At 36.0% G+C, this 57430-nt stretch overlaps 5 protein-coding genes across 9 annotated transcripts in view; 2 read left to right on the top strand and 3 right to left on the bottom strand.

The window, feature by feature from the left end:
- LOC133704141 (small ribosomal subunit protein eS1y-like) overlaps positions 1-3242 on the bottom strand; it is a 3564-nt gene extending 322 nt beyond the window's left edge. Inside the window, exons 1-6 of the mRNA XM_062128898.1 lie at positions 3121-3242; positions 2969-3016; positions 2764-2869; positions 1188-1325; positions 906-1091; positions 241-441 (exon numbers count right to left, since the gene is read on the bottom strand). Of these exons, the coding sequence (XP_061984882.1) occupies positions 241-441; positions 906-1091; positions 1188-1325; positions 2764-2869; positions 2969-3016; positions 3121-3131 (690 nt within the window). The 5' untranslated portion in view covers positions 3132-3242. The remainder of the gene's footprint in view (positions 1-240; positions 442-905; positions 1092-1187; positions 1326-2763; positions 2870-2968; positions 3017-3120) is intronic.
- Positions 3243-9689: 6447 nt separating this feature from the next.
- Positions 9690-14940, top strand: LOC133704531 (hsp70-Hsp90 organizing protein 2-like). 2 transcript variants are annotated; one of them, XM_062129378.1, is made up of 8 exons: positions 9693-10006; positions 10980-11073; positions 11162-11212; positions 11330-11503; positions 11741-11920; positions 12062-12181; positions 13507-13640; positions 14411-14940. In XM_062129378.1, the coding sequence occupies exons 1-8, from the start codon at positions 9831-9833 to the stop codon at positions 14466-14468; spliced, it is 987 nt and encodes a 328-aa protein (XP_061985362.1). In that variant the 5' UTR covers positions 9693-9830; the 3' UTR covers positions 14469-14940. The 2 variants fall into 2 exon arrangements, with proteins under 2 accessions (XP_061985363.1, XP_061985362.1); XM_062129379.1 differs by lacking the exon at positions 14411-14940 and having other exon boundaries at positions 9690-10006; positions 12840-13594.
- A 2792-nt stretch (positions 14941-17732) lies between these two features.
- On the bottom strand, positions 17733-23033 carry LOC133704763 (sulfate transporter 3.1-like). 2 transcript variants are annotated; one of them, XM_062129727.1, is made up of 12 exons: positions 22434-23033; positions 22105-22312; positions 21707-21878; positions 21508-21573; positions 20958-21071; positions 20062-20178; positions 19438-19564; positions 18867-19153; positions 18588-18778; positions 18408-18493; positions 18230-18306; positions 17733-18133 (listed from the first exon to the last, which is right to left on the bottom strand). In XM_062129727.1, exons 1-12 carry the CDS (start codon positions 22747-22749, stop codon positions 17945-17947), a joined length of 1950 nt encoding a protein of 649 aa, XP_061985711.1. In that variant the 5' UTR covers positions 22750-23033; the 3' UTR covers positions 17733-17944. The 2 variants fall into 2 exon arrangements, with proteins under 2 accessions (XP_061985711.1, XP_061985712.1); XM_062129728.1 differs by having other exon boundaries at positions 18408-18484.
- Positions 23034-40960: 17927 nt separating this feature from the next.
- On the bottom strand, positions 40961-43960 carry LOC133704088 (protein IQ-DOMAIN 19-like). Of its 2 annotated transcripts, XM_062128829.1 has the most exons (4): positions 43084-43958; positions 42720-42953; positions 41522-42211; positions 40961-41383 (listed from the first exon to the last, which is right to left on the bottom strand). In XM_062128829.1, the coding sequence occupies exons 1-4, from the start codon at positions 43504-43506 to the stop codon at positions 41363-41365; spliced, it is 1368 nt and encodes a 455-aa protein (XP_061984813.1). In that variant the 5' UTR covers positions 43507-43958; the 3' UTR covers positions 40961-41362. The 2 variants fall into 2 exon arrangements, with proteins under 2 accessions (XP_061984813.1, XP_061984812.1); XM_062128828.1 differs by lacking the exon at positions 40961-41383 and having other exon boundaries at positions 41396-42211; positions 43084-43960.
- A 2373-nt stretch (positions 43961-46333) lies between these two features.
- LOC133704089 (uncharacterized) lies at positions 46334-49708 on the top strand. 2 transcript variants are annotated; one of them, XM_062128831.1, is made up of 7 exons: positions 46334-46462; positions 46578-47022; positions 47259-47414; positions 48023-48103; positions 48192-48317; positions 48451-48546; positions 49306-49708. In XM_062128831.1, the coding sequence occupies exons 2-7, from the start codon at positions 46917-46919 to the stop codon at positions 49374-49376; spliced, it is 636 nt and encodes a 211-aa protein (XP_061984815.1). In that variant the 5' UTR covers positions 46334-46462; positions 46578-46916; the 3' UTR covers positions 49377-49708. The 2 variants fall into 2 exon arrangements, with proteins under 2 accessions (XP_061984815.1, XP_061984814.1); XM_062128830.1 differs by having other exon boundaries at positions 46334-47022.
- The last annotated feature ends 7722 nt before the right edge of the window (positions 49709-57430 follow it).

Raw genomic sequence — 57430 nt, 5'->3', positions numbered from 1 at the left:
AGCAGCTTGCACAATAGCATCCATTCAGATCCAAAATTACAATTGCTTAAAGAGTTGATGAAATTCAATAGTTCAAAAAGAACCATGAGAAGAAGAGTGCCAGCGGTTGTTGGATATATACATAAAAAGTCTCAAGATTCTAGCTGCAGATATAAAGATGGTATGAAAAAAACCTTCGTAGTAATTTAAAGGCCAAAATATCAAACACATAATCAGAAGCATGTAGAGTAAGAGACATGCCTCCATCAATTTTCCAAGATCAAACTTTGGGGCCTTTAAGATCTTCACTTTCCTAATGAACACATTTTGAAGCGGGTATATGCTAGAAGTTGCCTTCTCAATTTCCTTGCCAATGCTTTCAGGAATGAACTTGCGGACCAATTCCTTGAGATCACAGGAAGCTGCTTGGGCTGTCATGATGTCCCTCATTTTACGGCGGATCTAAAAGAAAGCAAAAGCAGATATTTGTCACAAGCAGTTATATTACCAAAAAAAAACATTTGGGAAGAGAACATTAAACTCAACTCAATATGAACACATGGCAAGTTAGCTCATCAAAATTTTCAATCAAGCAATATTTCAAAATAATAGAACTCTGTATTTCATCACTTCAAAAGTTACACCAACTCTCTACAACTTTGATGAAATAACTTTATTTTGGTTGCCACTAAGTAGTATAGATTTCAAAACAGTAGTGGAATACACAACCCAAAATATATATCAGAAAAGGGTTAATACAAAAGAAAATAAGGTTATTAAAGATCCTTCAGATATTCTAGATCTTTTTGAAGCAAAGACTTGACTAGAAAAAATAAATATATTGAGACTAGGAAAAAAATTATGTCCTATTGCTATCTCAACACAAGTTCAGCAAACAATGAGATATTAAGATATGATTTGCATACTTGTCGTATTTGGCTGGACTGCGCATAAGTAGTCCTCTTGACTTGGTTGGGACGCCTTTTAGTGAACCCAATGCAAAACATTCTTAAAGTGTAGTTATCAGTGGTTTTCACATCAACATGAGCTTCAATCAAAGTTTGCCATTTCCTCACCAAAGACCTCAGCTTGTCATTGGTAAAATTCATTCCCTGCAATGTTTAAGGAGAGAATAAAAAAAGCACTGTTAAATTCTCATCAGAGTAAAAATATAATCAGTATAAATGGTAAAGCTTCCATTATCATACCCAGAAGTTTGTCAAAACATTCCTCCCTTGAACATCTTCAGCTCTCAATCGGATCTTTCTGTAAGCATTATCCTCATCACCTTGAAGGTCCGCAAGTGAGACCTCAAACACACGATGTTTGAGTCCTTCTGAAGCAATCTGTTACACACCACAGAGCACGTTATAAATGCATTACCAAGAAAACAGTATTTACATCAGTGCATCAGCAACACATGGATACTTCTCAATTATCACGCATGTAAAAGAAAATATGGTTGCACCCTTTCTTGTCAACCAAAAGAAGTACAATAAGGATAAAAAGAGACAAGACCTTACACACAGAACATGAAATGAAACTACAACAAAAAAACTTATGTTCATTAAAACACAAAGCAAATGCTATCAAAACTAAATATGAGCAACACATGGGCATCAAGTGTAGAAAAAAGATAGGGATGTATGAAATTAAATTGATAATATAAATTTGTGGAGACGAGCAATGAGCACAACTTGGTCTTGGAAAGAAGGGATGGGCTAAAAAGTTTACAAGTTTCAATTTTTCACAAGTAAATTCAAAATATTTAATTTTTTCTCTACAAATAGGGGTAAATTGTATGATTAAAAACACACTTCACTGTGACCATACACAACTCCAGTTGTCCTGAAGAAATTTGAAGGAAAAGAAGAGTCAGTCATAATCATCTTCCACCATTAACCATATTTTATACACATCCTTTATTTCCATGCTAACAAGGTTTAAACACTCCACCAGACACAGCCAAAGTTATTAAACAAAACTGCCTCCAGCCAACCAAACCTCCTTCAGGATGTTAAAAGAATATCAAATTGCTAGAATCTCGTTTCCCTATCATGAAAATCATCACCCATGTTCTATAGGTTAAAGTTATTTAAACATACATTTGAGTCTATGATTCTATATAAAAACCTTGTCCCAATTTTAGCAGTACAATTTTCTTATACAACCCAACAACAAGGCATAAAAGCAAACCACTATGAACATCATTCAGGATGTTAAAAGAATATCAAATTGCTAGAATCTCGTTTCCCTATCATGAACATCATCACCACCTGTTCTGTAGGTTAAAGTTATTTAAACATACATTTGAGTCTATGATTCTATATAAAAACCTTGTCCCAATTTTAGCAGTACAATTTTCTTATACAACCCAACAACAAGGCATAAAAGCAAACCATTATGAACATCATTCAGGATGTTAAAAGAATATCAAATTGCTAGAATCTCGTTTCCCTATCATGAACATCATCACCACCTGTTCTGTAGGTTAAAGTTATTTAAACATACATTTGAGTATATGATTCTATATAAAAACCTTGTCCCAATTTTAGCAGTACAATTTTCTTATACAACCCAACAACAAGGCATAAAAGCAAACCATTATGAACATCATTCAGGATGTTAAAAGAATATCAAATTGCTAGAATCTCGTTTCCTTATCATGAACATCATCACCACCTGTTCTGTAGGTTAAAGTTATTTAAACATACATTTGACCATTATTTTTAAGACAACGAAGAAATGAGAAGTATTCATGAAATCAAAAGTATACACACATACCTTGGTACCCTGAGTACGAGTAACAAGAGTCTTGCCAACATTTTTCACAGAGAAAACTGAAGGAGCCTTGATATCATACCAATCCTTCTTTGAAAATGGATCAGCTCTATAAAATACAAATACACAACAATAACAAATCAAAATACAATACAGATCTAGATACCAGATGTTAAAAGACATTTAACTTTTTCTTTGCAATACTCACGCCTTCTTCTTTCCTCCCTTCTTTCCCTTGGAAATTCTCTTGTTCTTCCTGTTAACAAATACATGAGTAAATCATATCAATAAAACATCTTCCATACACCTATACTTATAAACGCATACGACAATGTAGAGAGACAGAGATTGAAAGCGTACCCAACGGCCATGATTGGAGTTTGTAGTAGTGGTGGTGGTGATGGGCTGCGAGCTGCAGTGTGGTAGTGAAAAAACGAGAGAAGGCTGGGGAAGTGAAAACTCAAAAACCCTACTTGCTGCTGCGGACTTCATATATCTATTTTGGTGAGGATGGTTTGGTCATTTAACTAGGAGTCGTTGTGGGCTTGGAATTGCAGAAAGCCCATCTATGAATACGCCCATAGGATTTGGAACGGTTATAAAGTTAAGGGCCCATTACAGCATGACTGTTTTCTATAGCCCAATTTACAGTAAAATATATATTGTGCTACAGCAAAATTATATTTGTCTCTTTGAAAAAATGTGTTGATGTCTTCTTCTTTTCATGGTAAAAATATATTTTTATCCCTAAAGTCAATAAAATATAGAAATGTTGACTAAAATTTTCTTAACTTTGCATAAATTTCTTAACAATAACAATACATATTTGCCCCTATAGTCAACAAAAATTTATACTGTTAGACAAGAGTGTTTTGAGGTTTTCAAATTTTAATATATAGTGTAATTACATCTTTAACCTTTGATTTTTTAAGGAATTTTTGTACTTTTATATTGGTATTTTGTGTAATTGTCGGGGTTGTAGGGGGCATTTTAATATTTTTCATTTTTTTTTGAATTTTTTAATGCTTAAAGTTGTTGGTGCGTGCTCGGCACACCTGAACACGTGGGTTGCTTCCACGCCTTTCATGTGACGCATGTGATGCCATCTAGTGGACGTAACTGACCTTCCACCGTGTAAAACCCCAAAATAAATTAAGAATAATGAAGTATAAATTATAGTATAATAAAACGAGGTAAGAAAAGAAAAATAATAAAAATGAGGGAAAAAGAAAAGTTTATGATAAAAAATGAGTATTTTTTTCATAACAAAAAACGGTAAAAATGTTTTGGCTACTATCAATAAAACCCAATGGTGCAGTTGAGAATGAGAGAGATCATTTTCTATTTCTTCTTTCCTGTAACTTTTAGGGGATAGATAAATGATGTTTAAGAATGAAAATAGAGGGTTGTGAGGGAGAAAACAAATTCACACTAAGATTTTTTTAAAAATCAAGTTAGGGTTCTGGAGAAAATTGAAGGAGAAGAAGAAAGGTGAAGGGAGTTAGCATTATACTTGCATTTTTACTCTTGGATTATCAATTAACTAAGGTAACAAACTTGTCTCAAGTGATCAATTTGATTGATCATGGGTTATGTGAAATATTGGGAATGATAATGAGGTTTGAATTTTGAATTATGGAATTTGGCAAGTTGCATTGTTGTTTTTATGCTTTGATTTATGTTTGTTAACATGAAAAATAGATATGTATCAACCCAATTAAAAGAATTAGTGCTTAAATCATGAATTTTGTGTTGGGGTTTGAAATTGAAATGGAAGGATATACAAATGGAGGGTGGATTGAACTAAATGAGTTAGGTTATTTTTGTGATGGGTGTTAAATCATGAAGGAATAATGAAGAAAATCATGGTATTTATAATGGCATATAGGATGGTCAAGAGAGAGCAAGTAGTATATAATAAAATTTTGTTTGCTTGCGAAAAATTATGAGAGAGAAAATGCATAATATTGCATAAGAAATGAATTTTCTGAATGAATATGGTTATATTATACATGGAATGTGTAAAACTTGCATATGTTAATGATTTGGAATATTCAATGCAAGACAAATTCATGATGAATTAGGATTTCGATGGTAAATGATATAGTGTGCCAAATGGTATAGGTGAGATAACGAGTTCAAACATAACAGCAGGGGACTTCTTCACAAGTTTAGGCTTTAGGTAGGTGCTCGAGATCTTCTAGGAATCTAACCTAGAAGATGTTTTAAATCTCAACCTAGTTTAATCCAAAAAGTATGAATGGTCAATCGTAGAAACCGATCTTTGGTTACTGGGATTAGTACCCTGATTATTAGACAAATTGAGAAACTGATCTTTAATCATTGAGATTAGTGACTTGGTTACTTAGTGGATTTAGAAATTGGATCCATGGTTATGGTATTAGTGTCACGGTTGCTAAGTAGATTTAAAAATTGACTCCTTAGATAATGAGATTTGTGATAATAGGTTATAAAGTCCTATATGATAACCAACTGAAGGAACTCATCATGGAGTGATGAGTTTAGTATACGGAGTGTTGGGCGGTTAAAGAATTTAGATAATACTAGAATAAAAGTTGGAATGTATTAATAACAAATTCAATGTGTTTGAATGTTTGGTATTAATGGTATAGAATCATGAAGAAAAATAATTACATGAATATACAAGTACTTGCATGTGTAAGTCATAGTAATTATTCATCATTGATTATTATGCAAATCTTGTCTAATATGAATATGTAATAATTTCACGTACCTCACATCTTTGTGCTGAATAAAATCGCCATGAATTATATCTTTTGGTTAATTAAATGATGTAATAACTTCATTATGAATTTATATCCTTTGTTGTAGTACAATTTTGTAATCTAATAATGTTTACTTATTGAATGTGATTGTATTTTGTTACACTCATATAGATTTAATTATTTAAGTACTAGTTCCTTTGATAATCATAGTAAAGAAATTGTTATTTTTTAATTGTAATGAGTGAATATTGAAGACAATAGAATGATGATGTGATGGTTGAATGGTAAGATTCCCGGATAACGGGACAAGTATAATATTGATTAATTAATGTTGTGTAATGATTGAGTCGAAAACTTGATATTGAGAATATTGGAGAAACTTTACTGAAATTTCAGTAAAAATATGAAAAAATCGGGGCATTACACATCATTTTCCCAGATGCGCTGTCATGTCTTCTTCTATTTGATTTGGCGCATGATAGTTTACGGTGGTTAGATTATTACCGGTTATCATTTGATTTCCCCTTTCCTTCTCTCTCTCTTTCTCTCTCTCATGGTAGGTAATGTACACAATTATCCTTATCGTTTTTTATTTTTCAATTTCAGTCTTCATTCTATTAATTTCTTATTTCGTTTATTTTTCATTTATAGAAGTTTTTATTCTTTTTAATTTAGTCATTCAATTACAATTTCTCATATGTTTGGTTTTTCATTTCGGTCTTTAATTTTGTAAATTTCTAATTTTGTCCTTATCACTTTTGTTGAAGTTTTTTTTTTCTTTCAATTACATCGTTTAATCAAATTTTCTGTTGTTTTATTTTTTTTAGTTTGACCTCCATTCTTTTGATTTTTTTCTTTTAATTTAATCTATTTTCAACTCAATGATACCCTCCTATTGAAAATTTATATCCCTCTAATTAATTTTTTTTCTCACCCTTATTTTTTTCAATCCTTTTGTGTAGTTAATTTTTTTTCTTGGTTTTATCTCCCGACATTTAATTTGTTGAGAATTCAGCTTCGTACAATCTTATTGTTCTACATTATTTTTTTTTAATATTGGTTTTGTGATTATTTTCAAGTTTTTTCTATGAATTTATACTGGCCTCATGACTTGGGTCATGATTTTTGCATGTCTTTTTTTAATATAAGTTTTTTTTTAGTTGTTTTGTTTCTATTTTATTTTTCAATATATTATTCTAATTCATCTATATTTTTTTATACAAATAAATTTTATTTTTTAAAATAAAAAATATTCATTTTAAAATTATATTGCTGATGTGTTCGACCTTGTGTAATTGCGTGAGCTTGTTTAGTCAGTTTACTTGTGTTTATCTTTTAAATTATGAGTTTTTTAATATGTAAATTTGTTTTTTATTTATTTAAATAAATAAATTTAATAAATATAATCGGATACATATCTCATTTTATATTATATATTATGAAATATCTTGATCTTGATTGCATATACTTTTCAATTTATATTTTAAATTTTTTATATAAAAAAATACATTGGAGCAACTTTCGTACCGGTATTTTTTTAAAAAAAGAATTAAATCTTGCCGTAAACAACCTCTTAGCAGCCCTACATCTTGCCGTAAACAACCTGTTCAATCCATATTGGAGAGAACAATCTCATCAAGGGTCTCTGCCATGTTTGCCAAACTTGGAGGAATGCAGCCACTGATGTCATTGTTGGCTACCACAAACACCGAGACTGGAGAGTTTCCTAGGTTATCTGGCAGGGTTGACTGAAATCTGTTATTTTTTATGGAAAGAGCATCTAGTTTCAGGTCGAAAAGCTGTGGTGGGATACTGCCTTCGAATTCATTGAACCTTACATCAAGACATTTGAGGGAATGCAAAAAGAAAACAGCACCAGGAAACGGACCACTAAAGTGGCTGTTACTAATGTCTAGCTCATAAAGAAACTTGAGATGGATAAAGCTATCAGGAATGATGCAGAAGAAGCGGTTGGAGTTTATATAAGTGAAAGAGAGCAAGGTCTTTAAGAAGGCCAAGCTCTTCAGGTAAACAGCCGGCTATATATGCTGGCGTGGCTTAGGTCTATGCCGGCAACCGTTAAGATAAAAGGTCATATGGGTCTGAGCAATACACACCAGTGTAGTTGCATGGCTGTAAATTGGTTGGGGTCAGAGGTCAGTGCATGTTTCCAAGCCTGGAGAGCCATGTAAGCCTCTGTGAGTCGAGGGTCTGCAATGGGAACATCAGGTGGATAAAAAGTTTGTGGAGTGACCTAGGAGAAGGAGAGCATGATACTGATGAAGCTCCAGAGGGTTAGATGGATGAGATGTGAGCTCTTCATTTGGGAGAAGGTTAAGCCACCGATGATAACTGAGGACAGTCCATTAGTAATAATTTCACAATTTTAATAGCATATAAAATTTAGTCCATCTGCTCATTTTATTCGTAAAATTTAGCCTATGGTTACCCCCTGCAAATAATAAAAAGTAATAGGAGGTTAGAACTCGATTGATCGAATCCGAATCATGTCCTTAATTGCTATTGTATTTTTTTTTATTTGTTCGAGGAAAATGCCCTTAGAATAATATAAGAACCTGTAGAAGGAAAAACCAGCTTAGAAATTATTGCTTTAAGCCTTCAAGGGTCTGACCTTGATCATATCTGATATCTTGCTTTCAGCACTGGAAATCAACAGGAGCCGAGGTTTCAATAGAGTAGAAATCAATAAATAGAATATATAGATGGGAATCAGATCAATACTTCTGATTGATTAGCTTTTATTGATCAAGGACATGAAATCAGATTATCAATTTAGTTTTTTCCCTGCAAGGGCATCTGGCTATTGCATATAAATCGATCTTCTTCGCCTTTTCTTCTTATATATTCTGTAGTTGCTTGAGTCAATTTCCAGTTGGGTTTCATACAGAAGTCCCAATTATATGTAGCAGACTAGCAGCTAGTAAGCCGAGTGATATTTGCTAGCTTTAAAGTATGGTTGGTCATGCAAATGGATTACCATCTAGATTATATGTGTGTGTGTGTGTGTGTGAGGTATTGTTTATTTCATACAAAATAGTTTTTTGAAAATTACTTTCCATACTTTTTAATATTTATTTATCATTATAACTTGATTTTTTTTTATTTTGTTGAAAATGCTATAAGAAAAGAGGTGGGGTGGGTTCTAACGGGTTTGTTTTTGTTGGTAAAAGCCAGCGAAAATGGTTCAAAGGAGACAAGTGAAATGAACGTGCGAGGGAAGAAGCTGGAGAGCAGGGTGTTGAGAACGAGCAAGGGAAGGATGATAATGTCGAGCCTCCATCCATCCATGGAGGTATTGGAAACAACTGATAAATAAGAAACAAATGCAGATAATCCGGAGACTGACAATACCGCCGACCAAGCTATTGCTGATGGTTCCAAGGCTGAGGATGCTGAGAAACCATCTTTGGAGACAGATTTATTTACTAATTCATATTAAGATAATATTGCTATTGAAAAGCGTAATGTGTTTAATTATTGCGTTTGATAATATCAACATTTAGTATATATTATGTTTTTAAAGTGTGAAAGGATAAAAGTGTTCTATCTTATTTTTTTTAAATAATATTTTTTTGCTAAATTTTTTAAATTATCATACTAATTTTAAAAAGGCTCTAAAGCTGATATTTTGAATTGCAGTGGGCAAAGTGGGATGCCACTGTCTATGGTATTTGAGGCTTATTTATTTTTATGTTTTAAAAAAAAAATTAATTTTTTTTGTTTTAAATTAATTTTTTATTTTAAAAATAAAAAATATTATCTTGATATATTTTTGAGTAAAAAATGCTTTGAAAAATAATTGCTACCATATTTTTAAATACCTCATAAAAAAATCATTAAATATATGAAATTAAAGCAGGTTCTATATCAGATACAATAATCAAATAGATTTAGATGAAAAATTAATTCTTCTTTTTTTAATTATGCCCAACATAAAATAAATATTTTTAAATATTTTTCATTAACATAAACAAATAATGAAAAATAAAACATGCTTTTAAAAAATATTTTTCATGCAATTCAATTCAACAAAAACATTTACCCAAACCAGTACACTTCATATCTAGCTAATGGGCTTGGGCCCTTCAATCAATTAATGGATATTAATGTTAAAATTGTAATTAACGGCCCGGATTCTTCTACATCGAGTCTCCAGTAGACAGGAACCGCACTGCTAGGCTGCTAGCTTGCTTCACTTGACTTGTACACCCTCTGAGCTAGTACAAGTGTACAACCTTAAAAAAGAAGAAGAAGAAGAAATTAAAGATCACTCTCGTAAACTCTAGTGAGAACCCAGTTACAATGGCCGAAGCAGAGAAAGGATCAGCTACGACAGGCTCCAACGAAGGTAATGGTAAGGAGGAGATATCATTGAAAGACAAAGGCAATGAATTCTTTAAAGCAGGGAACTATCTCAAAGCTGCTGCTCTTTATACTCAGGCTATCAAGCTTGACCCTTCAAATCCCACTCTTTATAGGTAAAAGAAAACATGACCCCCAAATTAGGCTTTGTTCTTTTGGTTAATCGTTGAATGTTTATCAAAATGCAATTTTGTTTTATTTTTAGTAAAATTTGATTCATTTTTTCAATTGGGTTTTTGACTGGATTTGGTTGGTTTGTGGTTGTTGTGGCTTAAGTTTCCTTAGGAATTCCAGTTTGATGCTTTGCTATTTTTGAGAACTAGTTGAAGTTAATTGTTTTGAATTGTTTTGTTGCCTTCATTCATCATATCAATGATGATTATATGCGATGCTGAACAGTATTTTATTGCTCTCATCATTCTATATGCATTTGCTTAATATTTGGAATATAGGGACTTTATGCCGTACAACTATGTTTAATTGTACAGTGTTGGAGCTGTGCCTTGTTACTTTCCAACTAATTTCTTTAGGCCTGCTTTATCGTGTTAAGATAGGAGGCGTGCTATTGAATTTTCTTTCTTCTTGCTTAATGGCATTGCTATTCCAATAAGTTTTATGCGTTTTATGAATACATGGCAGCATCGTAGAGCACATTTGTGCTACCCAAAGTAAGAACCCTTGTAGTTTCCTTAATGCTGTCATCGTAATTCTTTCATTTTCATTATAATTGTGCATGTTTCATCTGTCTACATAAATTTAGTTTTTGCGTTCAATGCATTTGAATCAAGATAGTCTTTTAATCCTGTTATGATAACTGACTGGCTTCTTTACACCTATTCATCTACTGCAATTGTCTGTTAGAGGTTTAGCTACTGTTATGCTCAATGATCTTTCAAACACTGAAATTCCTAAATGGAAGATTTTTCATGAGAATTAGCATGGTGAGTTATCATAATCATTTATTTTCAGAGTTTGCTTGGCCATCTACAGCTACATTCTTTTTTTCTATGAATCAATTTGTGAATAATTATGCAAGTAATGTATGTTGAACTCATGCATCTTCTCTTTTATGATTCTATCATTGGCCAGCAATCGTGCTGCAGCATTTTTGCAATTGGTCAAGCTTAATAAAGCACTTGCTGATGCCGAGACAACTATCACATTGAATCCTCAATGGGAAAAGGTGCACAAATATGCATAACCATTTTTGGGTTGGTTTACTTTATATCCCAAGATTTTTCTTTAATTGTTGTGTTTTGTTGATATTCCAGGGATATTTCAGGAAAGGGTGTGTATTAGAGGCCATGGAACAGTATGATAATGTATGTCTGAACTCTGAAGGAACATTTTCACGTTTAATGTTATCTGGTAGCTTTTTAGACAAGGTTGCTTGGTTTTTGATTTGCTGCTGATACATGTTTACTACTCATGTATTGTAGGCATTGGCTACTTTTCAAATAGCTTTACAATACAATCCACGGAGCACTGAAGTATCAAGAAAGATTAAGAGGATATCCCAATTGGCCAAAGACAAAAAACGAGCTCAAGAGGTTGAGAGCATGAGATCCAATGTTAACATGGAAAAGCACTTGGAAACATTGAAATCTGAAATGGTGAGTGTAGTTTATCAAGAAAAGAGTCACTATGTCCAAATTTTTCACCTCATATTTGAAATACTTATGTGGGAGTAAGATGCATTTTGGAGGTGGTTGTTTCCTATTAACCATATTTGCTCTTTAGTGGAAGATTAAATCTGGATAACTTCATTTGTAAACTTTTCTTCACGGGAGATGATCAATTATTTAAGCTTTGTTTTGCATGTGAGAACTAAGTTAGCCTTTATTTTGTAGTCTGAAATGCTTGGATCCGAAGAATGTTTTAAAGAAATGTTCTCCTTTCTTGTTGAGACCATGGAGACAGCTGTAAAAACATGGCATGAAGCTTCTAAAGTGGATCCTAGAGTCTACTTTCTTCTTGACAAGGAAAAGACACTAACTGATAAATATGCTCCAGTTGTCAATATTGACAAGGTATTCGCTTTTGAAACTGTATTATCTTCTTTGGCACATCATTCTTGTGATGTATGGTATACGTACCCGTAAAAAGAGGATATAAAAGAATAAAATTCCTCATGATTTTAACAATTACCTTTATCTTACTTCTTTTTGCAGGCCTTTGAATCACCCCATACACATGGCAATTGCTTCTCATTTCTTAGGCAATATGCGGAGGATTCTTTCTCCAAGGCAGCTTGCGTAGTGGTGCCAAAGAATATCATATCTTATCCACAGGTAATGGTTTGTTTCTTCGCATATGTGGTAATGATTTTTTGAGAAGCAAGCCCTTCTTTTTCTGGAACACCATATACACACATAATAAATGTGATGGAGAATGAAGGCAACAATGGGAATCGGTTTTTATTGTTTAGGAATTTTAATATTGTATTAGGATTTATTATGTAGTAATTAAATTAGGATTTTAGTTTCCTTATTGAATTAAGACTTATTAGGTTTTCCTATTTTATTTGGTTTGGTGCATATAAATAAGCATCTAAACATTCAGTTATGTTAGTTTTTGAATTATTGATTGAAATTAAAACTTTGAGTTTCTACATGATTGAGTGTGCCTCTCTTGTTTTGGTTTCAAGATTGAGTGTGCCTCTCTTGATTTGGTCCCTTCAAGATCAAGGATGTCTCTCTTGTTGGGGATTTTAGTTTTTATTGTTTCATCAACTCACTTGGTTTGGTGACTTTGTTCATCTTGTCCTACATCAATCACACCTAGGTATTGCAGCAGATACATGGCTATGTAAATTACAACAGATTAATTGGCAAAAAGTTTGCTGGAAGTCTTGTTGCATGGATGGGTCTAACTGCTTCATGAATCTTGAGTCTATCTTCAGATTCTTCATTTGCTAAATTTATTGTGTATTGCTGTTTTCTGGTTTAGGATTTATGAAAAGCAGTCTCCAATATCTTGCAGTTTGGAAATTGATGAGAGTGACCATAGGCATAGTATCTACTTTGGGGCTTTGGATGATGTGGCTTTGAAGAGGAAGTTTTTGGGGACTTCAAATATTTGGGGTTCCCTTTTTGTTTTCCCCAAGTAATGTATTTGGTGCTAGATTAATTCCTCATTTACTGTTACAGGCTGTGATTTGTAAAATAACCTTGATTTCATAAAAATCAGCTTATTGTGTTGCAGCTGAATTAGAGTTGATGAGCTTGGGCTAGTAAGGTTTTGTTTGCAGCTTGCTTGAGTTTAACCTTTAATGGTAAAATTGGAGAAGTGGTGATGTATATTGCGGCTGCTAATTAATTTGCAAGTTTTTTTTTTCTAATTACATCAAATCTATAGAAGATGCACCACCAATGACTTGATGGCTTTATGGCTGTAAGACAGAGATGGACCTGACTTGCTTATAATCTAGTTGATGGCTTTATGGCTGTAAGACAGAGATGGACCTGACTTGCTTATAATCAAGTTATATATAATTCATAAAACTGTATATATCCCTTCTATCAAGTTTTAGTTGTCCTAGCTGATTTGTTCTTTGGTGGGATGTAACACTGTACTCAACAACTAGATCTTATTTTATTGCATACCATTTTTGCAGGTTTGGAAAGGTCAAGGATCAAGAAAGTGGAGGCATGGGCAGCATGATGGCATCTTCGTTCAATATGAGTCACCTTTAATGCGAAAAATATGGTTTATTGCTAGCAGCAATGAAAAGGGGCAAACACTGTGCAGGTTTCTCTCTTCAGCCAGCCATCCACTACTGTCATATATACTCTTAATTCGCTGTGAAAGTTTTTATTCTAGTAAATATAGATCCTTCTATAGATGGCTTAGTAATGTATAAATGATATAAGCTCTCAACTCTGACACATATCATGTTTCTTGACCATCATTGCACAACTCTGACATGTATCACCTGACGACTTGCATTAGAATGGTCATCTAGTATTTTATTGCACACCCACCAATTGTAGTCAATCATCTGGACAGACAGGCCTCCATATGCTTTATCCATAAATATGTGATATTTGACAATTCCAGTTCTTAGCTGCATAAACTTGCTAAATTAGGATATTTGTGGACATGAAGAAGGAAACTAAAGAGTAGATCAACTAGAACACGGTATGTTAAAATTTCAACATGATCATTCTTCATGAGATGGGTGCTAGCTTTGACTTTTAGTTTTTTAGGACTGTGCTAGATATCAAAAAACTGGGCATGAAGCAGCTCATGAAATAAATCATCTCCATTGGGGCTCATCAGTTCAATGGAGATGATTTATTCTGTACCCTCTTTTTCATTGAAAAGGAAATTTCCCTTTTTTTACCAAGTCATCGTCAGAGAAAAAGAAAACAAGTGCAATTTGCTTAGTCATCTGGTATCATCTTAATGTTAGCTTAATACATGACATAGTAATTAGTTCAAACTGGTCATCTCATGAGACAATAGTGACGCTTCTTTTCTCCTGATACACGCCGGAATTTGTGTACCTTTTTTGCCAGGGATCCAGAGATTCTAGATATTAGTGCTCATGAAGTGCTGCCACGCCTATTCAAATAAAAGATGCCAAATCCTTAATTCCCTGTATTTTCTTGGCAATCTACTAGAGGATAATACAATGCACTCATCAATGGGAAATTTACATGTGAAATGAGAACAGACAGCCGCAAGCCTTTCTGGCTTGCCTTGATGTGGCGCAGAAGTTCCTGGTTAGATGTGGTAACTGATAAGCACATGCAAGAAGGTTATTTTTGTTAGCCATATCGATCATTTGTTCAGTTTTGAGCACTTACTGATAACTTGCGAGCTTCTTTGAGTTGTTGCATTTCTAGATGCTTTTTCTTGTATGGTTTGCTTTTCTTGCATTGCTCGTAAATTGAGCGAGTTATTTCATATCCCGGGTATAAAATGCTAGCGTTGATGTCTTGAAATTTTGCAAATGGGTAGCACAACTCAGTCCTGATTCCTAGGCTATTTTATCTTTTTTTGGCTTTGGTGAATGATGCAAGTCGCCCCATCTTTATCTCTGTAATTGTTTTGGATTTTTTTTTATTGATTGTTGAAGTTCTGGAGCATTTTAGCTCTTTTATCTTCTATCCTTTTGCTAAAATAATGAACAGTAATGGATTCAAACCTCTTCGGCCTTTGCTTCCCATATTATATTAGCTCCTGTGTCATATCTAGGGGTGTTCACGGTCCGGTTCGGTCCGGTTTTAACATAAAAAATCAACCGAACCGGAAAATACTATTCCTTGTTAATATAACCTGAACCGAACCGAGAACCGGTTCAAACCGAACCAGTTTTGTTCGGTTCGGGTCGGTTTTTTAGCCTTAGAAACCAGAAAAACCGAAACCAATTAAATAAGAAAAAACTTGGCCGAATCACAATCACTGGACAAACTTAGCCGAATCACATTCAAAAAAATCGTTGTTGAAAACTTTGAATCCAAGCCCTTCGGTTAAGATCTGAAAGATCTCCTTTAGCTGAATTACAATCACTAGATCTATCAAAGCAAGCACAACTACATGTTAACAAAGATTCCAATAACATCCTGCAAAGGCGCAAACTACCGGGACCTCGCTAGCACAACTGCATGTTAATAAAACCAGAAACAAGGATTTTATCCAAGTTTTCTGCCATAAAGTAAAGCAGAGAGTAGAAAGGCAACAATATGAGAGAAAATGAGTTGCTTTAAGCCTCCCTTGTGCACAGAGGAGAGAGAGAGAGGGAGGGGTGGGGTGGGGTGGGGTGACTGGAAAGGGAGAAAAGGGAAGGGGAAGGGGAAGGGGGGGAGAGCGGGGAGGGAGGGATAGGTGGGGTGGCTGGAATGGAAAGGGGGAAAAGGGAAAGGGAAGAGGGGGGGAGAGAGAGCGGGGAGGGAGGGATAGGTGGGGTTGCTGGAATGGAAAGTGGAAAAAGGGAAAGGGGAAGGGAAAGGGAAGGGGAAGGGGGGGGGCGGCTGGAAAGGTGAGGGGTTGGAAGTGTAGGGTTAGGTTAGGGTATTTATTATTTAGGTTTAGTTTCCTTTTATACTTTTTTTGAGATTGAATTAAACCGGTTCGGTTTGGTCCGGTTCAATCAGTTTAAGCCTTTTTAAATCGGAACCGGACCGGACCGGGTGGTTTTTTTTATTTTTTAATCGGTTTATTCGGTTTTTTCTATCAGTTCGGTTTTTTCGGTTAATTTTTTCTCGGTTTTTTCGGTTTAATCGGTTGGTCGGTTTTTTTGAACACCCCTAGTCATATCTGGTAAGCATCAATAAATGAATGTCTTAGCGGTAAGATCTATGAAGTGAGAATTTAAATATAGCAAAAAGCCCAGTGGGCACGAATGTGGGTCGTTCCTGTCTTGGTCGTTCGATACACCACTGCAAAGCCGGCTTGACAAATTACTCTCCATCACCTTGCTCTACCGGTCCGACCGGAACTGTATGCATGTTACACTGTTCATGCTAATTAATTAGCATGCAGTGCGTAAATATGCTGCCCATTGTTTATTGTTGAAACAAAAGCAGCCGGATGCTGCTTCGTGATTACTGTGTTTGCAACGCAGTAAAGGATGGGACCCATGAACAGTTAACAATGTTTTTTTTTTCTGTAACCAAACAGATGTTTGTTGCGTTTTATTTTAACCGCAGCCGCAGCCGCGTAGACAAACGGAGCAATATGCCTGTAAAGGCTCTGGCGTTGGTTCACTGGTTTGCATAAATTCCTTTTTATTAGTTTACGGTGGACACCAAGCTATAATTGTCGGAGGTTTCAAGGATCAAGATGATCGAAAACAAGCAATCTAGATGGATAACATGAAATTGTGGATGTCCATTCACGGTAATGTTTTAATTCTTTCTCCCGGCCAATACATTCTCATCATCCATCTGATGTGATGGCTTTAGTAAGGCGAAAGTATAATAGAACACTTCAGTATCTACAGGACATGAGACAGAACACTTCAGCATCGAACCGTTGAACCCTTCAACTAAAATCACTCTACAGAATCGAAGTACTCTGACAACTATTGCATGGTGTATGGCTACTGCTGCGGCTGCGGCTGCATTTTTTATGGGGGGTGCAGGTATCTCTCCTGTATCCCAGCCTTTTAGGGATGATGGTCTTGGCCTGTCATCTCTGCCATTAGCTCCTGGGGACTCTTCCTTCAGGCTGACCCTGTAAGCACAATTCACGTCTTGTTTAGTGTTTCATCCGCTATGAAGGAAATCTGTACATGCACGATAACTATGGTTCATGGGAATTTAGCACCTGCCGTGAGTAACTTAAGTTGTTTATTAAGAAGATTGACTTTATTCTCGATGATTATCCAAAAAAAAGAAGATCGACTTTATGCTATTCAACATCTAATCCTTCTGCGGTAATATTTATTTTTAGTATATATTTGGTCAGTCAAAATCATCTGTTGAATAGCAAATAATCTAAAATCAAAGGATTCTAGTTTTTCAAAGGGACACCTTGCTCTTTAAAGCTTGTACTGTCGTTCACTTTGTACATAAGTTGGGAACCCCAGGGAGCTCTGATCTTGCTCCACACTCACTCAGCAATTTCAAACCAGAACTTGTCGATATACTAAAGTACTGAAGTATGCATCCAGTCTTGGTATAAGATGTCACGACAGTCATAGTAGTTAGAAATTTTTGTTCATACTGCCTTCTTACCCTGCTATGCTACTTTGGTAGAACTTCCAACCAAATACGATGCCATGATTTAATTGTAGATGGATGGGCATGGGAGGCCCCCATCACTTTAGTAAGGGTTTGAAACGTTGATTCTAGTCTGAAATGTCAAACGTGAAGGGAATAGAGAGGCTGCCAAGATATGAACTAACCTTTTATAATTTCTAGAAAGAACTACATACTACTATGTTTGATATACGGAGATACAAATTGTTTTTAGACCTTTAGTTATCACAGCAAAATTATCAGTTTTATCCACTTCAGGATCAATAAGATTAAGTGGGGTTCTTCTTCAGCGGTGAACATTCACACCACATAGCTGTGGTTGGATCCAATTCCTCCCCTCTCACATCAGGCATTATTGTGCGCGTCAAACTCATCTGCGACCTGATTATTTGATTTGCTTGCATGTAGCATAAAATTGCATGCTGCTACAGCCTCTCCTACTGTCAGATAGATCCATTCCTGACCAAAGCTTTCGATGAACTTCGACTTTACTAGCTTCTTAATTACCTCACTTCTTGGATTGGCCAGTACGAGCTAGATCAACAACAAAATATGACATTAATAACCTAGGACTACGTTTGCAAAGAAGCAAGCTTAAATATGGAAAAAATGATAATTAACTGTTTATACCTTGAGACCTCTTCTATCGATGTTTTTCTTTACTTCTTTGAACATGCTGATTCCACTTGTATCTGTGCTGCCAACAGCTGTGGATTGAATGGATGGAAACATTAGGGTTGAATTAAGCTAGAATGTGCAAAAGATAAGCCTGATGGCTAGGATGATTGTGATTAGTTAAGACGCTTACCACTGAGATCTAGTATCACATACTGTAAGCTTGATCCTCCTGTGGATTTTAGCTTTTCATCCTCCTCGTAGATCCATCTTGAAATCCTGAACAAAATTAAATTAGCAAAGAATACTTGAGTGATAATGCACACTGTTTAACATTTTACCGTTTAACGTCTATCTTTATTATTTTGCATACCTTTCTCTTAAGTAGTTTGCGTTGGCAAAGTAGACTGGTGCATCAATCTGGAGAATGAGAACTCCTGGAATATTGTTTGCAATCGGGTATTGGTCTATGCTTCTAAAGATCATGGAGTTGGGAATGTTGCCTAAAAGAAATGTCCTTGGCCTTGCTACAGACAGGAGCATCCTTAGCAAAGAAATTGTGACCTGTATAGGCAATTGCTGTTCACATCAGCAATATTCATTCTGACACTTACTTTTTGAGAAGAATTAGTGGCTTGTCTAAGTTACTTACAGCAATGACCAAGCCAATTTCCACACTGCCAAAGACAACTCCAATGTATGCACTCACGCAAACAATGAAGTCGCACTTGTCAACTTTCCAGAGGCCAATTGCAGCTTCATAATCAATGAGGCCAAGCATCGCAGCAATGATAATGGAGGAGAGAACCACTATGGGGGTGTAATGGAACAACGGTGTCAGAAATAGCAACGTGACCATTACAGCAGTTGCCATGACTATGTTAGAGCCTGCTGTTTTGCATCCTGCATTAAAATTCACCGCAGTTCGCGAAAATGGTCCTACAATCCAAACCAAAATAATTTGTTTGTAAGAGGATTATTTGCTGCATATGCGTCTAACCATAAAATCGGCTTATGAAAGGATTTGCCTGGTTATCATTGGACCGCAATAAAGATTTTATCAAAAGGAAAAGACACCGAGAGTCAAGAGTATTGGATATAATATTCCCGCAGGGGCCTGAAATCAAGTCAAGCAACTTAGACCAAACCAGGCTCCAATAATGGATCCTTGAGTCATTCCAGCTGGGCCTTAACCTGCTATAGTACACACATAGAATTAGTACCTGTGGTCAGATAACAAGAGGCGCAAGAGCCTGCAATATTCATCATCCCAAATGCGATCATCTCTTTGTTTCCATCAATATGATAATTCTTGAACATGGCAAAGCTCCTCCCAACAGCTACTCCTTCCTGTGCATTCGTCAAGCCAGTCTTTTTGTTATTTATTTTACTTCTGGTCTTAATTTTGGGCCGCAATTTCAGTTTATTGCCCAAAAATAAACGAACACCACTGAATCTTTTCAGTTCTAGAATAACAAGATTTAGACCTTCACTGCAAGAGTTTTAACATGTTTCATAATTTTGTTTTATTTGCAAGGAAAATCTGAACCACAATTTTTTAGTCATCGAGGAATACAATATACAAATTGAGCTACAACCCAATTGTTTATGGTTTCGTTATCTCTTTGATTTCGTATGTACCACAACTCCTTTTTTTTATGTGTAAAAACGTAGAGAAATAGTCACTACTACCTCTTACCCAACCCTGGACACAACTTGGTGATGTGTCAATAGACTAAGGCCAGTTTGTCACTGACGTATGCCGGAGCTTGTGATTAACGGGGAGCATATGAGTGAGTGGAGTTTGACGTGTATATTTGAGGATGGAGAGATGCAGGACTACTTACAGCAAGAGATATGACACCAGTTATGATCCCTGTTTTAATAGCTGCCACCATATACGGTGACCCAAAAGCCAACTCAGATACAGATAGTGGATTCAAGCCCTTCTCTAGGTGACCAATCTGGACAAAACAAACAAATCCAACAGTGCATCATATATATATGGCTCGTGTATACAATATAATAGCATGGATTATTGCTCGGGAACATGATTGGTGTGCGACACACGCGTGTCTAGTTTTCTGCTCTTCTGTTCATTGCTCGGAGGCTCGAGCCCAAGTCATATATAGAAATCCAAGTGGAATGAATTTGTTTTCCTAATATTTGAAAGGCAGGACCTCTCCTAATAAAATTTACCAAGAACAAGAACTCGAACGGAGACCACTTGCTTAAACAACTAGAATCTCTTCCACTAAGTATGGTTACAAAATATCTTAAACCACTTTTGGAATGGTTATAACAACATATCATTTTGATTATATTTTCTTAAGAATAAAATTATTTTTTTTATAACAAAATCAGGATTTTAATTGGACTCCTTTCGTTTACCGAGTAGGTGATGTCTTGACCATCGTGCCCCTTAATTGACAATCCACCCAACAAAATGATTGCAGTGAGTCGGTACAGAAAGCTATTTATATTGTTGGTGAGATATTGAAAGTCTTCGGGCATGTTGTGAGTAACCTAGGCCCGCTAAGATTTTATATCCCTCTCTCTCTCTCTCTCTCTCTCTAAAAAAAAGATTTTTTTATATGATCAGAGCTTTTTCTCAAATTTTGTAAAGAATAGGGGGCACCACTTTTTCTTTTTTTTTTTCATTGGATAATTGAGGACACCCAATTTTAAAATGTGCACAAAAAATTTTCGCTGTGCATTGATGAGAGGAGAAGACAGAACTCACCACTTGAACTCCGTATTTCTCAGCGTTGGTCAAATAAACAAGAACACTTCCAACAATAACAGACATCATGGGTGCCATCGCATTTATCCAAAAGAAGCATGGCTTTCTCTTGCTCTACTTGCAATCAAATTATAAAATCACAAGGGGCAACACCAAGATTAGTTCATATATATCCTGGGATCGTAGATAGGGCCGCTTCACAAATAAAAAGGAAAAATCACAATATAGACATTTTCTTAATTTCTTTGTTAGATTAATTAATACGATATATACATGTGTGTGTGTGTGTGTATAAAAAAAACGAAAAAAGATCAAGCTATATCAGGTATACTTTTGCATTATTGAGATTAAAAAATCTAAAATTAAATATTTTCGAAATTAAAAGCATCCTTATTGTTAAAGAAAAACCTTTCCATGATGTGTTCTATAATTATTGCTGTTGGTAGAGGAGTTCAAATTTCTTAAACTTTGACAATAACAAGTAAGTAGGTAGAGATGATGATATGAAAGTTTTCCTAAATAGAAGTGACAAATGCTTTGGATTACTTACAACGTATCTTGTGAGAACGAGGAAGAAGAGAAAACAACAACCCAAGACACCACTTTCCCATCTCCACTGCAACCACCACCACCACATCATAACAATGATAATTATTTCTTAGAAAACTAAAAGAAAACATTGAGAAATGGATTAAGCTATGCCATGAAGTTTCTAGACAAAACTGGCTAGGGTTAGGAAAAATACGTACCTGGTGTGTTTGGCTAAAGACTGAACGCAGAACCGATACAAGATCTGTCCCATGAGTGAAACGAACTAACCCAAGAATGCCCTTTAGTTGCTGAAGGCAAACAACCGTGGCAGCCCCACCCATGAAACCCACTATTGTTGCATGGGACAAAAAGTCCACAATAAAACCAAGCCTGCAATTTAACAAATTAAATCACGGTTAAATTAAAATAATAATAATTAGAAAACATAACGTAAAGAAACACAGTGCAGGAATCAGATGCTATATACGTTAAATTAAGCAGCATGGAGATGTTTCTAAACATTGGTGTAATAAGACAAAATCCAAGCACCGAGGGAGTAGAGAGAGCAGTTTTAGATTGGTCACATGCAAGTTGTGTTAAAAAAAAAAAATTTGACCTTAATAAGCCAAGAGCAGCTTGGAAAACTCCAGCAAAAAAGGTGGCAGTTAAAGCTAACTGAACATAGAGCTTAGCGTTCTCATTAGGGTTAACCTCCTTCCCTAACATGGAAGATATGAGAAGCGATGCCACAGCTACAGTACCCACGGCCAAATCTCTTGAACTCCCCAACATGGCATACACCAAAGGTGGCACAAAGCTTGAATCTACACGTTAAGCAAATTGTGAGGTCCGATTTTCAAAAAGCAAACAATATTTATTAGCATATATAGTTATATCCCAGTATCTGTTATTTCGAAAAGGAAATGAATAAACTCACTGACTCACATAGTCCAATGATTGGAGGTAAGCTAGCAAGACTTGCATAACTTATCCCTTGAGGAACTGCTAGACTGGCAATAGTAATTCCAGCTATAAGATCAGCTTTGAAGAACTCGAAAGTGTAACGAGGAGCCCATTCCAGGATAGGTACAAAGTACTGCATTCCCAAAATGAATTTCCTAGACGCTGGCTGGTTCTTGAATTGCCTAAAAGGGTCATCAGGGAAAAGAGTCTCCTTGATACCTAATTTTATGGACTCAAGAAATGGTTTTGCTGGAGGAATTGTGACAGGAAGTGGGCATTCATAGTAGGGGTTACCCATGGTTTGTCAGATTCAGATTGCTTCCTAGCTTTACTGGAAATGGCTGATGTGTTGGAAATTTGGGGTATGATAAGACGATTTATAGAGAGAGAGAGAGTGAGGGTACCTAGGAGTACAGATTTGATTTTGTGTCCTAGCCAGGGGCGATGCTGCTAGTTGGCTAAGTATGGTGACATAAAACTAGCTTTGCTTGCTATTGAAGGACGCACGTAAGTTGCTAGAGAGCAAGACAGAAAGACATCAAGCATAATTCATTGGAGTAATTGTTGACTGCGCTCGCTATAGCTTCGATGGTTGTGGAGAGCTAGGTAGCAAGCTTACCTATATAAAGAGGTTGAGGGGGTGATGTGCAAGATGGTTAATGGGCCCCACGGAAACGTGTCATGCCCTCAAAACTTTGACCCATGGCTGGCTACTAATTTATCATTGACCACTCTTGTCTTTTTATCATAATTTTATTAGAAAAGAAAACGTCTAAATTCGAATCCGAAAATTCATTTGAAACTAGCTTCCTAGCTAGCTGTAATCAGCGCTTAAACATCAAGGGAGGTTTATGAAAAAATAAATTATATTATATTTGGCTTTGCCAAAATCTGTGAACGTGGCATTTTGCGAATGTGCTTCTCTCTAGTTGGCTTAGGACATCAGGCAATGCACGTGGTGGTTCAATGATTGCGTGGGACCCGGTCAATCGTAGAAGAAGATGCCACGAATAAGTTGACAAGAGTATTTGTACCATACAACAACTATAATAATATTGATAAGAGTATCTGTATCGAGAATTATAAATCATTTCAGGTGTGGCTCGGTGGTTCCTTGACTTCTTGGCCATGTGTGGCTCCTTGGTTTCAGCTTGTTGGGTGTGGCTCTATGTCCAAGCACCAATATCGTGGACCTACCACTTTACTAGGGCCACCTCTCATATATTTGGTCCCGCCAAATATAAGATATTTTCTAGAATGGTCTTTAATCAAATCATTCAATAATCAAGTATGGATTTATCTTGTTTAAAAATATCGTCTCTAATTTGATAAATGTATTATGTTATTTTAACAAACTGAAAACCATTAAGGAAAATGGTATATTAATGGAGGTTTTCAAAAGATAGATGATTATTAAGTTCCATGATACTTTTTTAAGACCAAGTTTACTATTCTAATTTTAATTATCTTTCAAGAAATTTCAAATTAATTTATATTATCTATATTATAAATTTCATATATTTAAAAATACTATTCAAATGCTTTTTATTTCCTCTTGTTTTTTTAGTTTGCTTAAGAAACTTTTCATAATATATTTTTATTTTATTATCATTATTATAAATCTTGATTAACTTCAAATGTAATGATGATTATAAAATTAGAAGAATATATATAGTTCTTTATATTTATCTTGGTTTTTAGAAACAAAAAATTTGATTATAATTAGTACACTCAGATTCTTGAGAATCACAACAACTTAACAAGAATAAAATCTTACCATACTCACTTTTTAATCTTTTAAGAAAATAAAAATAATGTTGCATGCCTTTATTTTTTTTCTAAAACGAGAAAAAATAAAAGATGATTTATATATATTGTTATAATGATTTACAGGAAATGTAATAAAATGTGAACTCATTTGGAAGAGAAACTTGAAAATCAAGATTGTTTTATCAAAAAATCATTAGAACGTATTGGTTATTTTTTCTAAATGAAATTATTCGTATATACATTTCGCAGAAACAAAGATAGGATTGAAGGAGCAGGCATGCGTTTTTATAATATAGTTTTAGCAGAGTTTATCTGTTATAAAGTTTCAAGAACATTCATTTTTACTGGAGACGAAGTTCTCCAAGAAATATCAAATTAATTAATTTGTTTTGTGAAATCGTGTAATTAATATCCATATAACTTAGTCATTAAATGCAAATAGAAATCTTGATAATTTAAGTCGATTAATTAATTAATGATGGAGTAGGACATGACATCTTTTTTTTTTTTGTTCACAGCAATTTTAGCACCCAAAAAAAATATTATGATATATACGATGTTAATTTAGTTGCATTCCGACAAATACAGATATGATATTTCAAACAAATATATTTTTAACCGTCGCATTCCAACGAAGAAGATATTTAAGAATTCGCATACCAAACGCCCTCTTATTGTTCGTCTTCCTGGGCCCAAAATCCAAGCTAGCTTTGTAAATTCCCTTGTGTACTGCTTTAGTTTAAAGGATTATTACGAAGTAAATTCACATGAGACTGCAATGGCAACCTGTTAACACAACCGACGAAGCGTTAAACCCTAGGTATGAAGAGTTCTTTGCTTTCGTTTGATTTCTTTTTTTGAGCGTTATCCTTCTGCTTCTCTTCTTGTTTGCTTCTTAGGTGCTTCTGTGATTTTGCTTCCTCTGTAACCGTTTTGGTCTCCCACTAAATGCTCTTTACAAACCCACTTTCTACTGTGACAAAGGCTTCTGTCCTTGATCTTCTATCACTTTACCATGTTCCGTCCCGCCTTTTAGTGTTATTGGACTCCTTTGCATGCTAATTTTACCAAGTATTTTATGGCCCTTAAATCCCCTTAATCATTTAGTTTCATGTAATGCTACAGAAAGAAAGGTAAAAAAGGACGAGGCTGAAATTCACCAGTGTCCCGCTGGATATCTTTTAATTATCCATGACATTCATATCTATATTGGAGCCATGGTCTGAAATAATAGTTTTCCTTCTTGTTTTTCTTTGTATCGTTTATCCATGATTAATAAATGAATTCGCTGTCTGCATACGTGGGAGACAGTAATTGCGGGTGAAAATTAATTGGATAAAAGAATTTGAAATTAAATGCAGGTTCAGTTCATGTGCCTGTAGATCACTTGTTAAAGCACCACCGAGCCCCATTCTCTGTAGTGGCCGGATGGTTAGATCTTGTGAAACATAATATTAATCTGTCGTTATTCTATCAACTTAAAAAAAGAGAAAGGGGGGTATTTGTACATTAATTATGCGTAGTCTTGCACAAGATGATGTACTCATTCGTGTGGACAATAGCTTCCAACATGAAGCTACAAGACTTTGGGATTCCTTGTTTCAAGGAAGCCTAAATCAAGAGTTAAATAATGCGTCTGATGTAGGCAAAAATGATGGTGGAAAGAAATTTTAAGTTCAGCAAAACTTATGTTTCACGGAAAGTTCCATGCTCTTTCTCTCTTGTCGTTCTATATATAATAATTGCATCCTGCAAAAAGAGTAATGACAATATAAATTTATTTATTTATTTATATTTTTAGATTGTTTTAAATTAAAAATAATTTTTAAAAAATAATTTTTAAAAAATAATTTTAATATATTTTTAAACAAAAAAAATTACTTTATAATACAACAACCATTGCACTTTGAAACACCCTCTTCACCCGTAATTCATTCTTATCTTGCTGGAATAGAACTTACGATAATTTCTCGTGCTGATTTCGGAAGACAACAACCACATCCAAATATACATTAAAATGGTCTTGTTTTGAAATCTAAAATGGTGCTGCCGTGGATGACGAAGTTAATTACACCAGCTTGTATGTCATCATTCATGAATAATCTTGGTATTTGATTAATTCATAGCGCTGCACAAACCTGGCTAGTCGTCTACAACACCGAAAAGAAAAAGGAGAGAGAAACCTAGTTGTCTACGGGAAGAAAATTGAGGTCGAAAAAAATTGCCACATTATTGGAAAGAAGCTCATAACAGGATTGAAAATACTCTTAAAGTAGCACTGGCTGAAGGAGTCTTCTCGTGAACCATATTCTGGTTGTTAGAGTCCTAGTTTTACAGGGCATTGCAAATTACAGTTAGCAACCTCTCTGTTAGAGTTTGTTACTTTTCTGTTATTCTGGTATCATGTATTAAAGGCTATATAAAGCCAAGAGTTCTTGCTGAATAATAAGAGTTTCCATTCATCCCAGTTCACGTATACTTCTTCAATCATCCATAATTCTAACAAATTGGTATCAGAGCCTCCACTAGGCCTGAAATTCAAAGCAGCAGACTTTGAAATCCTTTGCAGCAGCATAGCAAGATGACTACAGAAGGAAGTTTTGTCCAGCCAGCTATTCCAAGATTCAATGGTCATTATGACCATTGGAGCATGTTAATGGAAAATTTTCTTCGATCCAAGGAAATGTGGGAACTGGTGGAGATTGGATATACTAAGGCAAGTGGATCAATGCAAACTGATGGACAACAAAAGAAGAACGATGAGATGAAGCTGAAAGATTTGAAAGTAAAAAATTATCTCTTTCAGGCAATTGATCGAACAGTTCTTGATACTATTCTCAAGAAAGATACTGCCAAAAATATATGGGATGCAATGAAGAAGAAATTCGAAGGAAATGCAAGGGTTAAGAGATCTCACCTTCAAGCTCTCTGCAGAGAGCTTGAAACACTTGAAATGAGGTCTGGTGAAGGAGTGACAGAGTATTTCTCTAGAGTCATGACAGTGGCCAATAAAATGAGAATTTATGGAGAAGACATGCAGGATGTTAAAGTAGTGGAGAAGATTTTACGTTCGTTGACTGAGAAATTCAACTATGTTGTATGTTCTATTAAAGAGTCAAAGGACATTGATGCTCTCACTGTTGATGAATTACAGAGTTCATTAATCGTCCATGAGCAGAAATTTATGAGACATAAGAGTGAGGAACAAGCTCTGAAGGTGACATATGAAGGAGGCAGAGGTCGTGGTCGAATTTCCTATCGAGGAAGAGGAAGGGGCAGAGGATGAACAGACTTCAATAAAGCAACAATTCAATGTTACAGATGTCATCGACTTGGACATTTCCAATATGAATGTCCCACTGTGAACAAAGAATTGCTTTATGCAGAGCTTGATGAGGAGGAGGAAATGCTTTTGATGGCTTATGTGGAGAAACATCAAGCCAGAAGAGAAGATGCATGGTTTCTTGATTCAGGATGTTCTAACCACATGTGTGGTTATAAAGCAATGTTCAGTGATCTCAACTTAGAATTTCGACATTCTGTGAAGTTGGGGAATAACACAAGGATGAATGTAATGGGTAAAGGAAGTGTGAAGATACTGCTAACTGGAATCAATCATGTTATTGCTGAAGTATATTATGTCCTCGATTTGAGAAATAACCTCCTGAGCATAGGCCAGTTGCAAGAAAGAGGGTTAGATATCTTATTCAAAGGTGGAACCTGCAAGATATTCCATCCAAAAAGGGGATTAATAATTCAAACCACCATGAGCATAAATCGGATGTTTATTTTGTTGCCTGATTCCCAATCTTCTTCTCAAGAACAAGCTAATCAATGCTTCCACACAGGAACACAAAATTTATGCCATCTTTGGCATTGAAGGTATGGACATTTGAGTTACAAAGGCTTAAGAACTCTATCATACAGGAACATGGTGCGTGGTCTTCCTCAACTCTCAACCTCAAATGTCACCTGCACTGATTGCTTAAAAGGGAAGCAACATCGTGATCCCATTCCAAAGAAAAGCACCTGGAGAGCATCTCAGAAACTGGAACTCATTCATGCTGATATTTGTGGGCCGATCACCCCTACATCCAACAGCAACAAGAGGTATATTCTGCTATTTACAGATGACTATAGTAGGAAAACCTGGGTATATTTTCCGGTGGAGAAGTCAGAGGCCTTCAGTTCATTTAAAAGCTTTAAGTCCATGGCTGAAAAACAAACAGGTTTGTTTGTTAAATGTCTTCGCACTGACAGAGGAGGAGAATTCATTTCCAATGAATTTTGCAAACATAATGGGATTAAGAGGCAGATGACAACTGCCTATACCCTGCAACAAAACGGTATAGCGGAGAGGAAGAACAGAACCGTAATGAACATGGTTCGATCCATGTTATCTGACAAAAACATTCCCAAAACCTTCTGGGTAGAGGCTGTAAACTGGGCTGTGTATGTTCTTAACAGGTGCCCCACGTTGGCAGTAAGGGATGTTACACCAGAGGAAGCTTGGAGTGAGATGAAACCCTCGGTGGATCATTTTAGGGTGTTTGGTTGCATAGCACACGTTCATGTTCCAGAAGAGAGAAGAACAAAGCTTGACAACAGAAGCATTACTTGCGTATTATTGGGGGTTAGTGAGGAGTCAAAAGGTTACAGACTTTTTGATCCTGTTGCAAAGAAAATTATTGTGAGTAGAGACGTAATTTTTGAAGAAGAAAAGTTGTGGAAATGGGGTGAGAGCTGTGACCAACAATCAGTGGAAAATTTAGACTGGGGTGATGAGGATGAAGAAAGGGCGAGGGAAAATAGAAACAGAGGAGATGATATTGATGATGCAGAACAACCTGGTGGAAATAATTGCAGAGAAGGTTGCAGAGAGGGTGATGAAGAAGCCTGTGATACGGGAGTTGAAACAATTAATTGCAGAAAGGGTGAACGAGAGAGTAAGAGATAGTGAAATTGAAGAGGCTGACAGAATAAATTCTGGAGAAGGTGACGAGAGAGTGAGGGACAGTGAAATCATGCAGCTTGAAGAAAGAAGCTCAAGACAATTACGTGGTAGGCAGCCTCCCACGTGGATGGGAGATTATATCAGTGGTGAAGGGCTGTATGAGGATGAAACAAATATGGCACTTGAGGTGTCAACATATCCTTCGGTTTATGAAGAAGCTGTGAAGAGTACAGATTGGAGGATGGCTATGAACAGTGAAATTGAATCTATTGAGAAGAATAAAACGTGGACACTCACTGAATTACCAGCGAGAACAAAAAAAATAGGGGTGAAGTGGGTTTATAAAACCAAATACGATGAGAATGGGAAAATCGATAAATACAAGGCCCAGTTGGTGGCAAAAGGGTATTCTAAAAAATATGGTGTAGATTATACAGAAGTGTTTGCCCCAGTAGCAAGAATGGATACAGTACGAATGATTATCGCTTTGGCTGCGCACAAAAATTGGATGATTTCTCAGCTGGATGTCAAATCGGCTTTCCTTCATGGTGAGTTAAGTGAAGATGTTTATGTAGAGCAACCAAGAGGATATGAAAAGAAAGGGAGCAAGCATCTGGTTTACAAACTGCACAAAGCACTGTATGGTTTGAAACAAGCTCCACGAGCTTGGTTTAGTCGAATTGAAGCACATTTCATTGGCGAAGGATTTCAGAGATGCGAAAGTGAGCAGACCTTATTTACAAGAAGAACCCAAGAAGGAAGAATCATCATTGTGAGTATCTATGTCGATGACTTAATCTTTACTGGAAATGATGAGGTAATGCTATCTGATTTTAAAAACTCTATGTTAAGAGAGTTTGATATGACTGACTTGGGAAAAATGAGGTTTTTCCTTGGAATTGAGGTGTTACAAAAGTCTGATGGCATTTATATATGTCAAAGGAAGTATGCTTTGGAGGTTTTGAGAAGATTTGGTATGATGGAAAGTAATTCGGTAGGAAGTCCAATAGTTCCAGGATTCAAGATAAGCAGAAATGAAGATGGAAATACTGTTGATGAAACCTACTACAAACAGTTAGTGGGTAGCTTAATGTATCTTACTGAGACCCGACATGATGTTTGTTATTTGCCTCATAAGTAGATACATGACGAGACCTATGGAGATTCATCTACAAGCAGCTAAGAGAGCTCTTCGATATCTAAAAGGAACTGTGAACTATGGGATTCATTATAAAAGGGGGGAGAAGGAGAGTTGTTAGCATTCACGGATAGTGATTATGCTGGCGATATAGAAGACAGGAAAAGCACATCTGGTTATGTTTTTCTGATGGGTTCAAGTGTTGTCTCATGGTGTTCGAAGAAACAGCCTATTGTGACTTTGTCAACAATGGAAGCTGAATTCGTTGCAGCAGCAGTATGTGCCTGTCAAGGAGTATGGATGAAGAGAATTTTAAAGGAACTAGGACACTCAGATGAAGGTTGTACAACCATAATGTGCGACAATAGGTCAACTATTAAGTTTTCTAAAAATCCCGTAATGCATGGTCGCAGTAAGCATATTGATGTGAGGTTTCATTTCTTAAGAAACCTTACTAAGGAGGGTACAGTTGAGTTAATTCATTGTGGGAGTCAGGATCAAATCACAGATATAATGACCAAGCCATTAAAGCTCGAAGTGTTTCAAAAGCTTCGGAAGTTACTGGGAGTATGTGAAATACTACCATAATATAAACTAACTGCTTCATAAGCATTTAGTTTAAGGGATGGAATGAAGGAGTCTTCTCGTGAACCATATTCTGGTTGTTAGAGTCTGTTAGAATAAATAACAAACTAGAAGGAAGAGTCCTAGTTTTACAGGGCATTGCAAATTACAGTTAGCAACCTCTCTGTTAGAGTTTGTTACTTTTCTGTTATTCTGGTATCATGTATTAGAGGCTATATAAAGCCAAGAGTTCTTGCTGAATAATAAGAGTTTCCATTCATCCCAGTTCACGTATACTTCCTCAATCATCCACAATCCTAACACTGGCAAGGGAAAGTGCAATGCAACACTCACTCTTGCATTGAATATAAGAGGAAGAAGTGCGCGCCGGGAAAGAGGTGGTGGTAATGATGAAACTGCAAGAGCAGGCAGATGGGATTTCTAGTTCCTGGAAGATGACAAAATTCCCTACCCAACAAAAAACAGCCATCGATTGGAAGTAATTAATGGTAATGATGAATCTGTAAGTTGGAATCTGGATTATTAGATAAGCATTCCACCAGATAAAACTGCTTCGTCTTTAGTTGATATCCTCCTAAAAACCCTACCACAAGACGCCTAGTCTTATTTAGGAGTAAAATACACGTGTATCCCAAAACTACGCGTGCCACCTTTCTCATTACTTGAAAAGGATTGGTTTCTCCCTCTAGCTCGAATACACACACATTATCATCGAATCATCCTATTTAATATTCCCAGATAAAGCATTCAAATTTGGAGTGCAAAAGGTGTACATGTCCATCCATCAATTTTAAATATTAATGGATCACTTGTATATTAAACTGGAAACATAAATGTTAATTTAATCCTTCTTTTTTTTTTTTAATTTATTATAGTCCCTATAATCATTTATATAAAAAAATTAATTAGTCCTTGTTTGGGAATTTTTTTATGCTTATAACTAGTTCACTAGCCTATGCTATGTTGCGAGTCGAATAAAAAAATAATGACAATAACAAAAAGCATCTAGATCGTAAAGAAATATTTGGTATTATTTTTAACTTAATCCAACATGCCAACAATAAAACCTCTTTATTCGACTTTTTATTTAGTCCAAATCTAAAATTAAACTATGTGGGAGTTGATTCGATATGATTTAGTCAACTTGGCTGGTCCAAAGGTAAGCTGATGATTGGTAAAAGAAATATGAGAATAAAATTTTAAAAAATGAAATTAACAGGAAAAAAAACTTCTGAACCGATTTCTTGCATAGCCCGGGCTTAAATATAAACCATTTGTAAGTTGACCAGACATTATCCAGTCGACTTGCCCGATCCAAATGTAACTAAATCAACCGATAAAAAAAATCTAATGATAAAATTTTAAAAAAAAAAGATGAAATTGATAGGAAAAAAAACTAATTGACCTAATTTTTTGTTTTGCTCGATTTTAAAATTAAATAATGTGAGAGTTTTTTCAACATGATCGAATCAATTTTGTCAATTTAAAGACAACTAAGTGATTGTAAGAAAAAAAATTTAAAGTTAAAGTAGAGAGAAAAAAAAAACAAATGGAAAAGGAGGAATTATGAATAAAAAGTAAATAAATAAATAAGTGTTTCACTGTTTACATTAGCTTTCCCCGTATGCTTTACCAAATATTTTAGATGTGAAAAATTTACAAATAAAAACTTTTTTTGTTTTTTTCCCCAAAGAAGATGAGAGACCTTGGAAGAAAAAAAAACATGCATTTCTTGGCAACATAACTAATGTCAAGAGACCCATGTTAACTTGGGCATATATGGTGAAGAAGAGCTTCGAAAGCCAATTGGGATCACAAGTTGAGTTAACACTGCTTTACTTTTGCAGAAGTAGAAAGAGTTTTCCTTCTGAAAAACCTTTTTAAAAATCAGAACGCATGCTTCGTGAGATTATTTCAATTATTCAAAAAAGATAGTATTTGAAAATCTAGATGACCGTGTTGTGATGATACCCGTACTCGTTTTGGTTGGAAGCAACGCATCATCTAATGAAACTTGAAATTCAGTTGTCTTGTCTTGTGAGAAAAAGAACATTCTTTCGCCAATGCAGTCCAATCCACTGTCAGTGATTATATGAACATGAGAAGGCTGGATGCAATTATATGAACAAACAGCAAATTAAACAAACGCAAAGAAATTCCCATTTCCTAGCTAGCAATGGTTCGTGTTGGGTTGAAGAAAATCCAATTCAACCAATAATTGTCAAGTTACTGGTTTGGTTTAAGAATGGGTAGAGACAGGAATATCAACCAATCAATAAGATACTTCACATCCCATTGTGGGAAGCACTATTAATACAGGCATCACCATCAGGGCCTGGCTATTTTTTTATATTCAAGAAGAAATAACCTATTGTATGAGATGGCGTATCCTATTGTTTTCGTCCAAAAAGAATGCACTCTCAAGTGGAGCTTGAGAAAACTCTCTTTCAATTTTTTTTAAAAGAAGTTTTCGGTCGCTTTAACAACTCTGCACCAGGCATTCTGTTGTACACTGACGTAACAAAATGACAGTGTTTAGAAAAGAAAAATGAAACTTAGAAAAAATAGACAGTTTTGATGTTTACAGTAACAGTTTGTTACTGTTGAGAATTGAAGAATATGATTGCTATTTATGTTGCAATCTTTACAGATATTTATATTGCAAAACAAAACAAAAATGCTACAATAAAGCATAAAAATCCTGCTACAATCTGTTAACATACTAACAGATCACCTAATTCCTAGAGACTAGGACGCAGTTAATTATTTGCATGAAAACAGGAAATACAAAGCATAAATAAATCTTTGACTACTTCTTCTTTGACTGGTTCTTTGCCAGCTCATGAAGCAATCTTCCAACACTCCTCCTTGCTTTAGGAGCTGTAAACTCCAATCTTTTGTCTTAAAAATTCAAACTTGTTTACTGGAAGTGGTTTAGTAAACAAATCCGCTAATTGTTCTTCAGACTTGCAATATATCAACCTGGCATCACCATTTTTCTACACCTCACGTAAAAAATAAAGCTTGATGTTCAAGTGCTTTGTTTTCCCATGAAACACAGGATTATGTGAGATTGCTATAGCTGCTTGATTGTCAACTGAAATTTCAGTTGCTTCCTCTCCTTCCATATGTAAATCATGTAGCAATTTCTGAAGCTAAAGAGCTTGGTTTACAGCAGCTGTGACAGCAATGAATTCTGCCTCTGCTGTAGATTGAGCCACCGTGTCTTGCTTCTTGGATGACCATGAAAATATAGATGACCCTAGGTTGAAACAAAAACCAGAGGTGCTCTTCATGTCATCAATGGATCCTCCCCAATCACTGTCAGAAAATCCATGTAGTTTTAATTCCTAACACTTCTGAAATTTGACTCCATAGCTGCAGGTCCCTTTGATGTACCTTAGGATTCTTTTGGCAGCTCTCATGTGAATTTCACTCGGACAATGCATAAACCGAGATAGTAAACTTGTTACATGAAGTATGTCGGGTCTAATTGCTGTTAAATACAGCAAACACCCAATCAAGCTTCTGAATTTCTCTTCATCCACCTTGGTTGTGCCATCTTCTTTGCTGAATTTTTCCTTTTGGTTCATTGGGGTAGTTGTTGGCTTGCAACTTTCCATATGGAATTTCTTCAAAATTTCCATTGAATACTTCTTTTGACAAATGAAGATTTCATCCTTGCCCTGTAAGATTTCCATTCCCAGGAAGAAGCTCATTAGACCGAGATCAGTCATCTCAAAAACTTCCATCATATTCAGCTTGAAATGTTCAACCTGCTCTATGTTGCTCCCTATCACCAAGAGATCATCAACATAGAGTGAAATTATAATCACATCATTGTTGATGCTCTTCACATAAAGAGTTGCTTCAGACAAGCTCTTTTGAAAGCCAGCACCTGTCAAATAATCATCAATCTGACCATACCATGCCCTACGTGCTTGCTTTAACCCATAGAGAGCTTTTTTCAGTAAATACACTTTGTCTTCCTTCCCTTAAATTTCAAAACCAGTAGGCTGCTCAACGTAAATTTCTTTTTGCAATATGCCATTAAGGAAGGCAGATTTGACATCTAACTGGAATACTTTCCAGTTCTTTTGAGCAGCAACAACAAGTAAAAGTCTAATGGTGTCCATTCTCGCTACAGGTGCAAAAGTATCCGAATAATCAACACCATAGATTTGTGCATACCTCTTGACCACCAGCCTAACTTTATGCTTGTTGATGGTGCTGTCAGCATTCAGTTTAGTCCTGAATATCCACTTCACGCCAATGATGTTTTTTCCAGGTGGTCTGTCAACAAGTTCCCATGTGCAATTCTTCTCAATCATTGATATCTCCTTCTGCATTGCTTTCTGCCATTCTGGACTTTGTTTAGCTTCTTCATAGCCTTCTGGTTCACAGAGGGCTACATTGCTCCTTTGATAGACATCCTCAAGTGATCGAGTGCCTCTTGTTGGTGGATCATCAAATGTTTCATCTAGCAATGGATCTGCAGGCTGCTGGTTTCGTTGTGAGTGTCCTCAGTCCCATTGCTCTTCTTCATGAGGCTGATTATTCATTTGTGATTGTCCCCAGTCCCATTGATCTTCTTCTTGAAAGTGGACATCCCTGGTAACAACCATTTTTTGTGTTTGAGGATGGTAAACCTTGTAAGCTTTAGATGCACCACTATAGCCAACAAAGATTCCTGGTGCAGCCTTCTTGTCCATCTTGTCCCTTTTGATCTGTGGAATGTGAACAAAACACAGACTGCCAAAGACTTTAAGAAATCTTAATGAAGGTTTGTAATTATACCAAGTTTCAAAAGGTGTCTTCTCGTCAAGCAATTTTATGGGCAGACTATTCTGAAGAAAAACTGCAGTGCTGGCTGCTTCTGCCTAAAAATCCTTTAGTAAGTTCTTGTCATGCAACATGCATCTCACCATCTCCATGATGTATCGATTCCTTCTTTCACTAACACCGTTCTGCTCTGGTGTGTAAGGGGCAGTGAGTTGATGATCGATGCCAGCTTCCTCACAATAGAGATTGAACTCTGATGAGGTATACTTCTTGCTATTATCAGACCTAATGGCCTGAATTCTGTAATTGCTTATGTTTTCCACATTCTTCTTGAATTTGAAAAAAATCCTAGCAACTTCTGATTTGTATTTCATGAAGAAAATCCAGCACATCCTAGAAAAGTTATCAATAAAAAGAATATAGTATCAGCTACCTTTGATTGAAGGTGTGCTGAGTGGACCAGCAACATCAGTGTGAATCAATTGGAGTTTCTGTGTAGATCTCCAAGTTGATTTCTGGAATGGCTTCCTGCTTTGTTTACCAAATTGACATGCACTGCAATTTGATGGAAAGTCAATGAATTAAGGCACTCCTATTACAGAGTCATGTTTTTTCATGCTTATCATCCTCTGTTGATGGCAGTGGCCTAGTCTTTTATACCACACTTCCATATCAGTCAGCTTTGTTTGAAAAGCTGAATACTCCTCCTCAAATGGTAGGAATGAAAAACTCTTTCCTTTCATCTTAGCTTGCAAAATTAATTGTCCAACAACATCAAAGACATAGCAAAAATAATTTTCGAAGACAACCTTCATCCCTTTCTCAATCAATTGCCCCACACTTAATAGATTTTGATCCATTTCAGGTACATATAAAACTTCAGAAATGGTTTTTGTACCTGACTTTGGGTGATGGCAATTGTCCCCTTTTCTTTTGCAGCTATGCAAGCACCATTCCCAATTCTAACCTTTACAACTTCAGTAGATTGCAAGGTTCGAAAGAGGCTTTTGTCAGGGGTCATGTGATTCGTACACCCACTATCTATCAGCCAGTGATCTGAGGTGGTTTGGACTGAAAAACATGAAGCTACGAACATTTGATCTTCATCATCTTGATTGGCCACTTGTGCATCAACATCTTGTCTCTGAATTGTTGACCTGCAGATGATTGCCTCATGTCCCATTTGCTGCATTTTGCATCAGGCCTTTTCCAGCACTTGAAAGGTGCATGTCCTGTCTTGTTGCAGTGTTGACAGGGTGGAAAATTTCTTTTGAGAAATTTTCCTTTGTTCTGGAATTTACGAGCAGTAGTGTTACTACTGCTTGAAACTTGATTTTTCCTGAAATGACTCTTAAAATCAGGATATTTTGCTTGTAATGCTCCTTCTGTAACATGATCCAGCCTCATCAGTCTCCTTTGTTCTTGAGCCTGCAAAGCATTTATCAATTCTGCCAAATTGATCTTGGACAGATCCTTGGTGTTCTCCAAGGTAATTATAGATGCCTCATATCTTTCAGGCACCGTAACAAGGATTTTCTCCACAATTCTGCAATCAGTAAAGTCTGTGCCCAGCAATATCACCTTGTTGACAATTCCAAGCAATTTTTCTGAGTACTCTTTGATGGTCTCAGACTCCTTCATCCTCTGCAGCTCAAACTCTCTTATGAGGTTGAGGCTTTGCATTCCACGTATCCTTTTATCTCCTGCATACTCCTCCTTCAGATAATCTCATACATCTTTGGCAGATTTTAGAGACATGATCCTTGTGAAAACTGTTGTTGAGACAGCAGCAAATAGACATGCCTTTGCTTTAGATTTTTTGGTTTTTCTCTCCATGTGACTCTTGATCTGAGTCATGGTAGGATTAGTTGGCAGTGGTGGAATTTCATAATCCTCTTCGACAGCCTCCCAAAGATCAAGTGCTTCCAAGTAGGTTTCCATCCTTACTGCCCAAAGTTGATAATTTTCTCCATTGAAGATTGGAGAAGAAATGTGAGAAAAACTTGCTTCATTATCCATCACAGGTCCTTTAAGAAATCAGCTCTGATACCAATTGACAATGTTTAGAAAAGAAAAATGAAACTTAAAAAGAATGGACAGTTTTGATGTTTACAGTAACAGTTTGTTACTGTTGAGAATTGAAGAATATGATTGCTATTTATGTTGCAATCTTTACAAATATTTATACTGCAAAACAAAACAGAAATGCTACAATAAAGCATAAAAATCCTGCTACAATCTGTTAACATATTAACAGATCACCTAATTCCTAGAGACTAGGACGCAGTTAATTATTTGCATGAAAACAGGAAATACAGAGCATAAATAAATCTTTGACTACTTCTTCTTTGACTGGTTCTTTGCCAGCTCATGAAGCAATCTTCCAACACAAAATCTGGATCGCATATGCTCTGCTGCAGCTGTTTCTTCATGTCCGTTTCTCTGAGTTTTATTTTTAATCACTGATCACACACACACACACACACACTAAATTGCGCGCACATCATTTTAATGTTTGGAAATGGTTTAAAACATTCAGTATTCAAAGGAAGATAGCAACATAGCATGGGCAAATTCACATGCTACTGCTATAACTTTCTTCAATTTCTGGTTCCTCTAAAGTCTAAACCATCTCGTGTCTTGCTCTCCATGGAGAAAAGTTTACAAACATTAGCCTTTTCATCAAGTCGGAACAAAAAAAATCAAGAGCGCGAGCCACATTCTTGGTCCGAACCAAAAACCTTTAGCATTTCAATTAGTATTGCAGTTAGAGCACTACTGCACTTTGAAACGTGGGCTCTGGATAATATCATCCCTGAGTACAATCCATGCTGCACTTTCTGGCAATATCAATGTCAATATATAGTATTAAACGCTTAATTGATTCACAGGTATTGTAGTAAGCAAAGATACGCTATGCGAATTTAGAACTACCCTTCCGCAGACCTGCACAAGAAAACGTCATAGACTGATTTTAAAAGTGAATAATAAATAAGCAAATCTTAACTTCTGGCAAATCTTTGATATAATGGGGAATCACGTTATGGACTAAATTAATAAGCAACTCAACGTAGAAAAAATTGAAAATCCATGGCTTGTTGTTCATGCAAATTAAAAATATCCGCCACATTCTTTCATATTCATATATGATTCCGTCCAACAAATCAATAAAACTCTTCTCCTTTAATATCTTGAAATTTCGAATCTGACAGCTTTCCAATTTGTAATATGTCACACCTAACATGAAGGAAGAAAAGAAAAGATTGCAGATCAAAGCGAATTGAAGAAGCGAAGAAATGACAGTTGGAGAATTGAATTAGGAGGTGTTTGACTAATTGTTGTTTCTCAAAGTATTTTTTTACTTGAAAATATATTAAAATAATTTTTTATTTTTAAAAAATTATTTTTGATATTAATACATCAAAATAATCTGAAAACATCAAATAAATTTTAATTTGAAGCAAAAAAATTTAAAATTTGACAAAAAACAGATCGAAACTCAATGTTAAATATCCTCTTATTAGAAGTTCATTCATAAAGTTTATTTGCTCATCAAGTATTTATTTTGAGGATGCAATATATTGTAATAAATGAAAGGAGGTACTTAATTTTAAAGTGTGAACGTTATGATTTATATGGTGTATTCATGATTTAAATGAGTATTTTTACTTCTGAAATATTTTGAATTCTATAAAAATATTGTTATTTTTCAGGTGATGTCATGTAAATCAAGTGAAAGAATATTAGAAAAATATCTTTAACATGATTCATATGTTATATAGTTTTTAAATTAAATGACAATTAAAGCTTAGAGTCTATTAGACTCTAATAATGGGCAAAGTATATCCAGGATGAAGATGAAAAAGTTAGATTATATATAAAATATCTCTAATATAATAAAAAAAACAATATTATTGTAATTTTCATTTCTACATAATCACTCTAAAGCTAAAGCTTGGTATAAATTAGAAGAATCTTTATTTTTAATAGCAGAATATCAAAATATATCAACAATTATTTTAATACTTAATCAATCATCCTATTAATTTTTCATTACTAAATTATCTTACAGTTAAATCATATGTTGAGATACTGTTAGTGTAAATTCAATCTCAGCACTTATAAATAAATAAATAAATTGCATTTGGTTTCATGTGTTTTTTTAGAGATTCCTATACTCCATGACGTCTCGATCTTTTTTTGCTCACCAAAGAAGTGCGGGGGCATGTGCACGTGTGTCAAGATTTTCAATTAAAGTTTGCCACGCAGTTCATCCTTCTAAAAAGGGAATGGATTTGGAATGTAATATATAACAAAGGATTCTTAATTTCAATTTCCACTTATTAACAAATATTATAATAGAGGTAGCACAGAAATAGAGATAAATGGGGAGAGAATTGGCATGCATAAAAACGACAGAGTTCAGATATTATATTCCTGGGTATGTAGAGTTTAGTTTTTCTAATTTTAGCATATAGAATAAAATATTTTAAGATAAGATATTTCTTATTTATTAATAAATTTCTTAATAAAACTAATTCAATAGTATATTTGTCAAACGAATAGAGTGTTCGTGCTTTTTAGTTATTTGTTATTTGGGAGTCATGGAGGGTTCCATGCAGCGGTGGCTGCAACACTGTGATCTGTATTGGGTTGGGCTCGGAGAGCAAGCCCTGAATAGGTTACTGTTTTGATGGTCTAAGTTTGAACTGCGCAAGAGGTTGGACTTCATCGCCGAAATCCTTGTAATATTCTTGAGCCTAGATGCATTTCTTCTGTTGTCAGCTCATGCTTCAGGTCCATTTTTTTTGGCACTGCTTATTTGAGAAGAGATTTGGAACAATCGCAATCCAATCCCAGGCAGCTTTTAAAAATCAGCACGCACATAACGTTCGATCTTGCTTTGATCTAAGTCTTCAATTTGTGCAGTTCAGTTAGGTAAGAAAAAAATTGCTACGTACATAACGTTGGAGACTTGGACAGCAAAAACAAAAGCGTGTAACGAAATCTTGATTATTTCGACCAACCAATTCCCTTATAAGCCATGTCAAACTAACTCTGAATGAATTAATTGATAGAGGATTGGCACAGCAAGACAAGTTACCGGTATTTCTGAGACAAAAAAAATGGAAATGCCACGCTCTGGGCAATATTTGCTGTTAGATTAGGTAAATCATTACGTTGATGGCTATACAAGATTATTTCTGTTATTGCTTTCAAAGAAATGAATGGTTTTTGCAGGATTAATATGAAATCATATGCACAAAACAAGTGACAACCTGGGAAAAACAATTCACTCTCAAATAAATTTTTTATGGACACACTATAATTTAAACAGTTGATTAAACTGCGTTCCTGCATTTACTCACACGTTAGTTGTCTTTGCATCTGTGCTTCTGCTAAGGAACACGTTAGTCCATATAATGGAAAAATGAAAAAAGATGACGACTCTACATGGGGGTTTCCGACACTTCACTCCACAATGACACACTAGAACGAAGAAGAATGAAAAGTTGTACTATATTCCAGCAGCTTTCTGCGTTGAAGATTTAAACTTCTTCAGTTTCTTTCTTGCTTAAACTTGCAATGCGAAAAGTTGCACAACATTCCAGCAGCTTTCCGCATATGTCATTTTATTGGGGCACACAACATACTGAGTTGCAAAGGCTGGCTAGTGTACTGTTAGTACCTATTTCCACGAACCTGCAGATTAAAAAAGCAATGATTTAACTGATTAGATTTGGAGTAATTCGCAAGTTTGATATATTTAACCTGTTTAGTGGTTTGTCCTCTAATTCATAATTTATTGTCGTGATTTAATTAAGGATGGCTGATGCTTACTTCAAATCCAACAAGAGAACTGCAGTAATTAGTGTTTGTGAGCACTGTACTTGTGGATCCGCACTCACTATCTCTAAGTGATACTGTTGTTCCGTCAAGCTTAATTGACCATGGATATATATAGCCTTGAGCTGTGGCTCCAACATTGGAAGACGACCGCTGCATCCGCATAGGCCTTGGGACATTCCTTCCCTCTATTGATGCCCTCTTCCTACTTGGTTGCCTCTCAAATGAGTCTGGCCTTTGTTTTGGTGCACTATGTGACCGAACTTTGGCCCTGAAAGATTCTGTGTTTGCCATGTAATTTGGAAATAATGGGTAGTCATAGAACAGAGATTCTGCGTACTCTGGCCTTGGTAAGGCGAATGGAATTCTTGATGGATCAGGTTTTGATACTGCAGAGTAGTACTGAGGGCTGCTATGTGCCGTGCTGAGGGAATTTTCCTCAAAATGCCCACTGCAAGCTCTGGGGCTAATATCTGTTAGAGCTGATGGAGCTGGAGAGATCTGCTGGTTCTCTTTCTTCGAGTACGCATGATTTGAGGCATAATGTGTGGAAAATCTATGCTCTGTTAGATCTGTTTGTGGACGATGAGAGTAGCCATTTCTGCTCTTTATACTTCCCTTCGATTCTCCAACATCCACCTCTACAATCTTGATGTTCTCCTGATCCATGCCTCTATCATTCTCCTACGTGTACCGAAACAGAATTGCAGATCGCTCATAGTGGATTCGAATTACTAATTTTATATACGTGAATAACTGTTACATATGCTTGCCATTGACAATGTCAGAAATTCCAGAAAATAATTTTCCCAGAAAAAAAGGAAAAATTTAGATAGTTGCATCTTGATGTGATGTTAGCAATGAACTAAGAATAAAGGAAAGATTTTGTTCTGCTACTTTTAGATGAGAATACTAAATATTTTATTATTCATGAAGACCACGTATATAGAACTACTTTTTTTAATTAAAGTTCTGACAGTGTCCTTATTCTTCGTTAATAATTATAGTCGAATAAAAATGGAAAGAAAATAGTTAAGAAACATGTTTTTAAGCATGAAATGCATTCTTATGTTTTGCCTTTTATGAATTAATCTGACTCATTCCTTGTCGAATGAATGCATACTTCCTCTGTTTGATAACAGAAGACAAGGCCATGAACTGGGTTAGTTCAAAAGAAGAAAAGAATCCTTACATCATTTGTGTGCCTAATCCTATTCTCTTGTGTCGATTTTCTGTGGATCGAATTCCTCTGGCTGGGCTTTACGTCTTCAGCCATCCAGATCCTCTGAGCCCGAGCTCTAGTCTGTACATTCACCAATGCCTGCATGCACCTGAGTGTAGCAATTGCCTGTTTCCTCACCAGGTGACCCCTCACGAGTGCCTGCAACTTCACTAAGCCTTTCAATGCACATAATGCTTTTCTTGCCTGTTAAAAATACCAAAACCAATCACGCAATTCATCATTTTCATCTCTGAAGCATTGGTTTTTATAATTTCAGTCTTTAGACTGATTCGTTCACTAGACAAGAACCGATGGAAATTCAAGAATTGCTTACCAAATAAGATCGAAAGACTGATTGAATTTTTACGGCAGCATCCTCTTCGATTGTACTGTTAGTTAGACGGATCACGGCAGCTGCAGCCTGTGCAGCGGCCATAGCTGCACCCGCAGCAGCTGCCATAGCCATCGCGTGCATTTTCTGTTCATTATCTGAATCCAACGTTCCCTGCACCGCAGCTGGTTGTGTGGTGGCAATTGGTTCTGTAGAATTCGAGTCCTTGGGAGCAGCTGCAGTGGCTGATGATCTGCGAAAACTCCATCTTCTTTTTTCTTTAGGAGTAGCAGGTGGGATCGAGATTGGGGTCAATGGATTCTCAATAATAGGTGTTGAATTCTGTTGAGTTGTACCCTTCTTCTCCCTCTCCTTGTCTTTCTTCCCTGTCAAGAAACTTTTAAGCCATTTGCCTGACTTCCCCATCTCTGTCAATTCCTCCTAAGATACCAACTTATCTCAGCAAGAACATATAAATAAGTAAGCACCAAATGAGATTCAGATCTCTCTTCTGTCTCTACTTATCAAGTTTGGCTTTCAACACCATAATAGCCCGACTAATTAGTACAGAATTTAATCACCCTTATTTCGACAGCCTAACTCTTACTGTTTTATTATTTTTCTCCTGTCAGCACCTTTTTCAGAGGTTGATATGATTTTTGTGCTATGTTTTTTTAGCAAAAAAGTCTGCGAGGGAGAATAGAAGCAGAGAGGAAGTTCCCGGTTTGCCCGCTTACCATCCTCTGGGAAAATTACAGGCAGAGATGCCTTGCCTTCGATGGAATCGGGGCTCATCCTTGTATAGCTATTATGGACTGAAAGGGTGTATTGGTAACTAAAATCATGTTACACTGGCAATTAAGAAATGGGGGGGTTGCAGAATACCATGTGAAAAGCAGTCAAGAACATGCAGACTCCTTGTAAAATACTCGTCTCAGGGTGGTGGGACTTGTCCACTTTGGGTCATGGAACTTAGAACTTGTGGGATGGTGGGGTCCTTAGAGTAGTGTAGTAAGGGCCGGGGTGCACGTGCTTATCCTATCCCTGCTGGTTGATTCTTTAACTGTCTTTTTTGTCAAGTTTTTTTTTTTATCCTATCCTTAAGAGTAGTGTAGTAAGTCTTATATTTTTCTATGTGCAAGTTCCATGATTAATTATGAACTTATCTAAATATATCAATAGATTAAAAATAAAATTGATCGAATTAAAGATAAAAGGATAGTGATAAACCAAACAAGTAGACTCTCATCATGCCTGCATCCTTTTCTCTCTTGACATTCATTTTATATTCCGATTGCTTCTTCCATGCACTGAAGACAAATGCGAAAAAAGAAAGAAAACCGTGTTTTATAGTCTCGAACTTCTAAATAATCGGAAAGGACACTGAAGCCTCGTTGAAAAAAAAAAAAAAAAAACGCTGAAGCCTCATGGACTAGTAGCGGTTGGTGCATTAAAGATGCAATATAGTACATAGAAGAATAAATATCACTTGATGATGAAAAGATTAGTTGGCGTTCACATGGTGTGTTTATTATATACTTCGAGAAGTTGATTGTTTCGGGGAAACACCATCGTGTCGAGTCTTCTTCATTCTTCCTATCTAAGTATCTAACCACTTGGAACCTTGGCAGGAACGCGAGTAACAAGATGACAAGACATGCGCAACTCTTATCAGGTGTACAGGAGTTTGATACATTCGCTCTAATACTCCTCCACGTGTAAATGGTTTTATGTTTATAGATGACAAAACACCTTCTCTCCACTCCATTTTTTTAAGAGTAATAAAGTATAGCACTATATATACAACTTACAAATCCCCCCCCACCCCCCGGAAGTTTGATGGAAAATTAACTGTGTGTGCAATTAGTTGGATAGAAAAAAAAATCAAATTTCTAAATTATTTTATTATATTAGCATAGTTTGAACTAGAAGCCCTAACCAGGCCCAAATAATGACCACCAACCCAAATCCAACCCTCATCGAGCCCAAATATGAACATAAGCATATTAGAAAGGCTAAACAAGCCCTAACCAGACCCAAATAATGACCACCAACCCAAATCCAGCCCTCACCGGGAGTGTGCACTGTGCTATTTAAGTATTCCTGCCAAAAGCAGTGCTACCAAATCAGCTAAGCGGCTTGTGAGTCAATGCTCGGCTCGCTCAAGAGTTTATTCGAATTCATAGTTTATGCAAATTTATTTTATATATAAATGAGTTGAAATTAACTAAACTTAGAAGGCTCATAACCCAACTTAATTAGGCTCCTAAGCCGTCTTATAGAGAGACTATTTAAGAAATTATTTATAAACTCATAAAAACTTAAAGGGATAAACAATTTGTGTAACACTTCATAAAATAAACTAATTTAATAGATGAATAAAAACATTTTTATAGAATAAAATTTAATAAGAAATGTAAAAGTTAAACATATGTGCTAATGAAATACTTAAAAGATGTAAATATTTTATTTTGAAAATCAAATGAGATACATTATAAAAGATATTAAATAAGATTTAAAACATCTTAGATTTTCAGTCTATCTAGTTTATTAAATAAATAACTTAGCCAAGTAAATCTTAGTCTAACAATTTTTAAACCACATGAGTTTACTGTTAGTTACTCTGATCAATCGCAATAAACTGTGGTGATATTTGACACTGCGGTTTAATTATATTTTTAAAGATTTTTTTAATTTTTTTTAGCTTTAAGTTTTTTTATGTTTTTTAATTATTTTAATGTGTTAATATAAAAAATAAATTATTTTAATATATTTTCAAGTAATATTTACTTTGAAAAGTAATAAGCACATCTCGCCTTTCTCTCCGTACTAAGTAGTATGCTCTAAGTTTGTCATGAACATAAGCATAGTTTGAACTTTGTTAAAACTAGAAGAGGCAACTTTGAGCACCTTCAAGCTTGATTCTGTTCATTTGAAGCCCTACCTGCCAAGTTGGCAGCTGTGAACATGTTTAAATATATAGCTAGGATTTCCTAGTGTCTGACTTTTAGTCACTTGTTTAGTTGTTTTCATTTGCACCGGCCATTACAAAGACATGATCTGACCACATTCACATGCTTCATTAGGGTTTTCCACATGAAGTTAACCCCAGACTCGTGATCTATGGTTTAGACGACAGCGTATAAGGTTTATTAATCTTGGAATATTGGTGACACGTACACGATCAAAACTCCAATTTTGGCCGGTCATCACATTAACATTCCAACATTAATCACCCAACTGTATCAGTCAGCTTTCAATTGTTATGGTTGCAAAAGTGTTGACTTTTTGCATAAGTTTTCGTGCGCCGTGGCGATTCTGCAAAAGTCACTATGCTAGTCTCTCTCTGAGCAAACTACATTTCAATCACTGAACTTTCAATGTAAGAAAACAATCATGCTCGTGTAAGAGAAATCAATACTTTGCTCATGAATAGAAATCAATGTGGTCAAAATTAATCTATTCATGAGCAAAGTATTGATTTCTCTCTTTGTTAGAATTTGAATCGCAACAATGGATACGCGCCGCACGGGAACCAGGAATATGCATGTGGTGACATCTGAGTGGCCGCAAAACCATAACTGCCCTGGATCCTCTGACCAAAATCCCAGCTACCCAGTTTAACTGAGCATCAACATTTATTAGGGTCCTTCGGGAAGCCACGTTCTCAAGTAGCTTTTGGCAAACAAGATTAAAAAAGTCTCATACTCTCATGTGTGATCCAACGGAAGAAGCTTCCATTTTTAAAGATCCTCGATCCTAGTTTTAAACTACACAAATTCAAGTACATCTCTCACCTGAACATATCTGTGTCTGATTCTCTGCTGTTTCCAGAGATGGCTTATGCTAGTACCAGTATTGCCTGGATTGCAATCCTTTTTCTTTCGCAACCTTTGATTGCTAGTAGTGACCTTTTATCTCCCCTACTGTCCCCTATCTTTGGTACTTGTTCTTCGATCCCTGATCACCATCTCGTACTCTGGACTTCTTGATGATTAATTAGCTTCTTCTTTATTCATTTTTCTTTAACTAGTTTGAACAGCTGTCGATTTTCTTTCATGGGTTTCGATCGATGTTAATGACGTTTATCAACAGAGTTTTCTTGGCTTTTCATTTTCACTGTGATTTTGGCTATAACATCGTCGTATTGTGATTTTAATCTGGTTTTTGATTACTAGATGATGTGTGCAAAAAAGTGGAATGTGGGAAAGGAACTTGCAAGCCTTCTGACAATAGCACTTGGTTTTATGAATGTGAATGTGATCCTGGGTGGACGCAGACTCGCTTTGATCAAGATGATCATCTCCAGTTTCTTCCTTGCGTAGTTCCCAATTGTGAGTTCTCTGTTTCTTCTTTTGTCGCCTGCCCTTAATCATGGTACTACGTACACACCTGTTCAACTATGAGTCCTCTGTGTTCATTTTGATGATTTAGCTAGCTCTGGTTTGTCCATGCTGGGTAAAACATGGTAAACTGTTACATTTACAAATTGTTTGAAATCCAAGATCACTACGAGTAAGAACAGAGTAAAATCCGTGTTAAAGGTATGCTGATTTGGAAGTCAATGTAATTAGACTAAGACTGGTTGAGATAATATTTTTTTACGAGGGAATGGAATTAACTCAAACAAAATCTGAATTTGGAAACCAAATATTATTTTATTTGAGTTGGTAACGTATGCCAATCACAACCTTTCAAGGACGTGCTGAGATGTCTAAATCACTTAAGAGAGAAAACCAAATACTTGTCAAGGGTTTACGGTGATATTTACCAACATCGTCGAGTCAAAGATCAGCTTGTTGTTTAATTATCTTCAAAAAATGTTAGATAAAAAGATTAAAGTGACCCGTAACATTTTCTTGTGATTCAATTTCGTGAACAACTTTTTTGCAGCTTTGATACTTCAGAATTCTGATCGATTACTTGATTCTGATTTTCTCAGGTACCGTGAACTTCTCGTGCACAGCAGCACCATCACCTGTTCAAGAGAAAGCAAGCAGATATAATCAGTCGATTTTCGATCGTAAGCCCTGTTACAGCCAAAACTTCATACTTTCGTTTGTTGTTTTCTTAATACATTCTTAGGCTTTTTGGTAAATCTGTTTTTGTAGCCTGCTTTTGGGCTGATTGTGGAGGTGGCTCGTGCAACAAGACATCTCAGCTCACTTACAGTTGCGCATGTGCAGAGGGTTATAGTAACCTTCTGAATGTCTCTACCTTTCCATGTTACAAAGATTGTAAGAGACCATACTATGACTCGCTAAATATAAGACCTCTCTACATAAGAGTTTTCAGTTTGATTAAATATTTCTGGGATTAATATTTTGCTTTAAAAATATGTACGTGTTTCTGATTCTTGATTTAAACCAGGTGCAATTGGAATGGATTGTTCAAACCTTGGTATTATGATGTCAAACAAATCAGCTGCTCCAACACCTGTTATGGCTGGCAATAGTATGAACCAAGGTGAGGCTGTCAATGGAGGACTGTATCGGTCTGCCTATAATCTTACCATTCTTCGCAATTTCTCTTGGCAAGGAAAAGGGGAAGGGAAATTCCATGTGCATGCCTCCCTTTAGTGCTTAATTGTTATTCTTTATCATCAAAAGTTCTTAGCCATCTGACTCTAATTTAGCTTTGTTTACAATCCTTTTATGTTTTAGAGTTTAAATATTTGAGAAACACCCATATAATTAAGCTTGCATCCTCAGTTTCATGATAGAGTTTTCCAACGCAAGTGGCAGCACATCTCCATATTTTTCTTGAAGACTCATGGCCATACTGCCGTGGAAGAATCCCCTGGGTCCTCTCAATCCAAGCACTTAAAATCCCTAGAAAACTTGAAAAATCTGCGTAGACCATCTTAGTTTTGAATCTTTATCTATTTCAAAATGGAAACTCGTTCTCTGACCATGTAATACCCGAGCCATGATATAACTCATGAACTTTTCTTAGGGATCTACAGATCTATTTAATGCGATTAGAACAGCAGCTTAAGTAAATGATTCCTTTTTTCTTGGCTTATTTTAGGAGAAGCATGCTTTCTAGTTTTGAGGTTGCTGAGTGACCAAAAAGCCTGTCAAAAAGTTATTAGTTTTGAGAGCATGTTATTCCAATTTCATTCGTATTATCTGTATTTGATACCGCAATCAGTTTTGTGCTTACATAGCCTGAGGCTAGTGCTCCTATATTTAACATCCGTGGGTTGCCTCATCTCTTTTGTAGCTTCTTCAATCCTGCAAGAAAAATTCCTTCGGCTGATGGCATTGATGATGTTGCTACCTATGATTGAGTGATGTAGAACTAACAGGCAGATGCTCGACGGTTGTGGCTTGTTATCATGGTGTAATTACCGTGTCTTACGCCTGATTTACTTGGCTATATTTTTCTATAACTTTTGCAGCTATGTATCCATTAGGAGACGAGGGGCAGATAGCTTTGTATTCACATATACGATGGAGAGGAGCTAGATTTGGTAAGGAGATATGTCAGAGTTAGTGGTTACTGAATTCATGTATTGAGGATATTCCATTGTGGTATATGCTACAGTAGTGGCTTCGTTTATTTGATCTACAGAACATGCTGTCACAGTTTGATTGCATTATACTCGTCGGTTTATTGCAATTGAGACTCCTGGTGTTATCATCCAGCCTTCATTCTCTCTTTAGCCGTATTGTTGGGAATTCCGACCGGTGATGTATTGATATTTGCTCATCGGAGGCTTAGCACACTGACACAATATTTAACGTGGTTCGGCAAAACCGCCTACATCCACGGGAGAGGTTCATTTTATTAGAGATAGAGAAAGGATAAAATAAATACATGTAGAGGAGGAGGATTACATCCACTCTACTCAACTCTCTCAACTCTCTTGCTGCACTTGCAGCTGCTGCAATGGCAGCAAGGTTGCTGCCATTGCAGCCCCTCACTTTCTCTCTTCTTCTCTACATTTCTTACAACTCTCACTCTCTCATTTTGCTCTCTAATGTATGCCTCTATTTATAGGCATCTATGGCAGCTCATCTTGCTCTTTTGTCATCAATGGTGGCTGCCAAACTTACCAAACTTTGACATTAGCCATTGGTTGTTGGCTGCCACCAACAACCCACCATTGCAGCCATCTTCTTTGACAATGGTGGCTGCTGCAATTGTCAATGGTTGTTGCACATTAATGGCAACCAACCTAACAATCACCCCCTTTGCCATTCATGTGGGGCAACTGTCTTCTTGCTTCTTCAGCACAGGCTTGCATCTTGCAGCTCTTCCAAGCTTACCATTCTGAGAGCGTCTGTGGCCGAGTTTACAGGTACTCGCCAAACCTTTCAATCATCAGAGTTACCAAAGCACACCTTTTCTCACACAAAAGGATCACTACAACCAGATGGTCTGCCACTTCACATCTGAAGAGTGTTAACGCTTGTCTCTGGAACACAACATTCCCCTTCGAGCGTATCAACCATGCTCGGTCCGGAATGATTCATCAAGCCTTACATCAAGGCTTACAACACCCCCTCAAACGGAAATTTCTTTTTCCAAGTGCGACAGTCATTATCTGAGTATCTCAATATGATCACGAGCTCACCACTCTTCCAAGAGTCTACTCATCCAGGAGTTGCGCCTGCCCTCTGTTCCACCCTAGGAACCACGCCTTACTTCTCCGTGAGTCTCTCGCTCTTAGTCGTAAGAGTCCAGGTAGCTCTCCACCTTCACCTATGGGGGCAGCCCATTAAAGGTTGATCCATATATGTCTTCATACTCTGAGTATTACAATGTCATTACCGAGCTCACCACCTTGACAAGAGTCAACTCGTGCTCGGAACCTGCGCATGCCCTTCTGCTTCTTCATAGCAGCCGCGTCTTAATGCTCCACAAGTCACACACTTATTGTCCAAGGCAAATGTCTTCTAGCTCATTGATCTTTAGCATGGGGGCAATATCCATGAAAGTCAATCCTGCATTTGTCTCCATACTCATCATAGCCACTTCATTGGCTATAAACCTGTCCACTCATATCTAGCCATCACATTGGCTCTGGGGTTGTTCTGAACTGGGCCTACATCGTGGCCCACACACCTTCTCCTTAGGTGTCTCCGCTCGTCGTCATGCGGCGGTCTAAACTGGGGCTTCTATCACGGCCCTCACACACCTTCCATCTAAGGTGTCTTCACCTTTCATAGGTGGTCGCATCCTCCTTCAACTGAGATGCTTCAAAGTGGCTCCAGAATTCTCTACCACCATGTGCACTATGGGAGAGATAGCTGCCACTAATCACATAGAAAGAGAAACTTGCGGTATACTCCTCGCAATCCTCTACCTCGATTTCTATGTTTGGAGCTTCTATGCCTTTCTGCTTGACAGCTCCACCTACACCAACTCTCTTTGGTGTCTTCGCCTTTCGTCATAGGCGGTCGCCTTTTATCACAGGCGTTTGCACCCCCTCAATTAGGTGCCTCTGCAACAGCTCTCTTTCCATCCTTGCATGCATTGGAAAGGTCTTCGCCTGTTGTCTTCATCAAGAGCATAAGAGACTTCCTGTTGTACAAACTTTAACAGTCTTTGCTCTGAGCTTCATCTGGGAACACTTCTTCTCCTTGCACCTGTTGTCTCAAAAATAGTACCTCGTTGGATCCTACGGGTACTCGTGCACAATCTCTGCGTGCCCTCGTGCAATTTATGTTCTCCAGATTTCTCCCTATTCCTTGCTTATGTTTGACAGCAGCTCATCCTATCACAACACCTGTCCAAGTCAAAATAGGGTGCCAATCTTTATCCCCTTTCTATTTCTCTTCCATTATCAGGGTCTTCATCAATTCTCCTCTCGAGAAATCACAGTCACCGAATCTAACTTCTTTGGAGAAATCACCACTTCATCAGATCCTTGAACCTTCGGAACCCAACTGATCTCTTGTGCCGTTATCTTGCTAGTCTTCAACCGTTTCATTACAAACTGCTATATATACGAAAATAGTATCGTATGGATAATCCTTCCACTAAGCAAGTTCCCAGGAAAGATTGGAGGGGTCACACTGGTCCCGCTTAAAACCCAATCTCCTAGACAGAACTTCTCAGGCCATATCTATCCATCGTACTGTCTTTCCGTATATACAACCATTTGCTAGCTTTGTTGCGGCTTTCCTTTACAAGTGATCTGGAATATACTGGTTTAATACATGATTTCTCAACATCTGGCGAGACTACCAGTTCTTAGATTCGTCAAGATTGGTCTTAGTCAATTTCCACTCTTCACCTCAAATTATCCACATGATCAGGTGTCTAGAATGTCCCAATTTTGCCTTCCCTCAAGGCAATTAAAATTCTCCCCACTTAGCAGTTTTAGCACATGTAATTGGGTAAACATGTGCACCTTCTTCTTCTTCTCTTCAACGACCACCATGATGACCTTCAGATGCCTCCTGATCGGGCAATCTCTCTTTAATAATTCACCACCACCACTTTTGGTCTCAAATCTCAACGATCGGACCGTACCATTGCATCCGGAACGATCAAATTAGCTGGAAACAAGTCTGAAATCGTCCAAATCGCACTTCAGACGGCTAAGATTTGATCAAAAACAATTCTGGCCTGATCAACGGCTCAGATTCAATCTCAGATCCGGTTGCACATAGGATCAGCTACACTGAATCCTGTCCCTCGGCTCGCGGCTCGGCTCGGCTCCAATTCGGCTCGGCTCACTCGGCTCGGCTCGCGACTGATGATGTGGCGGGTGGGTCCCACTTTGCTGACGTGTCTGCTGACTGGTCGATGATGTGCCTGTTGACCGTCGCTGAAGTGTCTGCTGACTTTCGCTGACGTGTCTGTTGACTGGCGCTGACGTGTCTGTTGACTGGCGCTGACGTGGCACGCTGACTGGGCAGTCTCTTTGCCGGCCCGTGCGGCCGTTTTCCGACGTCCGATTTTGACGCCGTTTTCACCAGTGGCTTCGTCTCGGCCTCCTCTACACAGTGGTATGGTCAAAACACAATTTTGACAACTTTCATTTTTGAGCAAAAATCAAACACCACTTTAAACCATGTGCTCTGATACCAATTGTTGGGAATTCCGACCGGTGATGTATTGATATTTGCTCATCGGAGGCTTAGCACACTGACACAATATTTAACGTGGTTCGGCAAAACCGCCTACATCCACGGGAGAGGTTCATTTTATTAGAGATAGAGAAAGGATAAAATAAATACATGTAGAGGAGGAGGATTACATCCACTCTACTCAACTCTCTCAACTCTCTTGCTGCACTTGCAGCTGCTGCAATGGCAGCAAGGTTGCTGCCATTGCAGCCCCTCACTTTCTCTCTTCTTCTCTACATTTCTTACAACTCTCACTCTCTCATTTTGCTCTCTAATGTATGCCTCTATTTATAGGCATCTATGGCAGCTCATCTTGCTCTTTTGTCATCAATGGTGGCTGCCAAACTTACCAAACTTTGACATTAGCCATTGGTTGTTGGCTGCCACCAACAACCCACCATTGCAGCCATCTTCTTTGACAATGGTGGCTGCTGCAATTGTCAATGGTTGTTGCACATTAATGGCAACCAACCTAACACTCTGCTACATCAAAAAGCAAGTGCTGGTCTTCATTAATGAATTTACACATTCAAGCAATATCAACCATCTCTGCCAGCAAACGGCTGTCTTTACATGAAATTATATGAAAAAAACGCAAATCACTGAATCAAGTCCAAGTCTAGATGTTAGGTTGATCCAAAGTGCATTTAATTATCTTGGAAAAAATGGGAAAGAAAATTACGACAACATCGACGTTAGGTGGCATACCTAACTCGAATCACGCATGCCACTGAGAATCCAACCACGTTTTGGTACCACAGACGTTCAAAAAGTGAGGAAAATTAATGGTCTGCTTTTGTCAGACTCGATTAGGAATTGGACGACCTCTCTTGCAATTGTAAAAAAAGATAAGCGAAATATAATGCAAAAAATCTACATGAATCTATGCCCCCACTTTGCTGTAAAAATATGTGATACGAAGTAAATTCCCCATGGTTGATAAGAAAGAAAAAAAAAAGTTATGGATCTCACAGGTAAATCGTTGTTGAAGAAACTAAATACAACATGGTTAAACCCATCTCTTCAGGTGTGGATCTTCAACGCCGGAGTTCAAAAATTTCTAAGAATTTTAATCTTGATAGCATGTCTTAAGATTTGAATCTTAGTGATGAGAGGATCATATCATCCGGACGATCCCCTTCTGTGTCATTAATCTATTCTTGCTTCCTGCAAGTACTTGCTGTACAATAGCTTCATGAATTATGGTGGTTGTTTTTTTCCTTTCATGACATGCCCTCTCTCCATAGGATTTTTTGCCATGTTTCATCGAGTTAGAATTAGAATGAATTCATATGAATAATCGTTCTTCCAAATAATCAACATCTATTGCTGTGCATCCACGTTTATTTATTTGTTGAACCATATTATCTAGAAGATAATGCCTTGTTATCATTTAGAACGTAGTTTTTAAAAATGTTTCTTATTTTAAAATATATTAAAATAATATAAATAATTAAATTATAAACAGACAGACTATAAACCACTTGCTCAGCATTTCTTGATAACTTTTTCACTCCGTCGTAGAAAATTCCAGTTATTGGGTTCGTCGATGTCACAAAATAAATTCCAGTTCTTGCAAAGCCCATTCTCTCGGATATAAATGAAAACCGTTCGCTAAGGCCCAGAACGTTCTGTCTTTCTCCTGGTTATTATCTTTGTTTAGAATCCCTTCTCTCTCTCTCTTTTTTAATTTACTTTCCTGCAAACTTTATATAACCGATTAAGGGCTTTTTTTCTTATTTATATTTTTAAGAAAATACTAGTCAAATAATATAATTAAATAATTAAATAATAATATTTATATATATTACGATTAGAAAATAAGATATTTATAATTTTTAGTTACTCAAACTAGCAACATAGAAAGAAAAGACAAATAAATTGAAGATAGGATAGAGAAAAAAAAGTTTGAAGACATACTAAAACTCTAATTACAATATTATTAATACTACAAATTTGTTTTTTTTATATAAAACAAATCTAATAATATTAAAAATAAAGTTATCAATATTGACTTTGAATAGGTCATGTTTACTGTTCAAAAATAAAATAATATGTAACTTACTTTTTTTTTTGAAGTATAATTTATTTTGATATTTATTAATAAATTTTTTAATATTATTAGATTTATTTTATCGAGATCAGTGTAATAATAACAAAGATATTATAATTTAAAATTTATGATGTTTTTTTTGTTTTTTATTCTTTTTCATATAATAATATTTTTTAAATATTATTATTGTTTGCAATAAATTATAAATATTTTAATATTTTAGTTTTCAAACACACATGAATAAATTTTGTCATTTTATTTTATTTTTTTAATTATATTATTTCACCAGAATTATTAATTTAGAGCGCTATTTTTTAAAAAAAAAAATCCTAATAAGCTGACAAAATCCCCTCTGCTGAGAGATCTTATTCCTCCCGACAAACGCCTAAAACGCCAACCTAATAATCTATAGCCGCTACAATGTCCCATCTTATGAATATTTCCAGTTCACCTAGATAATAATCATTCCACAGCCTCCAGCTAATGTTACAAGCAATTTATTACGGCGCCTCTCTACCGGCGGCGTACGGCCCACGTATAGCAAATACTGCTCTTTTTTTAGCCAACTTTAGCCACCGAGATCGATTAGACCCTTCACTATGTATAGCAGTGATTTTTTTTAATTTAATCGGATAGCCTGAATTTGAAAGCATAAGAGAGGAAGATCGTGTCATGTTCTCTCTTCTTTTGGCACAATGCCATGTGCTGTTTAATATTTATCTCAAGTTCGGTACCAGAAGTGTTTTTAAAGTACTGGCAGTACACTACCTGACTCGGATCTTCGGTTTTTGTGTGAGTGAATTATGGCTGCTTTTTCATTTCTTGGTCTTCGTTTCGGAGAAAAAGCTTCCCTTCCTGACATTCTTGTTCCAAAGTTCCCCAAAATGGTGGTGGCATCTCCTTCAAACTAGTAAAGGGCCCTTCTCTTTCTTGCTGGTTCTCTCTCTCACTTTCGTTTCCGTTATTACCCTTGTGCGCGATTAGATTGGATACCACAGCCAGCCATCCAGGCGGTGTGGACGCATTTGTACGGCTCCTGACGCATTTTGATCATTGTTGTTTATTTTTTATATATATACATATATATATATAAATTGAGTTTATATTTTTGATATCTTTTTTATAATTTTTTTATTGTAAATTATATAACCATATTTTATTTATAATCATAACTTGTAAATCACAAATATTATTTATAACTCATTAAATTGAATTACTTTACTTAATGTTTTTTTATTATCTTGTTTTATCTAATTTTTTTAAGTTCTAAAATAAATAAATAAAATGATCGCAAGAGAAGTCGCATTCCATCGCATTAGCAGTCCTGCTAATTGCACAGTTGTGTTCTCTGGGGTTTTTTAAAAAATATTTATATATAAATTAATCAAAAATAATTTGCAAACTAACTTGAACTGATAAAATTGTTTTTAATAAATTACAGTTTTGTTGCTTTTGCTATTTTCATGGTATTTTTATTTTTACATTTTAACTTGTTCTTCAATATATTTTTAACTTGAAAAAAAAATTAAAGTTTTTTATAGGTTATTCAACACATTTTATGTATTTATACATGTATTATCAGACACATTTTTAATAACACAACATGCTATTTGAATAAAAAAACTTTTTAAAAAAAGAAAAAGTGTACTTATCCGGTCATTACTGTTAAAATAATTAAAATCAAATATAAAAAAATTAAAATTCTAGATAATTTGTATATTATAAATATTTAGTTTTAATTTAAATACAAATAAAGTATATATATATATATATATTAAATTAAAAGAAAAAAAAAAGAAAGAGGAAAAGAAAGGTATGGTCAGTGGGTGGGTTATGCGCCATTAATTATGGCAATTCATGGTGAAGACTTTATTTTGCTTCTGGAAAAATCATCAAATGCATTTACCATTTATAAGTAAAATAGTGTTTTCATAGTAACACATTAGTTATTTTTAAATTCAAAATAAATGGGATCATACCCAGTAGTGCAATGATTAAAATAACCTTAAAAGATTTTTTTTTTTTTTAAAGGAACCGGCGTTTAGAGGTTTTGTGGACATTTCAATTTTAAATGTAACGTGGAATTGCTTAAAAGCCTCCATCAAAAAAATACAAAATTTTATTATAGGTGTATTTCAGTCTTTTTATCATAGTTTTTTTTTATTATTGTTATATGCATAAGGGGCGATTTAGCTTTTTTTAATAAATATAA

This window comes from Populus nigra, chromosome 10 (genome assembly GCF_951802175.1).
Source record: "Populus nigra chromosome 10, ddPopNigr1.1, whole genome shotgun sequence".
NCBI classification, from domain to species: domain Eukaryota; kingdom Viridiplantae; phylum Streptophyta; class Magnoliopsida; order Malpighiales; family Salicaceae; genus Populus; species Populus nigra.
Note: the sequence above shows the minus strand (reverse complement) of the source record. Positions and strands in the feature narration are given on the sequence as shown.

What these genes read in the sequence shown, in the direction of transcription:
- LOC133704531 (XM_062129378.1), top strand. Translation starts at nt 9,831, where the DNA reads ATGGCCGAAGCAGAGAAAGGATCAGCTACGACAGGCTCCAACGAAGGT. An exon ending in AAACATTGAAATCTGAAATG is followed by an intron (nt 11,504 to 11,740) that starts GTGAGTGTAGTT and finishes TTTATTTTGTAG; the next exon opens with TCTGAAATGCTTGGATCCGA. An exon ending in CAGTTGTCAATATTGACAAG is followed by an intron (nt 11,921 to 12,061) that starts GTATTCGCTTTT and finishes TTCTTTTTGCAG; the next exon opens with GCCTTTGAATCACCCCATAC.
- LOC133704763 (XM_062129727.1), bottom strand. Translation starts at nt 22,749, where the DNA reads ATGGGTAACCCCTACTATGAATGCCCACTTCCTGTCACAATTCCTCCA. An exon ending in GCTGCTCTTGGCTTATTAAG is followed by an intron (nt 21,879 to 22,104) that starts GTCAAATTTTTT and finishes GTTAAATTGCAG; the next exon opens with GCTTGGTTTTATTGTGGACT. An exon ending in GCAAACTACTTAAGAGAAAG is followed by an intron (nt 18,494 to 18,587) that starts GTATGCAAAATA and finishes AATTTTGTTCAG; the next exon opens with GATTTCAAGATGGATCTACG.
- LOC133704088 (XM_062128828.1), bottom strand. Translation starts at nt 43,506, where the DNA reads ATGGGGAAGTCAGGCAAATGGCTTAAAAGTTTCTTGACAGGGAAGAAA. An exon ending in CAGTCTTTCGATCTTATTTG is followed by an intron (nt 42,954 to 43,083) that starts GTAAGCAATTCT and finishes TATTTTTAACAG; the next exon opens with GCAAGAAAAGCATTATGTGC. An exon ending in GGATTAGGCACACAAATGAT is followed by an intron (nt 42,212 to 42,719) that starts GTAAGGATTCTT and finishes CGGTACACGTAG; the next exon opens with GAGAATGATAGAGGCATGGA.
- LOC133704089 (XM_062128831.1), top strand. Translation starts at nt 46,917, where the DNA reads ATGGCTTATGCTAGTACCAGTATTGCCTGGATTGCAATCCTTTTTCTT. An exon ending in CCTACTGTCCCCTATCTTTG is followed by an intron (nt 47,023 to 47,258) that starts GTACTTGTTCTT and finishes TTTGATTACTAG; the next exon opens with ATGATGTGTGCAAAAAAGTG. An exon ending in TGGCAATAGTATGAACCAAG is followed by an intron (nt 48,547 to 49,305) that starts GTGAGGCTGTCA and finishes TCTCTTTTGTAG; the next exon opens with CTTCTTCAATCCTGCAAGAA.